This window comes from Amblyomma maculatum, chromosome 11, assembly GCF_055883805.1.
Source record: "Amblyomma maculatum isolate TAMU_Amacu chromosome 11, ASM5588380v1, whole genome shotgun sequence".
Lineage (NCBI taxonomy): Eukaryota > Metazoa > Arthropoda > Arachnida > Ixodida > Ixodidae > Amblyomma > Amblyomma maculatum.
In genome coordinates, this window is record NC_139354.1 from 120,532,073 (window position 1) to 120,604,161 (window position 72,089).

Below are 72,089 nucleotides of genomic sequence, written 5' to 3' on the forward strand. Positions count from 1 at the left end.
ATCTTGGACGACACCAAGAAATGTAGTAGATTCTGACGGGTAAATTGTGCCCGTGCCTAAATGTACCTGAAGAGCAGGAACTGCCTCTTTATTGCGTGAGTGAAAAATCATAAAGGTGATCTTCTTTTTGATTAATTAGTAGATGGTTATTTTGGCACCAAAGGTGAATACTTATAAGTTCAGCGTTCAAATTGGCGGTTAGTACAGAAACATCGCTAGCGCGAGAAAAAATGGTAGTATCGTCAGCGTAAAGAACTGAACTAGAGTTGTTGAGGCATTTTGGCAAGTCATTAATACAGATAAGGAAGAGAAGAGGGCCTAAAATGGATCCCTGTGGAACACCGCGGTTAATTAGCTTAAGGTCAGAAAATGTGCCACTGAATTCAACAACTTGAAGTCTGTCAGTGAGATAGCTACGTATTAGTTTAAGCGCAGGACCAGAAACGCCAAGGTATTGTAATTTTTTGAAAGAGAATGTTATGGGTAATTGTGTCGAATGCTTTTGTGAAATATATAAAAAGGGCGCGAATAAAGTAACCACGATGAAGGGAATGTTTAATTTTGTCAGTGAATTCCATTATTGCAAGTTCGGTGGAGTAGTTCGGACGAAATCCAAATTGGTATGGAGTTGTAATCGAATTTAAGAAGATAATTTGTTAGCCGAATGACAATTAGTTTTTCAATCAGTTTACTGAAAAACTGTAGTATAGTAATGGGACGGAAGTTGGGTATTATACTGCGGTCGCCTTTTTTGAAAACTGGTACCACTTTTCCTCGTTTCAGCTGATTAGGAAAACTACCAGTTTTAAACATTGAGTTAATTAGGTGAGCCAAAACAGGTGAAATGTCCTCGTCAATAAGCATCATTTTAGCTGGGGCAATCCCATCTATCCCGGGGCCTGTATTTTTTAATTGCCTAATGGTTAAAAGTACTTCGTTAGCAGAAGTTGGGTATAGAAAGAAAGAATGGGGGGTGCGAGTACACTGGTGACTGTGAGTTGACGACAGCTGTGTCAGAACTGAAGATACGATTAAAAGCATTGGCGATATCACTTGAGAAAGTTTCGATTCCATCGTTAAGGTTAGTCATGGTAGGTTCACGGGCAGCCAGATTTAAGCACTCTTTAATTAGTTCCCAGTATTTACGCGTGTTGTATCCATTAGCTTTAGTTTTGTTTTGGTAATAAGTACGCTTGGCAGTCTTAAGCACAGCTGTTAGAGTGTGACAACACTTTTTGAAGCGGTTACGAAGTGCGAGGTTAAATGGCTGCTTTTTAAGTTTTTTCCTAAGATTATCTTTTTTGCGAATGGAACGCAATAACCCTCCCGTAATCCATGGATTTCTAGGCACGGAAAATTTCTTCTTCTGAATAAATGTCGTTGTAGAAGAGCTAAGGCATTCTGTTATTAAACTGATGAACTTGTCAAACGCTGCATCAGGACAACTTTCATTCAGGACGTGGCTCCAGTCTGCGAGAGTTATATTCTGAGCACATTTGATGTTATCAAGTGACTGTCTCGGAAACAATGTTTCTTTAATGTTGCGAACACCATTCAGTATAAGAAAAATAGGAAAATGATCAGTTAAATGAGTATCAACCACTCCAGCAATATGAGATGAAATTATGTTCGTTAGAATGTGGTCGATAAGTGTGGTTGAGTCGCCAGGAATTATGCGCGTAGGTGAACTGATAAGTGATTGTAGACCATGACCAAGGAAACAGTTGTTATAATTCACGCTGTATACGTCATTTTCGTCAATAATGCTTATGTTGATGTCTCCCATAATGATAATGTTTTTGTTTTCATTATTCAGCATGGTAAGTATTCGGTCATGCTTAGAGCAGAAATCAGAATATGATGAGGAAGGAGAGCGATATATTGTTCCGATTATTGTGTTCCTGTTGGAAAGGAATGGTTTGTAAACTTCTATCCGAACAGATTCACAACTGTCAGTGGAGAATGCAATGTCATGCCGGCGATGATACGTTAGAGAACTAGAAATGAAAATGGCAGAGCCGCCATAACGGCTATCGTGGCGATGGGCGTATTCTTCTCGGTAATTTTTAATATGAAAGATTTTATCAGTAGCGGGCGAGAGCGAGGTTTCAGAAAGACATATAAGAGAAAATGCATGATCAGTAAGCGTTAAGAAATTTATTAAATCTTCCTAATGACAGGGCAGGCTGCGTATGTTCAGATGGATAATAGATTGCGAAGAAGGTGCGGCGTCACGAAGAGTGATTTCAATTCTTGGAGAGAATAAGATGCCGTAGTTAAGGGAAGAAAAAGCTAGATAGATTATGTGAAGGTAGAAAGGTCACTGTGGCTGAAGATACAAAAAACGTGGCTCTCTGCTGTCTTTCGGGCCTTGATCCGGCGGTTGTCCACCCAGACGAACTTCCAGTCTTTCTCTTTCTTTAGTTCACGTGCTAGTTCACGTGCTTTTGCCAGCAATCGTTTGTTGTGAGGGGTCAGGTGGTCGTTAATGAAGATAGGATTGCTAAGTTCAGCGCTGAATCCGAGAGACTGTGTGGATAAGCGTGCCTTTTTCGCTTTCGAGGTAAACGCAACCTTTGCTTCTCGTGAACGAAACCTAGCAATTATGTTGGGCTCATCATTATTTCTTGTTGGGACATGGTGTACAACATTACATGGCTGCAACAGGGCAGCCAACCTCATCACCTATGCGCTGAAGAATCGCGGTACAGCTCTCACCCTGAGTGACTGGTACTCCTTTGGTTTCGACGTTGTTCTGCCGAGAGTACTGCTCGAGCTCAGAAACTCGTTGCGTGAGCTGCTCGTTTTTGTCAGCCAAGTCTTTGTCTTTTTATATGAGAGCCTCTTGTTGTTGCTTCATAGTTTTGTACTGGTCATTGAAAAGGGTGAGACTGCTACGCAATGCCTCAACTTCCTTGAGTAGTTCATCTACGTCTTTGGCAAGTTCCGCTTTTGTGGGCATTTTCAATCACAGAAGTATGTACAATAGGCAGCAAATGGCACGGCAGCAAAAAGAGAAACGTGGTTTGAAAATGCAGTTGTAACAAACCTGCGTGGAATGACAGGATGCAATTAGAGCGTTGCAACTCTGCCGCGTCCACTGCTGCCTAGTGAAGGCTTTCCGGGGGCGTCTCGGCTTTAAATAGCTCAGGCGGTGTGGTAGCGGTGGCGCTCGGTGTCCGCAATGATGTCGGCGATGCTGGTCCAGAGGAATCGGGAAGGGAGGCCCATGCGCACCGCGTCCGATGATCCGGCGGCACGTGGACTGCTTTTGGCTATGACGGGGGGTTCTCGTACAAAACCTGTGTGGAATGACAGGATGCAATTAGAGCATTGCCGCTCTGCCGCGTCCACTACTGCCTAGTGAAGGCTTTCCGGGGGTGTCTCGGCTTTAAATCGCTCAGGCGGTGTGGTAGCGGTGGCGCTCGGTGTCCGCGATGATGTCGGCGATGCTGGTCCAGAGGAATCGGGAAAGGAGGCCCATGCGCAACGCGTCCGATGATCCGGCGGCACGTGCACTGCTTTTGGCTATGACGGGGGATTCTCGTACAAAAACCTGTGTGGAATGACAGGATGCAATTAGAGCGTTGCCGCTCTGCCGCGTCCACTGCTGCCCAGTATAGTGGGTATAGCCAGCCTGACTATACCCACTGCAGGGTGATGGCCTCTCCCATATTTCTCCAATTAACCGGATTCTGTGCTAGCTGCATCCACTTGACCCATGCAAAATTTTTAGCCTCATCCGCCCACCTAATTTTTGCCGCCCCCTGCTACGCTTTCCTTTCCTTGGAATCCAGTTTGTTAACCTAAGCGACCAGCGGTTTTCCTCTCTTCGCACTACATATCCTATATATATATATTTTTTTCTGAGGAACTGCAAATGTTGGTGTGTTTTGTAATCAATTGTAGATGCTGTGACTGCTTACGGCTGCTGCATTGCAGCTGTCTCCTTCGTCGTTTTTTTATCAACCGCCCATCTCTCTTTTCACGTGTTTCTTTCCTGGCCGCCTCAGTTGGTGAACATGAACACGGCTCCATCCGCGTGACAATTCAGGGTGCGCTCTGTACAAATACCACATGGCGTGAATAAAAAAAAAAGCTACAGGGTGTCAGCCATGCTGTGATCATAATCGGGCACCGAACATTGTTTACTTCCTGTCGGCGCGCGACTTCTTCGTTTTCCCGCTGTCAGCTGACGCCGAACCGCGCCTGATAAACTACACCCCTGCGCACAACTACGCTGTCCCTTCTCCTCATCCCATTTCATTTTTTTCTTTAGTATCGATTGTTATCTCTCACGAAGGGGCATCGTGTAGAATCAAACGCAGGAGGAGCTTAAACATGAGGGTTTCAAGGTTTCAAATACCGCATTTCAAAACGTTTTGCGGGAAGGTTATCTTACATCGATATTCTTTCACTCACTAGGCATAGAGAAACTGTATCGCTAGTACTTTAGAGCCTCTTTAAGAACTCCAAAGTCCGGCGTTGCTTGTCTGGGGCAATGGCTTGCTACGAAGGCTGAGATCTTCGTTTTTACTGAATAATTATGGCAACGAGGTCCGCAGGCTGTGGACATACACGCTCTTATCTAATGCGATGAGCATTTCGCTGCCTTTTTTTTTTTTTCATCCAAGACTTTCGCAAAGGACCGTCTGGAGCCTTGTTATCTAGTTACGCGAAAGTGATCACAGAGACAACATAGTTATCTTACAGCGTTCATAATGTATACTATGCGGTGTTGTGTGTCTAAAGGAGGAAATTAGTAGCAGGTTCTTCTAACGTGCGAACATTGCTAACTATATTTCGATGGCTTGAAACTGGTGACCGCGGTAAAGTTCAGAGGGGCGACCGGACACCTATGTATTAATCATGTAACCGAGAGGAGTAGCCTGCTGTTGGCCAAGGGAGCATTTCATGCGCTTCAGTACTACGCTCGCATATTTATACACTCTAGGACTGCAGCAAGCCGACTAGTATCCTCATAAAATTGTAACACAGGCAAAACAACCGCTTTAAATCACGCAAAATTGTTCCTATGAATGTCTAAAATTCTAAAATGTGGCCGGGGCATCGCATAATCTGAAGGGAATAGCGTTAATTTCATAAAAGCTATCCGGTGTTATAGATACCGTCGTCTCTTTGTCCGTTGGGTGCATTGGTATTCGCAAATTACCTGAGATCAAGACTACCGATGAAAAATATTAAGCCGAATAAAGGAAGTCGATAGCATAATCTGTTTTTGAATACACGTACATTTTTGTGACGGAATTAAGCGATGGCTGTCTACACCAAACCGACACATGTTATCTTTCTTTTCAATAGAAAAAACATAATCTCTCCAATGACTTCAACATTCCTGGAAACTCCGCGTTGTAGCATGCGCGCAACGTGTTTATCTTTGAGCTTACGTTCAAAACAAGCTTCTATTGCTTCGCTGGATAGGATTCGGATTCTGTCGAGTGTTAAATTCAAGAAGCTGAAAGTGGTTCTCAATGTTCCCTTAAACGTAGAAATTTTCGAAATGCTACAAACGCAGTCTCACAAAGGTGCGGCGCTGCCTTCTTGAAAGACGCTCGTTGACATGACTTGAACATGAGTGCCTGCTCAGCGTGTATATAATCACATCAGGAGCAAGGCCACTCAGCGCTGCGACTGAAACTGAAACGCCTTCCTAACAATGCGTGAGCTCCATGCAATTAGGCATTACGGCAAAGCTCATCGAAGTAGTTCACCATACGCAGCGTGGTTTGGCCATTGGTAACATCGATTAGGCAGCTGGGGAGATAATCTTAGCGTAAAAAATAAAAAGTAGGTTCACCACGACGTCGAAAGTATTGTACAGACTTCGAAAAGGGTTATTCCATGCGAAACATTGAAAACCAGAAAGCCGACCAGCACTAATTCATCTAGAAAAATGGGCAGCGATCGCGTTCGGAGTTTGTGTTGTTCAAAGTTTGGGTTTGTATACAACTGTGCGAAGGGACATTCGTGAAAACCTTTTTCTGGGGAAAATATTCCAAAACGTAGGCGCCATTTCATGTTCCCGCGAACAATGAAAACCTCGTCCAATACAAATTTGTAAATATACTTTGTAAAACAAGATACCGTGAAAGAAATGAATACAGAATATTTCACTTCTGTTATTCTTTCATTTGAGTTCATGAACGGCGCAACATAACAGTGCTCGCATTTTCTTTCTTACTATAAACAAAAACATCTGTGGCGTTTTCAAAAACGTTTGCATGAACCACATTGAAGTTTAAACCGAAACACTTTTTCCAGCTTTCCTTGGCAGGTGTAGGCAATGTGAAAATAATTTATATGTATTTAAGCAAGCGTTTTAAACATTTGTTCTAAACTTTTAATACAGTGATTTTTCTTCAAAATAAGGCCTGTGTAGGGAATCAAAACCCTTAAGATAAAATACTCAAAAAGGCTCATTATGCAGTGCAACGTTGTAGCTTTTACATAAGATCATTTTGTTGTACTAGATTTTGGCCAGGGGAAAGTAGTTTTCTTAAATCTATAACGAGCAATAGTCGTAGACACTGTCAACCTGTGCCTTCTCTGTATAGCACATACTTTTCACCGTGTAATATTGTAGCTCGCATGTTCACTTCGAGCCAGTTTATGGAAGCCATCACTCGACAGCTAAATGTAGAGAAGGCTGCTTTTCCGGCTGCTCAAAATGGACACTAAAGAGAAAATGAAGTGGGCTTGCATCGATAGAATGCCAGTTAATGGTTACAAAACAGCCCCTCTTACTGAAAACAGAGCTGTTATAAGGTAGTAAAGAGGAAGAACAGGACTACAGGTGTCGCCGCCACAGCCGAAACGGCCGAGGCTCGAAACTACAAATCACGTGACGCGCAAGGTATTCCGGAGGCTAACAAATGCGAATTACGTTGACCGTTTGAATGCGGTAGTCGGTTTTGTCTTGAATATGATGACATGATTTTATTACACGTAAACGACGCCGAAAAGACGAAAAGGCAACGTAAATATTGCAAGGCAAATATAAAAATATACTCATTTCGTCCGATTGTCAGTAGATGCCGCCAGTCTCTCAGCTAACACGGCGCTACAGGCGTCCACTTCAGTTTCAGTAATGTTCCGGCTCATGGCATTTCGTGCGTGCTCGGATAGTTTGGTTTGGGCCTGCGGCGCCGGAAATACGAGCTCGGAGCAGCAAATGCGCCTACCCTAATTGCGTATCGAATGAAGATTACGACTCGTCACGCACCTGCGAAGTATTCTCAGCTCTCCACGCGCCGGTAATCATGGAGTCATCTTACCCGATACGTTGTAGGAGAAAACAGTTTGAATTCGACTGGCGGGAACAAGAAAAAACCTAAACTTCTTATCGCAATATCTCAGCAATAATTCGATTTTTTTCAGCCTGATATGCGGCGACAGTGTCATCAAATGCCGTTTATTTTTTTAGCATATTTGGGTGTCTTTAGTGTCCCTTTAAACCATATTTTACATTCTGTATGTTCAAATTTCACAGCCATGGTGGCGTACTTGGAGAAACGCCACTGCGCTGAAGTAATAAAAACATACTTTCTCTAAGGCTTCATGAAAGTAAAGGAGAAAAATAAAACCACGAACCTCTCCTATTATTAGAGGAAGTATAATTTATGATCAGAATAAAGTTTTGTTCGCGACTCTAAATGCAAAGTGCATTAAACGTGCCTGTAGCAGACTGAAAGGTTTGCTACAGGCACGTTCCAGCACGTTCCAGCAAAGGTGTGGCAACCAGAGCGAGCTTATAGAGGTAGTACCAAAACGGGCGTAAATCCAAAGAGGGTGCATTTTCTTAAGCCAGAAAGATCAAAAAGAGGGAAAAGTAACCTTGCTTAAAAGATTGAAAAACAGGAGTACAAAGAAGACTGTATTCAATATTCGCTCTGGTAATTGCAACTATACATCGCAATCACCCGCTTTAGACAGGCTACGATTTCAGCACTTTTGCGCTAAAATCTTATAGTCCTAACACAAGAAATTCAAATAAAGAATAGGACATGGCAGTTTAGGTGAGCTTATTTTGTATGACAATAACAATTCCGACATTGAAAATTTTATTATATGTTGGTGAGAAAACGGAAAGCAAAGGACAGAAGCCTAATTCAAATCAAGTTTACAGCGGATATTCGCCGCTTGTGTGGAACAGTAAAACGTTTGCATGGTGTTATTTCTGCTCTGCCGACGGGATATTAATTGTTCTGTCTCCATCTGAGACAGAAGTAAGCATTAATAAATAATTAAGATTTAAGTGAAGAGCTTATGCTGGCCACTAACTGCCACTGCAAAACGCAGCAATCCTCTTTGAACTGGCTTGGCTGAGCGCGCCGAGGACACAAAAGAGCTATGGCGAACTGAAGAAAAAAAAACGTTATTTGAAATGAAATTGCATCCAGATGAAGCTGCACAGTCGCCGGTTCGCTTCGTAAAAGGCGCTATACATATGCTAAAATAATATCAGGTGGTGACACGTAAATGATGTGCAGTGAAGTCAAGATTGGTAATGCCTACCGCTGTCATTGGTTATGAACTTAAAACTTTAGTTCCTCCCGTCATTCAAAATTTACTCGCATGAAGCCTTCTAGATTAAAAGCTATGATATTTATTTGTAGAATGAGTCGCTCCGAATATATTGGTCTCGATACCCGTGATTCCCAATACTGCCCTGAATATGAAGAAAATAAAAAGGCAAGTATGGGACGGAATATATTTAAAACTGAATTTCTCAGCGCACTTTAATTATTTTGCGATGACTACAGCAATAAGGGCAAGCGCGAAATTTAATTTCTGCTTAGTCTTAATTGATGCTAATGTTCATATTTCTTAAAACACCACATTTGTTGCCTCTTTAGTAACCAAGGAAAATGCTCCTGACCTCACAATAAACATAACATTTTAAAATATTGTCATGACATCTGGCTAAAAGATTATTTTTTTTTAAACAACATTTGATTCTTCGGCGAAATGTAAACAAAGCTTACGCCAGCAAACATTTGTATGGCCAAAAATTCTTGCACGAAAGTTCTTTCACGCAATCGCCAAAACGGCAATTTGTGTGTTTTTTTTTTCAGTGCAATTGGCTATGGTTGCATTGGGGCTTGAAACGTTTCTTATTGAATGGCCCAGAATAAATAATTAGGATGCAGCCGGCTGATATCGCAAGTAAAACTGAGTCCTCGCACAAAAAAAAAGCAACGCAGTCAAAATAATCTTCAACGCGCGCGGGCACTAGTCTAGAGTTCAATTCCTGCCAGTACAAGATCTTGATGTTACACTGTACTTTTGCGAAAATTCGATTTAGAGGGTTGTATTGTGTGCAGTTTGGAACGGTGACGCTAATGTTTTAAATATATTGATCAACAGTAACATGTTGGCCACCCGTTTCGACAAGGATTCGGCCCCAACACCGCGAAATACCAACGCCTGATCCCAGATACACTAGCACCAATGTTGCTAACATCATTCTGGAAATACCGCCTATTAAACTTCGTGTGTGCTTGAGCATGAACACGGGAAGAGGTAAGGGTATTAATGACGCTAACTCTGCGGTGGACTTACTTTAATCGGTCGCGCATCGCAGAAGGAATGTACGTTTCGTGAACGTCAGGTTTTGGTCAGGGGCAGGCGAGGCGTGTCGCAGCAATGGTCGTTAGTGCGTGCTCCAATAATATGTCGCTGGGGTTTTTGCAGTTTCAGTCTCATGATATAGACTCGGCCGTGAGTGGTGGTTTTGCGGCGTGGCTACCCGTAGACGGCAGAATCAGCAGATGCGTTCTGTCATTCTATACATTTAACGTACAGGATGCGGAAGCTATCGTTAACTTTAAAGGGGCGGACATGCATCACCGGGACGACGACTGGGGTCGGATCTGCCTTGCTGGTGAACCACCCAGCCTGTGTAGTGGTACTTCGTCCCATCTGCTGCTGGGTTGAGAACAGGTCGTAGTGTCTCCGACATTAAAATTTTGGAGATCTAAACTATAGCCAATTTTTATTGTTCCTGTGGTTTCAACGACTCTTGAAAACGTTATGCTCAACAGAATCTACGAGGTCTTTTCTAAACATGTCTTAATAAATGCCAGTCAGTATATCAAAGGGGCAAGTCCACATAATCTGCTTTTACCTAAAAGGAAATATTTTAAATAATATTGAAGCTGAAAATTTGGGTATTGGTATCTTCATCGACTTTACAAAAACATTTGACCTTCTTAATCATGAAATACTACTCTATAAACTTAGAAGCAATGGTGTCCTTGGTTTTTCCCTTCATGTCTCTCGTTCTTACTTAAACATACGCCAGCAGGCTGTCTCGGTCGATAATCACAAGTATATCTCCCTTTTGATTCAATGTGGTGTCCCACAAGGTAGCCTTGTCGGCCTGTTTTTCTTTAATGTCTATGATAACGTGCTTGCGAGCATAGCCTATATCACAAGTTGTATTCATTATGCTGACAAAATAAGTTTTTTTTTCTGAGGGGCTCTTCGGACGAACTAATCAATAGTGCAAATCTGGTTCTTTGGTCTTTTCACAAATGGTCGAAAGGTTTGGTAGTTAACTCTAGAGAGACCAAAGCCGTCTGTTTTCGGCCTCTTAGGCTGGATAGTACTGTAAACAATGCTGTGCGCCTACGAAAAAAAATACCATTATTTAAATTGTGAACCAATCCAAATGACTGTGTTGTATTCGACTCTTGCATGAGATGGTTTGAATATATAATGAATTCTCTAGGCTTCCTCTCGAAACTTGAGGACGACTTTTCTACAAAGTACGAGCTTCTTATTTACTACGCTATATTTCTATCCCACAAAAACTACTGTCAGCTCGTTTGGGATACAACATACAAAAAAACATAAACATCAAACACGGTCTCCAAAAGAAGGCAATTAGATTGATCGCTGGTTCATGGTACACTGTCCACACGGAAATATTACTTCCGCAATATAAGATTCATCTTGTGCACACCATGTTTGAGTATCATTATGCTGCACTGTGTGCACCTATTACCCCTATGCTCAACCGAGTTTCTGCAGACCATTGCTGGTCTTAAGCCTTACAAAAAACATTCTACACCAGAAGTAAACAAAATATGGGACGTTCCCCGAATGAGGACGTTATACGGTAACCAGAGCCTTCGTTTTACGTTACCATGAATACTAAATCATTATAGTATGCACGACGCAAACATCTTTACCGCCCCAATTAAGGGCTTTATGCTATATTTCATTATTTCTGCTAGGTATTTATCTACATTCTCTTCCTTGCCATGGTTAACATTGTCAGGAGAATAGTGACTTCATTTTCATTACGTTTTTTCATGTTGCGTGCATAGTGTTAGGCGATTGTTTGCATTTAGTTCACTGTCCTAGTTTTTAATTTGCTGTTTCGTTTATATATTTGTGTTCTTCCTTACTTCATAATTTTTGTTATATATGTATATATCCACCTTGATCGCACACGTCTTTTTGCTCTTTTTTTACTGGGCCCCGGGCATCTTTCAAGCTATCCTTGTAGCTCTTCGCCCGGGTTCCATTTGCTGTACTACTGAAAATAAATATTCAATACGAAATTCAAAACAAAGCACTCTGTTAACATTTTGTTGTCAAGTCTACCAGCGCACCTGAAATAATATATACCAATAATGTTCCTTGCATTCCCTAGCAATTACGATTTGTCACTTTCAGCTGCAGAATGCTTTCCATCTGCTATTTTTTCAGCTGTTATCTGAATATGTAATGTATTTTCAGAAGCACAATGCTGCAGAATACAGCAGCTTAGTTATATAAGATATATTTGCGCTCTTGCATTGCAGAGAACAACAGTGCAGGCGGTTCTTCCAGCAGCAGCCTTTGTTTCGTGCTCGCAGCGTACTAAAAAGGTGAACAGTGGTCTCAAGCAAGGAAGAAGCGAGGTGCTGACGTAACAAGAGAAATGAAAAAGGCCGAAATGTAAAAGGATGCCGAATGTTTGAAGTGGTTGTGCTTTCGTTTTGCTATCCTCTTTTTCCATTCATTGCAATGCGTTTCTTGGGAGAGGATCTTTTCGCAATGCTACTGGATTTAAAGGGACTGTTCCTGACCTCAGTTTAAGGTAAGCGCCCGATGTCAAGCTTTATCTCCTGTACCCTTCAGAGAAAGGCCATGTTTCAACAATGCTAGACCGTTAATATCGAGACGGGTCAGTGACCTTTTCTGAGTGAAGAAACCACCTTATCGCTCAGAAAAGACGGTCACTAAAGCTCTCAGGCCCTACTTGCAGAGCTTTATAACTGCTCTGTGGAGCCCAAGATGATGCGCGCATTCTGTGGAAAATAAACTAGAATACTAACCATTCTTCTACAGCTTTCTACCAACTTATAGAGAGAGCACCCAGAAGGATGATAATGTCTGTGCGAAGTAAATGCCCAAGCCGATGTTAAACGCCCAGATAATGATATACTGACACACTCTTATTCGAAATAACAATTTGGAAAGCACTTGCCATCAGCGCATTATATACGAGGTCCAAATGTTTGTTGGATGTGAATGGAATGTGTTTGTTAACGGTTACCTTTACTCTAAAGTGATTGTAAATTCGCAAAAATATCAAGTTTTGGACTAACTGTGCACAAGGTCCTTCATGATAAACGTGTGCATTACACCTTCAGCATCAGACAGAAGTAATCTAAATGTAATGTCAGCACTCCTATTTTATCTTGAGACCACTCCATGCAAAATACTCTCTTTCACTAATGTAGTTACAGGCCATATATTGTCATTCCGGCTGAAGCATCGCATTATTACGAATATATATATATATATATATATATATATATATATATATATATATATATATATATATATATATATAGTGTCCTGCAACTTTATCGAACCCCCGTTTCAAAAATTCTCCCACCTCAACCGGACGCTCATTCGGGCTAAAATGCGCACAAAGCTTGCGAGTTCCCCCCTTCTTTACGAGGTAGGTTGACCATGGTGCTTAATTGGTTTGTCCGCGAATGATGAGAAACCAGAACCGTCTGCAAGGAGACTGAGGAGCAAAAAACGCCAGCGCAGAGTTTGCAGCAAAAGGCAGCTGTGACACCATCTGGCGGCGCTGGAGGCAAGCGCTGCGGTTCAAGAGCGCCGAGGCAAGCATGGCACGTTCCTGCAGTGGTGCTAGATGGCGCCACTGCTGCCCTTCGGCTAAAAATTTACGTATGCGTCTTTTGCCTCTCAGTACCGTCGCAGACGGTTCTGGTTTCACTACATGTGAGGCCAAATAAAGTAAGTACCATCGTCAAACGTACCTCGTAAAGAAGGGGTCAAACAACGCGCAAGCTGTCTGCGCAATTCAGCGCTCATGAGCCTCCGGTTGAGCCGGAGAATGTTTCAAACTGGGGTTCGATAAAGTTTCAGAACACTGTGTATATATATATATATATAGGTTGCGAGAACATAACGTTCTAGATTGCTAAAAGAGTATATAGCGAAGTATACGCTTCATTAAAGGAAACATTTTTTACTTTTTCATTTCAATCGACGTTTCGATCGGAGACCGATCTTTCTCTTGAGAAAGGTAGGTCTCCGATCGAAACGTCGAGTGAAATGAAAAATAAAAAATTTTTCCTTTAATGAAGCGTATACTTCACTATATATATATAAATATATACACAGAGCACCGGACGCGATATTCGGAGGTCGTGGGTTCGGTCCCCACCATCGGCACGTTGTTTTTTCTTCTACTTTGTGCTTAATTAGCTTTCCCCTAAGCAGATTACATTACTCATTTCTGTGATTATCCAAGTAAAAATTAAAAAAAAGACAAACATAATCCCCAATGCTTTCCTAGGCCTCGCCGACTGTTGGCTTCTTTCCTTCATATATATATATATATTTTTTTTCAGTCGCTTTAAATAAGCTGTAATTTTTGAGGTCCATATTACGGAGTGTATACGGTAGTAGTCTGAATTCTATATATAAATTCCTCTGAAACAAACTTTCCTTGATGCGTTTTCCAGGCAGACAACGATAGCTAAAGGTATATGTTTTCCGAAAACACATCGGTGTTCCTTAGTATGCTGAGAAAACCTGTGTGCCGAGATAACTTGTTCAATACCGCTTAAAAAGACAGGAATTGAAATTTGCACTCATGTCGGCATTCATTTATAGAATAAGCACATTTTTCGCATTCACCAGGTGAAGGAATAAATATTTATATTAGGAATAACATTTTACTGAACAGTGTGAGTTTATGAGTAAGCTGCTGATGCTTATTTTCCCAGGTATGAAGGTCTACCTGTACATGCAAAAAGAAGCATCACAACATCATGGATTCACTCGGTCATGGTTGAGTAGAATACTATCCACTAAACCTGTATTTGATGCGTGTACGAAGGCCTACCTTTATTCCGCTATTGTAGTGCAGTGGTTCACAAAAGGATCAGTACTACCTTAGAGTTGAGACGAAGAAAATATCAGGCTGGTTTCCGGAAAAGGTACTGAACCATCAATAATATCTATACTATAAACAAGGGGATAGGAAGGGGATACCTATATTCGCTGTACAGCAAAAAGTTTCGGAGAAATAACGCACTAAAACTCCACTTGAAAAAGATGTTGGGCAAGAAGACACGATCACCCGAATACTAATTACATCTTTGCTTAGAGTAAGTATTCACGGATTTGGAATGGGAGCAGTTATGAATGGGGTTGATGGAGAATATTTGAGTAATCTGTGAAGCTTTGATGACATGACCTTACCAAGTAACCTATGGCATCAAAGTCAACGAATGAGTGATGACCTGAGCAGCCTAAGCACAAAGCTAGGCCTTCTGATTGAGATAAGGTAATATTGAACAGTTTGAGATATGTCTGCTTAGCACAGGTAGCAAGCGCACATCCGGACGACTAAAGGGAAATAAGTAGGAGAATAGGATTGTGATTTAGCGCATTTGGAGTGTACTCGCACACTGACTAGCAGCTTACCAATATCGATCAAGAGGAATGTAACAGCTGCATGTTGCCGGTACCCACCTTTAGGGCCAGAATGCGGAGGCTAACAAAAATGGTGTGGCATAAATTGGAGACAATGTTGAGGCATATGGAACTGAAATTGTAGAGGTAACTTTGAGAGATAGCAAGCGCTCAGAGCGGGTAAGAGAAATAACTCGAGCTGCTGTCTAGTCGAAATGAAGAACAAATGGACATGGGCAGGACATGTAGCTCGAAGAGAGAAAAACTGATGGGCTCTATGAGTTAGCCAATTGGATTCCAAGTGAATGAAAGCGTAACAGGGGCGGAAAAAATTAGATGGGTGGATGAGGTTAAGAACTCCGCAAGAGTTAAGAGGATGCAGCTAGCACAGGAGCGGATTAATTGAGGGAAAATGGAGAGGACTTCTTTCGGCAGCGTGTATAGTTCCGCTGATGATGCTGATGGTGATTCTACATTGCACACCAACAGCATTCTTAAGCGATAAGCAGGAAAGGAACATATGTATTTTAAAACATAACAATATAACATAAAAATATTAGAGCGCAGAGTGTCGACGGAGTCAAGTGGTGGCGCGAGTAAATCGGAGTAGAGAATCACTCGCTCAAGCAGTGAAGGAATACCCAGAACAAGCAAACCGAACAATTCATCTTGCAATCATTATGAGCAAAATAATGAGAGAATGTGCCACTAGAAGAAGGCAGAAAATATTCTCAACACTGAGCCGTCAGTACACTTGAAGAGAAAAAAACTTTGAGAGCACTGCTGACTTACACTGCAGATATGCGAAGGCTTGAGCCTTCCTTTTGCGGCTGCAACACTACAAGATTTGCCATCAGTTTTTCATTGCCCCCTGGTCATGTAACTTAGTCACGTGACTCGATGACGTATCACCCTTTGTAAGTCATCTTGCCTATGTGATTTTCACTTCATTTGAACACGTCATCAGTTTTTACAAGTCATTGTGGTTTTGTTATTTTGCCATGCGACGGCATCATCACCTTTTTGCTAGTCACCTTGTCCATGTGACTATGCCGCGATTTGGTGACTTTATTCATTTTCTTGCAAATCACCCTGAGGATTTCACTTGGGGGTGTGACTTAATCATGTCGTCACCATGTTTCTATGTCAACTTGGTCATAAGACTTTATGACGTCATTGTCTTTTTATCTGTTGCACACCACTCCTCTTTTTTTTAGACCTCACCCACGTCATATGACTTCGTCATGATACTATTGACATCATCATTTTTTACAACTACGCGTTGGCATTATAGGCTAATTATTTTGGCAACATCATCAATAACTACTTAGGAGTTACTGCTGCACAAATTATTGAGAACTTATCTTCGTTATATGACTTTTTAAAGACAACAATGGCGTTACGATTGTTTAAGACATAATTGTCATGATACTATTACCCCTGTCAAGCGCGCAAAATAAAGTGCGCTTACGGCTAGTGTGACTTACGAAAAGTGCACTTTACCGCTGCTAAACAGCGTAACATAAGGGCACTTGCCAAAGTGTGCACTCAGATCGGAGTGCGTTCACAAAACAGACTTCGAGGGCTGACCGCGTAGCCTCGCCGGCAGAAATGTCTTGGTCACAAATGTATTATGTAATAAGATATGTATACAGGTTGATTTTACGTGATTTGTACATATTTTCATTTAATGCAATGTCTTATAATAGTGACGGGCAAAATATCAAATAACAGAAACGTGATTTAACAGCGTACGCAACTTCCACATTATCAGTGGTGCGTCCCTGCGGCTACGCCATTTTCAGTTAGGGGGCGGTTGTTATTGTTCATGGTGTTCGTGATAAGGGGTCTATGAATCAAGGCCCGGTATCAAATTTTAATACTTTTTTAAATGTTTTACTACTTTAAAAAGCAGTTCCATGAACTTCGCGCTTGGAGGCTCCAATTTCTTTTTTAAAACATATTTTTCAGTTGCTAGTTTCGTGCCAACGAGTGCTTATGCGAGTGCACTTCGCTTTTCCGTTTAGCTCTGCGTAGCGTAAAGTCTCTTTCAAGCTGTGAAGTGCACTCCGCGGAAGTGCACTTTAACTTGCACGCTTGACTGGGGTATATGTCATACTGAATTGTCGATGCGATCATTTACTAGTTAGTACGTACTACTCGGCCAAATTTAGAAATCCTCCTGTCATATAATTTTTCAAAAATGTCTCTTTCCTCGAGGCATCAAGCAGTACGTTATCAAGAATGAAGGAGTGATTAAACTAATGAAAAAATGCTTGCAATATTTATGAACTCCAGAAGTGAGTGATAGTATGAAGCTGGATGTCTCGGGGAAAGGCCCTGTAGAGCCAAGTACCGCAATCATGTCGGTTTCAGTGCTGGCCAGTCCCGCAGCAAGTGGTGAATGCTGGCTGGCTTCAGTAGTTTCGCATTTACATATTGGACACCATGGCCGGGGATAATATTATGAAAATTGTGCAACGTCAGAACGAAGACAGGAGGGTTGGCAACCCTGTCCTGTTGCCTAGGAAACGCAACGTGCCCTACACGGGTGCGTCCGCCGGGGAGGGTAACTTCACTCAGATGGGGAACACGTGTGCGGCGCTGGAGATGTTCCTTTCGCGATACAAGGAGAGCAGCACGTCTTCTCTGAAATAATGAGCAGAGGACGATCAGCCTCCGCAAATGAGGCGGTTTACTAAATCTGCACAGCTTTGAGAAGGTTCCAGTGGAACCCAACCAGTACGAATAGAGGGCGGGAGGCGTGCCGCGAGCTGGTGGATGTCCTGACATATTACTGGGCAGCCGCTAATACGTCGAAGTAACCGTACTGCTTGAAGATCATCACAGAAAAAGTGTACGGGGGCTGTAAAAGGAACCGTTATGGCGACTACAGAGCAGACTGCCCCTTCACTGCGGATTGCAGCGGGCTCAGCATGAAGGAACGTAGGTGACTCATAATTTGAAGCGTGGAGGTCTTACTAGGCCAGGCCTGCACGAACAGTAGAATGTTGTTCTTGATGAAACGGCTTTTTATGCCTGCATCCTCGTATTACAAAATGATTCCTTGATGCAGATGAGTCACTTGCCCTTTATATGTTTGCTTGGCCGAAGCGACAATGTCGAGGTAGAAGGCTTTGGTCTGCAATTATCTCTTTGGTAGTCACTTACCAGTACAAATTTGCAGGAAAAAATTTTACTGACGGCTTAAGAATGAAGTGTGAAGTTACATAAGCCCGCAGTAATTGCATGTAGGGTGATATACTTGCCTTCTCTCTGCCAGCATCACTTCTCTACGGCTGCAACTCAACCATAAAGTTTAGCTCCGCATTCTCTGCTAGGGCCACGACAGGTGTATTAAGTGCAAGGCATGTAATAGTTCTTAGTCTTTATAGCTTCTCCGCTCACGGCTTCAAGCCGATGCAATTGCACTTTTGTAATACCTTGAAACAGGGTTGTATAGATAATACGTTGCTGCAGAACTGCCCCGACAATTTGAAGTGCAACAGACGAGCCAGCGCAACCCAATTAAAAAAAAATGTGTTTAATTAAACTGATAATCTGATTAGCTTGTATTTAGTTTCCTTGAAAACGCCAAGCAGTCACTGACCCTGAATAGTGGTTCGTAAAGTTGTAATTTCTACACTTCGACTTCCGAGTTGTGGAGACCTGATAGACAGACGAATTAAATTTAATTCATGTTTACGGCGTCTCCAGCGGTTGGTGATCATCGCGTGTGTAGGTTTGCTCATCGAAATCTGATGACCGATTGTTTAAGTTTAATTAGAGGTCATATTTTAGGCAGATCGCAGGAAATTTATCTGAGCAAGTAGTTCTTGGTGAGTCCTCCGCCCCTTAACACAAATTGCGAATTACAAAAACATAATTTCAGAGATGTCATGTAGGGGTCATGTCAGCCGGATGAAAGGAAACGCTACAGCACTGAGGCATATTGCAAATTTCTACAATTCCTGAGTGATTAGACAAACGTGCGCACTCTCAGACAAACATCAAGCATGTGAATCGATTTCAGGATGGATTGCGAATCGGCCTAGCAGCGGTCATGCAGCTTTAGAGCTTATACTGGCACGTACAGAAAATTGAGAAGTGTAGGAGTAAGAAAGTGACTGAATTACCCTAAATATTGAAAACACGTTAAAACTTTGTGTTGCCTGATTGTTATTTGTATATGCGAGAACAGGTTCATCCCGCCTTGTACACCCTACATGGCGAATATTGAGGCAACAATTGTGACAGGCCCTAAGGTTCGGGATCTTTTTGTACATCATATTTGCACAATTCCAATAATGATTAATGAGGTAACAAAGGTCCGATGGACTAATGCTTTCGCTGCTCATGTTCGAGAAAGTTTTTCAAATTACTACTTCGACCTATCATATGTGAACACATTTGATTGGTATGTCTAATGTACCTGTTGTGACTTTTGAAAAGAAAGAAACATCACTCCTTGAGGAGTACCGACCTCAGTTTTGGTAGACAAAAGTTGATCATTTTGAGGCGTTGTGTCGTCTCGGAACACACTGGCAGTTCCGAGTCTTATCAAATGCATAATACTGGAAGACGCTTGCCCAGACTGAGCGTAGGAAGCAAAACGTTTTCACGCACATTGACAGGGTAAATTAGGTATACAAACGGTTGTCAGGTCGACAAGAGCACATGAAAACCTTTTCTTTACCGGAAAACATTCGATTCTCAGCACGGAATGTGAGACAGCCGCTAAGGTTGCCCCCAAGAAAACTTGAAAAGAATTGCTATCCACGATGATTTTCAAATGTCTCTACATTCGTGAAACTCGCTGCCTTCATCATCTCACTTCCGCATGACATGCAGTTCAGTAAAACCTCAGTATCATTTAATTCGAAATGATACCAACATTGCATCACTAACTTCTTAATATTATCACGTGGCTGTAGCAATGCCATGGTTACAAAAGACACACAGGCGTTGAAGCCCTGAAATTACCTCTTTATTGAGCCGACTTTGTCCTCAAAATAACTGAGGAACTCGGTGGCGGTGATAGACGCAGAAGTGCTCGCTAGTTATCGAATTACGAATCCCCGCCCTACCCGTCAACGCTCAATTCAAATACCGAGAAGAAACACCTAAATAAAGATGCAAGCAGTGGCCAGAGCAACCTAGAACACTGCAGAAACGTACGTTAGTGTCCAAAATCTTCGAGCCACATTTCGGCGAAACTTTCGCGACAAAGGAACTGATAAAGCTGCATCTCGCGACGATCAGCATGAACAAACAAAAACACAGAATTGATCCGAATACCAGAATCAGAGTGATAAGGCCGCATGCCAGCGGCCGTTTAATAAATAACAAAACAAAAATTTTACTGCTTTGAGGCATTCCTCTCCCTCTCCCCTTAAGAAGGCATCGACCCTATGCTTACAAAATAATTACGGAAAGGTAAATAAAATACTAGATAATGAAATTACTTTAGTGCGCGTAATAAGGCTTGAGGTGCACAACATGGATGACTTCTGTGTGTGCCCGACGCTTTGGGATGTGGTAGTGCTGCCGGGGATGAACTCGTAGTCAGGCTGTCCGATGCATCGAAGGGCTCTCTCTGTATAGTCCAAAGTACCGCCGCAAGAGCTTTTCTCTCCATCCGCGGCGGCGTGTCGGCACCCAAACCCACACTTGGTCACCCGGCCTGTTATCTGCGTCGCGTCGTCGCAAGTTGCATCGTCGGGTGTCAATGTGTTGTTGGTCTTTTATGCTCAGCTGGGCAGCCGTCGGGCTTCTGCACGCTGAAGGTAAATGGCGACGTCCAGGTTCTCCTCGTCGCTTTCGTGCGGCAGAATTGCATCGTCAACTCCACTGTCCCGCTCAGCATCGGCTTTCGGCCCCGCTTTTCATCGTCGGGCCGACGTTCTGCGCAAGGAGGTCCTCTAGCAACCACATGGAAAACTAAAGACAGCAACCTTTGGAGATGAGGTTACTCAACGGCGAAACAATGATATCTTAAGCCGTCGACGGCGATTTACAACGATGCAGAAATTTCATAGCCGCTCTGTACGACGATATCGACGACCAACCGACCGTAGTTGAATCGTATACCACCGCCCAACAAACTGACCATGGTGTGGCACGGCATCTCGCGCAGTACAGGACGGAGCCGAGATTGAACAACGAAGCAAACACGTAATTCAAGGACACAAACACGTGAACTTGAAGGGGCTATCGACAGTCGCACGGTTACTGTGCTAGTAGACTCCGGAGCTGGCAATTTTGTCATCAGCAGACAGTTCGCCGTCCAGCTCAAGAAAGTGACGGCCACTTGGAATGGCCCACTAATCCGCACCATTGGTGGTAATCTTACTCCGTCCGGCGATGCACTGCTAGAGTTACAGTAAATTCTGCCTGCTTCTTGGTTTTACAGAACTGCTCTCGGGACGTGATTTTGTGCGTGGACTTTATCAGTAAACATAAAGCGACCATTGACATTAACTCGATGCTCATCAAGCCTTCGACCGACAACGTCAAGCCTACTACGACAATTTCGCCGCAATATGTCGCTCTAATCGTCCTCGCTGTCCTACCCGATCATGCATCGTAGTTTGCGCGGTTAGCGCTGACATCGATACCACCGAAGGCCTCACCAAAGGAAACACCTTGTTGCTCTTGGGGCAATGTCTCGACATCGCAAAAGGCACAGCCCTTTTTCGTAGTGAACAAGCTCGAGTGCTGGTAAGAAACTTTACAAAAGAATACCGGCATCTCAACAGGGCTACGGCTATCGCTTTTCTCGAAGAATTATTAGCGGATATAGGAGAAGTCTTTGGCCTCCTCGACCAGCCTGCAGACGATTCATCCACCTGAGAAGATACGCTCACGTACGACGTAAACCTAGCACTAGTCCGGAGAAGACAAGACCAGATTCGCACTCTTCTTCAAAACTAACGCAAGTAATTTCAGTCAGCGTCGGAAGTATGACAAACTCCGTTGGCGAAGCACCCCATTAGCACGGATGAACACGCCCGACCTAAGCGCCAAAGCACCTACCGCGTGTCACCAAGAGAACGCCAAGACATCGGCGAGCAAGTCAATGAAAAGTTTCGCCATGACGTCATTCAGACATCAAAGAGTCCCGGGAAGCACCAGTCGTTTTGGTGAAGAAAGACGGGACATTGCACTGCGGCGTCGAATGTCGCCGCTTGAACAGCATAACAAAAAAGGATGATACCGTCTCTCTAACATGGACGACGCACTGAACTGGTGGTTCAACGCAAAGTATTTCTAATCGATGGACATAAAGAGAGGTTACTGGTAAATTGAGGCGGGCGAACGAGACCGCGAAAGACCGCGTTCATCACACCAGACGGCCTCTTCGAGTTCAAGGTAATGCTATTCGGCCTCCACCGCGCACCTCCACCAGATGTCACGTGGCTGTGACAACGCCGTGATCAAAAACAAAACAAACACAGGTGTAGAAGCACTGAAATTAATTCATTTTCAAGCTGAGCGCGCTCTGAAAATAACTGAACTCTGCAGCGGCGATGGAAGCAAACGTGCTCGCTGGTCGTCACATTACTAAACCCCGCCGCACCCGTCAACGCTCAATTTGCAGGGGGTGAAGAAACATCTAGATAAACACAAAAACAGTGACTAGAGCTACGTAGAACATTGCAGAAACATACCCAAGTGGTCGGAAGCATCGAGACACATCTCGGCGCATCTTTCGCGACAAACTGATAAAGCTGCATCTCACGACAATGAGCACGTATAAACAAATAATACAGATTTGATCCGCATACCAGAATCAAATTGATAATGCCGCATCCCAGTGGCTGTCGAAAAAATAATAAAATATAGATTTGAATGTTTGCAGCAATATGCATCAATGCGTCTTATGGAAGCTGGTAAAAAATATTGTAAAGCAAAAAAGTCTAACCAGACTCACAAGGAACTGTCGCGGGCGGATTTAAACGTAAAAAAAATGACTCGCCGACACATGCCGGCAACTTGTAATAATCTTTAAAGCAGTTTACCACACTTCGCTAAAGCCAATGTAGAATGTTTATTACACAGTCCATACCGAGTTTCACCGCAATGTGGGTGGTCTAATAACTGAAAAAAGGAGGATTGAAATGAAGTAAAGTATAGAGCTTCCATGTAGGCTACTTATTGTCCCTCGGGCAACTTTCTACAAAAATCAAGCGAACGCTTAGACTGCCTGGGCCTTTTTTGAGAGCGCTGGATAAATACGAATAAACTGACAATGGCTATGTTACGCAGTGGCTCTCAATTATGTGCCATTTTCTGCCCTACATGAAGCTGAAATGCAAATTTTAAATATGGCACCCACTAGTTTACTTTTGTGAGAAATTGGTTAACAGAATGGTTGGAATTAGATGAAATAATTTGCTGCAACTTACGTTCTAGTAGCATGACATTTATTCTAAATGCTGGATTCACCTATGACTTCTACCCATAAAGATGTTTGCGCCATACTCAACCCATAAAATACACAGTATTAAAGAAATGGTAAATCTATGCTGATTAGAACTAAGCGAATAAAATATTAAAAATAAGCAGCAGAACACTACCAAACCCTTGAAGCGAAGTGTTTTGTTTCAAACACAAGAGCCGGACAATGTAAAAGAAGTACACTATCATTTGGTTTATGGAGTGCAGAACAAAGGAAACCTGAGCGAGTTTGTGCATCATTGAATGCACCAGCTTAGTTCAGTATTCATGCACGGCTAATACTGCCACACAAAAACTAAGAGGTAAGCAGAAAGCAAACAACTATATTTATTTCAGTATTTCAATCAGTTTGCTTGTTTCCTACATGTGTAGCAGGAAAATATCTTTTGGATTTTGGACCACCAGTACACTTAAGATAAAGCTGCCTTCTATGCTTATCTTATTTGTACGAACAAAGCCTTAGAGGCACAGCCCAAATGAAAAATTTTCAAAACGGAGAAAAACAGGACCAGAAGTTAGTGAGCTTCACAGATGAGTAACAATTTACATTTTCAAATCTCTTTCGCAAATTACGTATTGTTTTCGCTTTGAGGACACATTCCAGTTAAAATAAGGCTAATAAAGAGGTATCCCTACTTTTCTCCATATTTATGTCCGGGATTTTAATTCTAGACTGAGCTACTGAGCGTCTCTGATCTGTTGAAGTAAAAGTAACCTTTTTTATCACAGAGTCTGTTCTATAGTGTCTAGTATGTTAGTCTTAGTAGGGATTCGCTTCCGGATTTGCCGAAGAAGAAAACAAAATGATTCAGCTCGGTGACGAAACACTAAACTTGCTAAGGTTATTTGTAAGCTGTGATACGAGCAGCTTCTCTATAATTTTAGAAAGTAATGGGCAAATTGTGACAGACCGACAATTATTAATGAAATATTTATCCCTGTTGTGGTTCCTCCCTAGTATCTCCTTGTCTTCCCAGTCGCGGCTACTCAGTAGTTACGGCGCTCGACCACTGAATCCATGAATGTGCGCGAACAAATCTCTGCCACGGCAGCCTTTTCTAGATGCAGACAAAAAGCAATCTACATGTTTCATTAATAAAAAGACGAGAAGCGCTAGTATTTTTATGAATCATGACACACCAACTAGCCAACTTTCTGCCTTGACTGCAATATACATGTACCTGTGCACTGTGCGCTGTCAGTACTTGTTAGAGAACCTCAGGAGGCCCAAATTTCCGGAGCCCCCTACAAAGCCATCTCTCAAATAGTGAATCACTTTGGTACGTTGAACACTACAAACCAATATCTTCTGATCTCGGGGTTTCTGTGGTCGTTGCAATGTAAGTCGCTGTGCCGTGCATCAGGCGGCCAGTTCCTTTTTTAAAGCCAGACGAGTGTTCAAATGCCTAAAATCTCTAGCCGATATGCTTAGCAAGACAGGTAAGCACATGACTCGGTTTTGTCTTTCGTCATCTACGAAGATAAGATGAGGCCTTCGTACAAGCACAACCAATGTTGCAAAAATCGAACAAAAAAGAAGAGTAATTAGCTCTAGCAGAAAACCTGAAACGCTGCAGCCTCGAAGATGTTCACGCTATCTAGTTACTGGCGCGAAATCATAAAAGCCTAATTTATTCAGCAGTTCGATATTCATAGCAGCCAAAAAGCAACCTAATGTTACACCAGAAATGCGTACGAGGTTTCTGAAAGTGACGCATAAGTTTCCCTAAATATTTTTCCTGCCTTCAAAGATGGCTATTACTGAAGGTGTGATGGGATATTTAGTGTGGATTGTAGCGTGGCTTGTTAACTATCTTGTCGACAAGGTACAGTGGCGGGCGGCTCAGTAATGATTTTTTACTCCTTGGCGTCCCGTTTCTAAGGAAAAGGGCAGATGTTCGTTCTTTTGTAACATTCTGCTCCGCTCAAGATTTTGAACGTGCTGAAGACGTACGCCGTAAGAAATCGGTGATGCTAGAAACAGTACCACTATGCGCCAATGTAAATTTCTACTGTTCAATCGCCTGCTCTCTGGTCTGCGCGACTTTGCTTCTCAGGAGTTCTGCAATTCGCTTGAGAAATACAAAATGCAAAATTCGGACGTTTACAAGCATTTTGCTTTCCTTCAGCAAAAAAAAAAGAGGCGACATGTCGCGTCCTTTCGAAAGCGCGCACGTTAGGGAGCGTTTGAAGATTTCATAGCCCTAAAATGTGTCACTGTTTATTTTCAATGTATTATGGCCTAAGGATAGCGCTTCACGTTTGTTTGACGCATAATATGGTATACCCGTGTCGAACGTAAACAAACCTCATAGGAGCGAACCTGTTTTTTTTTTCTTTTTTTTACTATAATGCTTTCCTCTTCACATGGACATGAACGTTTCATAATCTGCACCTTGGAAGCTTTCCAAAAATAAGTGATACAATGGCTCCATTTCGGAGAAGAAATTCGGCATCGCAATATTCAAAACTCAATTTTTGTCTCTATACTTCTTTTTACCTAAGTTCAGTGAACTCCTATTGAATTCAAACTTATTTTTCTAGATGTGCTGTTTAGGGTAAGAGAGGGGGCACACCTAGTCGAAAACGGGCGATAGAAAGTAAACAGACTTCCCTTAGTGCATAGTGTCGTCCCGCCTTTCTCCCAATAAATTTTTCGCATCAAATACCAATTTTCTTCAGAGACTTTTCTTCAGAGCAAAACGTGCTTACTCCCTTGGCAAGCCTTATTTATTTAAATTAGTGGAACTGAAAAGGTTGCTTACGAAAACAATAGGATGAGTTTTTGGCATCAAATGTCAAATAACGTTTTGAATTTCGTAATTCTCGTAATTATATTTGCAGTGGTCCGGCAACTTCAGAACTTGGAACCTATCCAGAACGATAGTTTTCACTTTAAACTCGTAATCAGAAAAATGTTTTTGTATGTTTGCAAATATTTGCAACCAAAGGCAGAATGAATGATATTTTTTGGATGAAATCAGAAAGTTGCGTTCGCCTGAGGTGGAACTCTTGAGCTCCGGTACTATGTTTAAAAACGTGACTGGGAGATCTGATTTCTAGTCTCCCGTTGGCACTCCATGCTGCGACGTTTGCAACGAAGGCTAAATTCTGCAGTTATCAATAATTGTACCGATTGATTTCGTAGATAGTATTTCTAGGTACGTTTCAATGCACTAAGTAGCTTCTTCATACCTACAGTGCAGAAAAATATTGCTCTCCACTTATGTAACATTCTGATCGCAGACAGAACAGCACAACGAGACATGAATACAACTGTGGTAGGTTTGAGTTGTAATTTCTGCTTGCAAAACATTTTGCGGGAGGGAGAAAAATGAAACCACAGATACACACACACACATACACAACAACAAATTCCGGGACATAGTCTGCTTCCACGCACTGAGCATATGTTTACACATTATTTAGCGATTACTAGAGTTCGCTGTAGAGAATAAGTCCAACAAGAAATAACTGGCTCCTAGTGCATCAAAAGCAAAGCATATTTCACATATTAACTTGTAGTATATTTAGCAGTGGACTGAATAAGCATCGTATAGGCACCGCTGAAGACGTTGAGCGCCAAATTACTTTGATGTGAAATAGTTGCAAACCTAGTTATTGCAGTAATTTATGGTGTGCGTGTGTACGCCCTTCCCAGGTTTTTGCATGAACGTGCCAGTGTCGACAGACAAGTCTATAAGCGCCGCGTAATGATGCGCCGTGGCAGACTGTGCGAAGACACGGGCGTGCGCTATTTGAGCAGCCTACTGCAGCTGTCCTCTGCCAGACATTTTCGTTAACCAGTCCTCATTTCTTTTTAATCCTTTGAAAATGGCACGCACCTAGGTGGCGAGATCACCCAGGGTTCAGTATGGGCAGCCAAGTGTACTGCGTATAGTGTATTAGTGTAACAAATCACTTGTCGAATAAAAAAAAACACCATTCGAAATAAAGAATTCAAAGAAAGCAAACTAATACTGAGCAATGTTGTTTAAGATCGTAAATTGTGAATGCTATTAGCAGGGCAATCTGCTCGTGGCTGTGGTGTAATTATGTAAATATTCACAACTTTGAGGCAACGCTCACTTCTTTTGGGAACCATTATCGTCCTCAGCCTTGTTCTTTTCTGAAGTTTCTCAGGATATAAATAAAGGGACACGTGGTAGCATGTAAGCTGAACAGAATACGACATACACAAACTGGTTACCGTGCGTGCGATCCGAGGAAAAAGACCGCATACCCGGAGGTAGTATCTGAATCCACGGCCTCCCAATTTAGCGTCAGGTGCTTTATCCCTGACATACCGCATGTGCCTTTAGATCACCGTACAACCTCGTTACAGCTAGCTCTGCACGGCACTCGCGATATCATAAGATGTTTTGCGTCCGCCGCTAGGGCAGAGGGTGACACTGGTGATCGCTCAAGCATAGGTTGCACACAACATCAATAGCTAAGAAAGTAGCAGATTACACTTTCTTAGCCTTGCTCTGTGGTAGAGCACCAGGGGCGAAATTCGGAAGATTTGGCTCAAGACCGTACCTGAGTCATTAGGTTTTCTTACTTCGATAAAAAATGTTCCCAAGATTTCTTATTACTTCACATTCGTTAACGCACACAAGAAAATCATCAATGCTTTCATTTGTGTCTGCGGCGGAGATGGCTAGACTGCACCCTGTTGGCAAATAAAGGTTTATTATTAATATTGCTGTTATTATTATTATTATTATTACGAAAGAGGCACTGAACAAGGGTAGAGAGAGAGCCTCAGTATGCAAACCGAGCCGACGCTTTGACAAGTTGACTTGGCTTCAAAGGTCAACTCATCGAAGCGGTGGCCCGACATGCAGTGAGGCACCCCCTCTACCTCTGTTCAGTTCTTTTTTATTCTTTCGACAACGCCACACAGGCTTTGCTAATACACCAAATTTTACTTTTGCGTTAAAGTAAGATAAAGTAAATAAGGGTAATGAAGACTAGGATCCGTGTAGTTGTGTTAAACTGATATCAGTTGGTGGTGTATACGTATGCGCCACCCGCGCCTGGTATAGGCTACCTTGCATTCTCTACAGCAGGGAGCTAACATTCTTGTGCGGAGCTCTCCGCGTCGGCTGCCGAAATCTAAAGGTACTGCGACACCGCAGTGGGTGAGAGCAGATAAGCAGTGCTTTTCGTACTGAGAGCTCTCCACATTTTAACTGTTTCAGCAAGAACGCATCTGAGGAGAAGAAGGTGTGAGGAAATTACATCGACGAGAACAGCAGGTTATTTGATGAATAAAAAAGAAATTCGAGATCATAGAAGATGCCAAGGATACGACTAATTCACGCTAGATGGCATATAGTAGCTGAAGGTTTCGGCTGCTTTGCTCTTTGACCCAGCACCTCCACCAAGAAGATACGTGGCAGAAGGCTAGTTCAGGAAAACCACCCCAGCTGATGACAGACGTAAGTGTTCTTAAAAGCACCAACCGCGGCTTCAGCTTCGTCGTGTTTCACTCAGTTTTTCCATCGTCGTCCTCTTCATTGGCATATACGTAACAACATATATATACAGAGAATATTCAAAGGCAAATGTTGTAGAGTTTATTGTAGAGTTATTGTAGAGTTTAAAGCAGCTGACAGTCAACGAGTGCAAGGCGAAGGTTGGGGATATTGTTTTTTATGTTTTGTTCTTGGTACTTGACAAGAATTAGTATTTTAGTGATTATCGGGATAAAGAATATTAAATGCAAAGCGGAGAAAAAACAACGCGCTGATAGTGGGAAACTAGTGCCAAAGATTGTTCCAACTACAGCACGAACGCGCTTATTTCGCATGCTAGCAAGGTGATGTTGAAAATCCTCCAAGGTAGGCTGCAGCAGTATGTGGATCGGGAGCTTCCGGACGTGCAAGCTGGGTTTCGCAAGGGCAGAGGAACTAGAGACCAAATTGCTAACCTTCGCTGGATCATGGAAAAAGCAAGAGAGTTCCAGAAACCCATCTACTTCTGCTTTATTGATTATGCGAAAGCGTTTGACTGCAAAAGGTAAAAGACTTGCGCAAAAAGTAGATGAAGAAAGAGACGTGACAACAAGACAGAGCGCAAGTCTTTTTTGCGCAAGTCTTTTACCTTTTGCTAATATGAACCACTCGCCCAGAAGAAAGTACTTATTGAATTCGTTTGACTGCGTAGATCACAGCAGACTGTGGCAAGCTCTCCAAGAGATGGGAGTTCCAATTCACCTAATCTGTCTCTTCAGGAACCTGTATGAAGGGCAAGAGGCCACAGTCAGAACTGGGCATGGTCTTACTGATTGGTTTCCGATCGAGAAAGGAGTGAGGCAAGCTGCATACTGTCGCACTGCCTATTTAACCTATATGCAGAGTGCATCATGAGGAAGGCCGGTCTGGACGAGTTTTCAGCTGGAGTGAAGATAGCTGGAAAACGTATCAACAATCTTAGATATGCGGATGATACCACTTTAATGGCAGAAAGTGAAGTGGAACTCAAGAGACTTCTGATGTGCGTACAAGAAGAGAGTGAGAAGTTTGGGCTTAAACTGAACATTAAAAAGACAAAGATCATGGCATCTTGCCCTATCAAGTCCTGGAGTATCAATGGACGAGAAGTGGAAGCTGTGACCGATTTTCTGTTCTTGGGCTCCAAGATTACCTCGGAAGGAGACTGCAGCCATGAAATTAGGAGACGCCTGCTTCTGGGAAAGAGAGCTGTGGTTAGCCTTGACCGCCTAGTAAAGAGCAGAGACATTAGTCTGCCAACCAAGATCCGTAAAACTCGTGCTATGGTCTTTCTAGTTGTGATGTTGGATGCGAGAGTTGGACTGTGAAAAAGGCTGACCATCGAAGAATTGACGCGTTTGAATTGTGGTGCTGGCGAAGACTCTTGAGAGTTCATGGACTGCCAGAAGATCAAATCAGTCAATATTGTCGACCATAAACCCTGACTGCTCATTGGAGAGTAAAATTTTAGAGTTAAAGATCAGCTACTTTGGTCATCTCATGAGAAGAGAGGAGTCGCTGGAGAAAGATTTGATGTTGGGAAAGGTTGAGGGTCGCCGGAGAAGGGGTAGGCAGCGAACGCGATGGTTAGATGGCATCCTCGAGGCACTGCAGATGAAGTTATGTGAGGTTAGGAAGATAGTGAGAGACCGGAAAGCGTGGCGTGACATGGTCCATAGGGTCACGAAGAGTCGGACAAAATATACATATATTTTAAAGCAGCTGACAGTCTACGAGTCCAAGTGAAACGCTGGGAATTTTTTTTTTCATGTTTTGTTGTTAGTAGTTGAAAAGAATTCAGTTCAGTCGTTCAGCAGACCGCCGACACCTTATCTTCATGCGAAAACGATTAGTTGAGCTTTTTTTAAGAAATATATACGATGTCGATGTTGTAAGCAAAATATTAAAGTCCTACCTTTGGCAAATAGGAGTTTGCAGCTGTACAGCCTAGCCTGACATTATTAGTCGTTGGCAGTCGCCGCCACCACCTTGCCCAACCTGGTATGTTAGTAGGTCTTGGTGAAAACCGGATTTTGTGTTTCTGTCGAGTGTGCTTTTGCATAGCATTGTAGCTCATAGCCGCATAGTACTGAGTAGGAGTGGAATCGTTCAGCCAAGAAGGAAGGAATTAGTGATTAAGGAAGTAGCCAGTGACTTCACATGAAAGCGGATCCACAAAGGGAGCCAAATACAGACCCTAAATGTTGTGGCAGCATATCCTTGAAGACAGAGACTGAGTACACCCCCCGCCATTGAAGCCGTTCAAAATAGATTTACCCGCTTTATAGCTTCCAAATAATATTTTACAAGCATTGTTTTACTTCTGAAGTGTAATATGAATTTACCCCATTTAAAAGTTGGAAGTAAAGTTCGTTGTCTTTGTCTCGTTCATAAACTGTCCTTTTAAACCTCCTCCCTGGAATGCAAAATTATAGACCTACCTACGTGCGCATCATCTCGCATAGACAACCACCTTGAAGGTTTCCTTTCTTGTTGTTGAATGTCCTTTATGATTCTTTTTTGCCCAAGACGAGTGCAGAGCGGAAACGCCTTTCACCATACACAACATCAATAGAAAACACAGTGCCATTTAATTCTGCCATTTGTAACCTATCTAACGTATCTTCGCAGCATTTTTTTGTTCCTAAGCGTGGTACGCATTTCATCGTTTTGCTTCTTTTGTGCTCTTTTTGTTACCTTTACGAAAGAATACTGAACTAGGGATGAGGGAGGGCCTCAGTGTGCAAGCCTAGCCACCGTTTCTACAGGGGAACTCTTTCATACTTTGTAGCCATCTCCTTTCCCCCATTCTAGCCTTATCTACCTTTTTCATTTTTGGACATTTTATGAATTGCAATGCCTACTCCTGATGTAATACCAAGAAAACAAGAAAAAATAATATTGCATTTAGGCGATAATTTAGAGATGCACTACCAAAACACAATATGGCCGGCACGAGACCAAGCCTAAAATTAAAACTAAACATGGTGTTTGTCTTGGCATAAAAATAAAACTAAACTGACACCCCGCCTTTGCAGGATAAGACGCGGTAGGTCCGGCGACCACCTCACATACAAAGCTCTGTTTTAACCAACCGCATATGTCTGCGTGGCCTAGGTGTGGCATGCCTTCCTCGGCATTCAAGATCACCGGAAGGTTCTTACCCCGCCTACCCAACTTAAATGAGCACATTTCTTTACTCATTGCATGGGCCAAGGTATAGCCGAGAAGGCTAAGAGCCCAGGTGATTTACATGTATTTTTAGTTGACCATAACCTGCGACATACAATTGAATTGAATTGAACCCAATTTGGAGGCTCCTTCCAACTTTCTATATAGACCATCGAAGAATTATTGCTTGGCCTTGTCAGCTGCCAGCTACAGCCAGCCAGTGTCAGGCAGGTGATTTATCTTTGACAATGCCGACGGCCAAAATGAAGCCGCATTTTATGGGCACTTTAAAAACACCTTATGATAAACGTCATACGACCTGTCAGGTTTTGTAACCTTGTTTCTCAATTGCAGAGAGACAGATGTCTTGTTAAACACGGATCACTGTTTAACAGTACATATATCCTGCTGAGATCAGGAAACGTGATCAGAAGAGGGGTATATTGCTATGGTCAAGAAACCCGGTAACAGGTGAGTTATGGGAGGCGTTATCAATGGCCTCGATTGCAGATGAAGGTAATTAGTGCTCTTTCAGTCAAGTTGACTGGGGTGGAAGAGGCGTTTCCATTAGAAGAGAAAGGCAAGGCAGTGTGACGCCATGTAATGTCATGTTTATGTGTTTTCGGGCTTGGTTTTGGTTTTGTTCTCTTAGATTTTTTAAACTCTTGTTTGATCTTGATCTTATCAGGTTTGCTCTTGTGTTTTGTCGTCAATTCTGTATTTTTGTAGATTATCTGCATTTATGAGATGCAATAGTAACTAGGCCAGTGTAAACCTCTACATTGAGGTCGAAATACAAGGCGGTTTCAGATTTCAGATTTTCATTCTCAGAAATGTATTACAGAAATTAGTGTGGTTTATCTGCTACAAAAAGAGGGCCCAAAGCAGAGCTGTCAGGCGGACCTCCTATAACAAAGTTCTTGAAACAAATATGCAAAAATGGCAGACATTAAACATTCAAATATTGTAAAATCCAAGAACAACAGGAGCAACGTCACATCATTAAATAGAACTTAAAAGTGTCGTTATAACTTATGTAATGAAAATGTTTTGATTCTAATATTGAAAAGCCTGTACGGCTGAACTGTTGTAACAAATGAGTGTAGGGAGTTCTTTAGATTTATAGCTGAGAAAAAAAAAGGGTTTGGTTGCATAATTAGTGTTAGCTCTAGGAAGTAGCATATTGTCGTTCGGGGAAAATTTATTCAGAGTACGCGTTATAAGGGGATATGACGGAAGGGCTGTAATTGCAATGTACTTTTTACTAGCACTGTATATAAGTGTGTCTAATCTTAGGTGGAGCAGACTCCCTAAATGAAGGATATAATGATGTCAATATATATATATATATATATATATATATATATATATATATATATATATATATATATATTAACGTTTACTGTTTTTCTACCGTAGGCCATTTCCTTTACGTTGACATATATATTTATATATATATATATATATATATAAACGTAAAGCAGATGACGCACGGTAGAAGAACAGTAAACTTTAATCAGATGTTTGACAAAGACAGGACTCGGGCCGAAACGTTTGTTTTTCTACCGCGCGTCATCTCCTTTACGTTTATTCCTATCGGACTCATTCGAGCTTCAACCCGCTCCCTAAATAATGCCACGTTCCCAGCGCCGCGCGACAGCCGTGTTTGGTGCCGACGACGACGAAGCGGTGGTTGGCACGAGCGGCGCGCTGGTGCTGGAATCTGTGACTCTGTGTTCGGAACAACAAGCCGACCTTATTCTCGGGTCCTCGGCTACGTGTTTTTCACGGCTTCCTCTGACTTCAGTCGTGACAATATGTCCATATATATATATATATATATATATATATATAGGGACAGCTGAGGCAGTGGAATAGGAAAATGTAAGTATTTTAACTGCAGAGTTTTGTAAAGGCGGATGCTTGACATATTAGTGAGATACGTAGTTCTCCAGGATGATTTGAGCACAATTATAAAAGAACACTGAATAAGGGTAGTGGGAACGATCGAAGTCAGTCTTAGAACTTTCCATCAATTATTACTTTTCATTCAATTCTGGGTACTAAAAGGCTGTTTGATTCTCTTGCGCCTAACCAACTATAATGCACTGAAATTAAAGACTCACCTTTCGCGCAAGCCGTATCGGCTCGCTTACCTCTGTAAGCACGCAAAGATGCATTCAGGAGGGTACACTTCACAAATAGCAAAACATGGCTAACTCCAGCCTACACGAAAGACTCTCTAGGGTTGCCCTTCTCATGTTCCGCTTCGCTTTGATGCGCCACCACGGCGGATGAGCCTGCGCTGCGGACAGCGCGACCACTCTGCACCTCACTATTCTTTATTACCATCTTGCCCCAACACAACCCACAGCGGCCAGGCCACGTGCATCGACACGTGGACGAAGCTATATTTACAAAAAAGAAAATAGGGAAAATAGTTTGGGTGTGTCTGATGCGTTACTTGAAAGGAAATGGAAATGCAAATGTGCGATAGACGAGGCAAATGCTACTTCAACCTGGAACCTGAAAAGTCCGAAAAGTTTGCATGAATTTTGAAGCAGAATAGTAACGACATTATTGAAGGAATGAAAAGTGCGCTAGGAAAACTTGAAACGCACGGGGGGGGGGGGGGGGGGGACGTATCGCCTGGAACTAAAAGGCGTGAGTCTCATGTGGGAGGTATTACGTCCGCCCCTCAGAGAAACGCAATAGCATGATGATAGACGAACAGGTTCCTTTTTATACCTGGGTTCTTTTCCGTTCGTTCGACAATATCGCGCTTCACTCCATGAGGACGCATAGAAAAACGTAGATGACAGCGTCTCCTGTTACGCTAAAAATAGCCTACACAATATTTCAAACCAGTAAGCTCAGCTTGAAGGTTTACTTATTTCAGCGCACAAAGTCCGAATAGCCAAAAACACGGTGACAGAGAAACAGGAGCCTAAGAAAGATTTAAGGGAGCGTTGCGTCTTATCAGTTTACTCTCGAAAACATGCACTAGAAACCTACCCTCTGCAATGAGGAAAATGCATGGAATGCTATTGAAACGGAATCAGGCATCTCGTAAGAAAGCAAATAATTATTCAGGTGCAACACGCACTAGTAATTCTTTCTGCACATGTGGAAGATGAGCACTTGCATCATTTTCAATTTTCCGGCTATCTTTCGGTTTGTAAAAGAATGTTATGGCGGATACCTTAGGATCTTGTTCAGAAGATAGTCCGGTGCTGTAGACTTGGGGAGTGGAAGCTCACGAGCTTACAACCTGCAGATGGTTGTTCGCAGGTGGAATGACCAAGTACTGTTTGGTCGGCGCGTTGAGTGACATCGTGACAGCCCTTGGCATGCCAAGCGCTGCCAAGTTGAGCTTCTTTTTGGAGACGGGAGGTAAGGACAGCGATTGAAATTTCCATGGCTCTTGTGTTACCAGTTAAATACGGTACTTCTATGGCACGGAGGCCCATCCGAGCCGCATGAGCGAATGCTGCTTTGGTGATCGTTCACTAATATTAGAGCTGACGACGGCATGGCAAAGAAAATGTGCGAGATAGTACAGACAAAAGTTAGGAGGTTAGTGATTAAGCGAATTATGTAGGACGTGTATTCGTGAACTTATATCCGCGAGAGGGTCTTCATTGGAGAGTCATTAACGCTCTAATGTGATAAAGCGGAAATCTAAGTGCCCGCTCAATATGCTTTCTAAGGCAAATGTCTAGCAGAGGTATATATGAAGTCCGGGCACTATCAGAGTCGCAGTAATCATTTTTTCCAATAATAAAAGAACAAATTCAACTGTCGTCATACATACAATGACAGCGAAATACGAATGCTCGCGTCTATGTATAGAGGTCTAGATATTGTCACCGCTGCAAAAACAAAGGTAAACGTGTTCGCGTCTAGTAATTGCGCGTGTGGCTTTCACAGAATACTTTTAAAATGTCATTATAATGCAATAAATTCCGCAAATTCCATGTCATTACAATGCAATAAATGCCGCAAATTCCGTTGTTATCCTTTTTTTAATCATAACGAATACAGCAGTTGCGCTTTCGCCTCCTGTCACAGTGGAGATATTACTGGCAAAATAGTTATCGCGTGTGGCAGGAAAAGGACACATTTGTGGCAGATTTGGTGTCTTCACAGTTTAGAACTCCGTTTTAGTGAAAGCAGTTAGCTTTGAGTACTACTCGAGTAAGCGTATCTACCCAATAGCACGGTGTAAATGGACCACCATGGACCCAATATTGGGGAAACCCGGCACCAATACTAGGGCCAATAATGGCGTTTCCTTTGGGTGCTAGCCATGCCAAGGTTTGATCCAATCTTCTAGACTGGCTTTCCTACAATCTACACCAATGGCAGACTAGGTTATTTAATGGTATGCAGCCTCACTCAACAGCTACAAAATATCTTAAATCAAAGCATACCGACTGGCTCCTATACAACGTACATCCAGCCACTCTCACTGGCTGTCCAATACTTGCAACCAATCTTACACAGTGGCATTTAAGAACTGCTTTCCAGCTAGGCTCGTAGGCTGTCCAACCTTGCCCACTCAAGCTTGTCCATTGGCATTGCATCATTAGCATCCAGGCAATCCCATTATTGTTAAATGTTTTATTGTAGCTATTTTTTATTTGCTAGGCATTATGAAGCAGAGACAGCTAAGGCCATCATTTGCCAAACACAGAGTTGTTTGTTTTTGTGGAGGCATTTTACATGCAGCTAATATATATACAGCATCCTGAAAGCATACATGCACACAAAAAACCAGAATTGTTCGTTTCATGAAACTTATTAGGCGCGCATGTGGTGCATAGTGACAACAAAAACTATAGGCAAGATTCTTTCAGACTTCCAGAACTTTACCTCCGGTTGGGTACATTGGCAGCTCCAGGTGTCTGCCAAGCCAGAATCTCTAGCATGCGCCTTTTGCTCTCGGTGATAAGAACACCAGATTTCAGCAGCAATTGCCGATCTATTGTCGAGCAGCTTGCATGTCACCATCTTTCCATTCATACAAAACATCTATAAGCAAAAACAAAATTAACAGACAATATTTACAGAATTGTTTTTTAGAACAACTTAGGCAAACTGTCTGCTTTATTGATTATGCGAAATCGTTTGACTGCGTAGATCACAGCAGATTGTGGCAAGCTTTCCAAGAGATGGGAGTTCCAATGCACCTCATCTGTGTCCTTAGGAACCTGAATGAAGGACAAGAGGTCACAGTCAGAACTGGGCATGGTCTTACTGATTGGTTTCCGATCGAGAAAGGAGTGAGGCAAGGCTGCATACTGTCGCCCTGCCGATTTAACCTATATGCAGAGTGCATCATGAGGAAGGCCGGTGTGGACGAGTCTTCAGCTGGAGTGAATATTGCTGGAAAACGTATCAACAACCTTAAATATGCGGATGATACCACTTTAATGGCAGAAAGTGAAGTGAAACTCAAGAGACTTCTGATGCGCGTACAAGAAGAGAGTGAGAAGTTTGGGCTTAAACTGAACATTAAAAAGACAAAGATCATGGCGTCTTGCCCTATCAAGTCCTGGAGCATCAATGGACAAGAAGTGGATGCTGTGACAGATTTTCTCTTCTTGGGCTCCAAAATTACCTAGGAAGGAGATCGCAGCCATGAAATTAGGAGACGCCTGCTTCTGGGAAAGAGAGCAATGGTTAGCCTTGACCGCCTAGTAAAGAGCACAGACATTAGTCTGCCAACCAAGATCCGTATAACTCGTGCTATGGTCTCTCCAGTTGTGATGTATGGATGCGAGAGTTGGACTGTGAAAAAGCCTGACCGCCGAAGAATTGACGCGTTTGGATTGTGGTGCTGGCGAAGACTCTTCAGAGTTCCTTGGACTGCCAGAAGATCAAATAAGTCAATATTGTCGACCATAAACCCTGACTGCTCATTGGAGGGTCTAATTCTAAAGTTAAAGCTCAGCTACTTTGGTCATCTGATGAGAAGAGAGGAGTCGCTGGAGAAAGATTTGATGTTGGGAAAGTTGAGGGTCGCCGGAGAAGGGGTAGGAAGCGAACGCGATGGTTAGATGGCATCCTCGAGGCACTGCAGATGAAGTTATGTGATGTTAGGAAGATAGTGAGAGACCGGAAAGCGTGGCGTGACATGGTCCTTAGGGTCACGGAGAGTCGGACACGACTGAACGATTGAACTGAGGCAAACTGTTCATGAGCAGTAAAATTTGCCACTGCTACTAAATTTCTGTGTCCAAGTGAGTGTGCTGGAATTGGAATTCATGAAGAGTGCATACTTTTTGTTTTTGGCAATAGAGTTGAATGAAACGCTTTTCTGACTCTAGCCGTGCACAAACAGTAGATACGTACATTCTGTTAGTATTATCAAGTGCCAATGACTCAAAAATTGAATAATATCCAGTTAACGCACCGCTGTTTATAAAAATGAATTTATTACCGGTAGGCCAGCACACCCTTGCATGCAGCGTCAACTGAAGCAGCCAAAGAGAAAATTGGCACGCAAAGGTCCCGACTAGTAATCCTGAGTCTTTACGCCGGCAAGGAAGTGTAGCAACATGGTAGGCCAATAATGCAACATATGCTTCTCCAGAAGCTACTCCGTTACGAACGTATATATTAAACTAAAGGGCCAGTGGTACTCACACTGTGTTGCAGACTGTTTTAAGATCCACCAGACAAGACGAGGCATTTCGTGGTTCTACTGTTTATTCTTCGTGTGTGAACGAAGCTGCAGCAGACAACCCGTGAGAGGCACACTCTGGCTGCTAGAGAGCAGAGGGAAGAGCGAAGAGAGAGAGCACGCCGGCGCCAGTCGTGCGAGCGCTGAGTGCTGTCAGCATGCTTTCAAATAGCACCTCAAGTTCGAATTAAACCGAATTTCACTGCACGCTGCTAAGACGCGGGAACGAAGAATTCTTACGTTGCCACGGCTAAGGCTGGCGCAGCTGCTTCGCAAATAGCTGGCTGCCTAACATTGCTAAAAGAACGTACGTTTTTGCTAAACTGTTAGAGCAAACGAACGTATTTCTAGATAGAAATACCCTCGGTCTGGTCGCTATACGTTTTGATAATGTTCGCACAAAAGCATGGAGAATCTTCCCAGAATAATGGACAGAAACAGGCATTTAAACGCGTGATGTTAAGCCGAGATTGCGAAAATATTCTAAGGCACCCTACTGAAAATATTGTGCGAGGCTCTGCGTGATTATCTGTGCGTGGTTATCGACCCGCACAGCGCGAGTTTGTGCGTGCGAGGATGTGCGATTCGAGAATGTGCGATTCGAGAATGTGCGAGCGAGAATGTGCGAGCGAGAATGTGCGAGCGAGGATGTGCGATGTGTGCACGGTGGGAGAACGTGCAACGTGTTCACGGCGCGAAGGCGTGCACACTGTGAAGATTTTTGTACCCGTGTGTGTGTGGCAAAATTTGTGCATAGCTATCAACATTCAGAGTGCATGGATGTGGGCACTCACTTAAGGCCCCAATATAGTCCGACGTAACGCGCGCGCGCACGTCGCCCTCCGCGACGTTACGTCGGCGAAAAGCCGAGGTCTATAGTCCAACGTCACGGCGTGATGGACGTAGCGAGCGCGAGCCGACGCGGCCCAACGTCGCTGACGCGCAAACAGAATCTCGCCTATTTCTCGCCGACCGCCTCAGCCGCGTCGGCCATCCATCCCAGCATTCCTCACGCGCAGTGAAGATGGCGGCTTGCATGTAGACAGAGACTGCGCTATAACCACGCGCGCATTTCAGACACTGTTGCGGAAAAGCTGCTAGAAGGAATTCGAGGGCAGCCCTGCGTTAATGATACCAAGCGGATTGACTATACACAGACGTTCAAAGGAAAGAAAAATGCCTGGGCTGCAAACTGTCAGTAGTGCGGCTGGGCACAGCTGTGAGTTCTTCGCTGCGGTGTGTGTACCATGCTCGTTTTAATGCATTGCTCTAGAAGGTGTAACGATGGTGTTGTTTCACTTATCTGCAGTACATTCATTGGAAGAATACCAAAAACTGCGGAAGCGGCTTCGCATAGAGTTGTGACCGGTACACGCCGGAATCGAAGGCCGTACTCGATTTGGCCTCACGGAACGTCAGCGGCTCAACAACCAGGGAATTCGCGAAATTTATGGAATTCTACAGGAGCTGCAGCCAGCCGAGAATGTGATCCTCATTACTGTGCAATCTCCAACTCCTCTGTAATCGTACATACACTTAAATTTTGATTAGTTTTCAGTAAAACACGCACGTACACAATCATCGTTCCGTCTGTAGCCGTCGTCGACGCGGGCTCAGGCCGTTGCTGGGCTGGACGTCTCCACGGCTGACTGTAAATGCTTTGTGCCATTTGAACATTCGCAGTAAACACATCGCGTCATTGCCTTCATCACAATAGTAATTAGTGCCTTGATAGGCTGCAGCCAGGTCCCTGTAGGGGCCCTATCGTCTGCTCGAAAATGCACCCCAAAAATGTACCAGCCCTCGAGGGCGTCTTGTGCGCATGCGCGCCGCGGCATCGGGCACGCCAGCCGCGCCATCCTGTAGAAGCGGCAGTTTTTTGACGCGCCCGTCATGGCCGATGTGCCGTGGCTGACGTCGCAGACTTAGCCAGTTGCGTCGAAAACGTCGGACTATATTAGGGCCTTTAGTGCAAGGAATGAGTGCACTCTGAAGGTGCAAGACATTAGTCTGATCTCAAACGATGAGACATTCGGCATGGGAATGCTACCATGCTATGGTGATACTCTGCATGGTTGCAAGGCTCCTACATCACACCTCATGTTTGTGTTGTGCATAATACTAATATGCCAGCTTTAGGCCTTGTGCAAGGCCTCAATCAGTTTCTGCTACAGTTATGACACAAAATGTTTTGCAGAAATGATGCTCTCCATGAGATGAGTCTCAAGTGCAAAGAATGCAAGCTTCGAAAAGATACATGTGGTCACCTGGATTGGCTTTATTGGCTGATACAGTGTGGTCACAAAACATCTGCTTTCGGTCCACCAGGTTCGAGCTTGGATGCAGGTTTCCTTCTTCAGCTGCTCTTGGCCTGTTGGATTCGAGCTTGGATACAGGTTTTCGCTGTGCGACATCTGCAAAATGCAAAAAAAAAAGCAGGACTATATTCCAAAATCCGAAAGTTTAGCTGTCTTTACAAAACATTCTGAGAAAGGGGTAATTAGGTGCTCTATTTTTAATTGATAACAATTCAAAAAGTTTCGATTCTGAACTACAGAAATATGACGAACTGACACAAGAATACAGGCGTTCAGCATCAGTCCATCACAAAATCTAATACCTTAGTCGAACAGATATCCTATCAATCAAAGACATCTGAGCACTGCTTCATGGAAAGCTACAATAACTAGAGTGAACAGAGCAGTCCAGAACTGGAGACTGGACTTGGAGAAATAGAAGTGTGCATTCTAGATATGGCTTAGCACACAGAGCTAGGAATAAAACCAAACCTGAAATGAAAGATTATGCAATTCTACATATATGGTCATAGAAGAAAAACAAAATTGCACACAGAACAGTACGGAAAGTATATCATCATTGCAACTTGTACAAAAACAGTTGATAACACATCTTCAAAAGTGCACGAGTATTACTTGAGCCCAGCAGCGAATTATCAATGGCAATAGCGGGGTACAAGAGCTTAGTGAGATGATGGAATCTTTCAATGGTGATCGAGAATGCCATGTAGAAGTGGCACAACTCTCCCCAAGTTTACTAAAAGCTTGGTTAGGATTCATGACAGCCCCTCAGCCTTCCTTCCAATAAGGTCGAGAAATACCCTAACCACCCGAGGCAGTGGAAACAGTGCATAGGGATCAGGTTAACTGATATTCACAAACATGCCTTGACTAACACCTTTACTCCAAGCGGTCCTCGAGGCCCCTTTTTTTTTTTTGAAATGAAGCTCCACTTGAATTGCTCCTCGAGTGCATGAGAAAACAGAGCATCTATAAGTGGCAATGACACTACTATGGGGACACCTAGACTTCCACTTGCAAACATGGGGCATCGCAGCTTTCACACACTGTGCAGACTTCGTTCTACTGTATACCAAGCCTTTCATGAAAGTGGATACAATAAGGATTCACAGACCCACTCTCTGAAGCATTGGCTCCGAGAACCTCAATCTGACGCGAAAATACTGAAACATCGTTTCAAGTACGACCAAGAAAAGCCTCCTAAGTTTCTGCGGCTGACGTTGAGCATGGATAACTATCGTCAGTTGCAGATTTCAATGCTGTAGTTGATCATCGCATTATGCTACTGTGGTGTAAACACATTTCAAGTCATCACCAGATACCTTAGCAACATTTCAGAGCACGCCGAGTGCCAAGTTGCAGAAAGCATTTGATGGCTAACAGCAAATGAAAGATGTGCAGTGGTTTCTGTGAACCACTGTGGACAGTGGTGCAATCGTGGGGAATGTCATATTGTAAATAGGAAGACAGCGAGTTACCGGAGGTGCAGTTGTGCCATGGAACACCTGTGCTGCACACATCAATGGCTTTCTGATTGCCTCAAATATACTTGTATGTCTAGATGCAGTACTGAAGGGGGGGGGGGTCAATTCTGTCTTTTTAGCTGTGGAGAGATATTTGCAGTTGGTGGAAGGCATGGCTTTTCAAGCGCGCTTAAAATTAAAGCTCCTAGCTTGCTTGGAAACAGAAGCGGCATTTGCTTCTGGAAAGACAAATTTGTTGACTTGGGTGCATGCGCTATGACATGCTTCTTTGAACCTCACATGTGCTCAACGCTCGCCGCTGAGCACTCAGAGGGCAAATATGCAACTAGGTCACTAGAGTTCACAGCAGTTCGAGCAGTTCTCAATGCCAAATCCTGTTCTACATGAGCCATATGTCACTGGCAGTGAATGTTGGTAGATGTGAGTTGTTTTCAGCCATTTTTCACAGCTGCCTTGTTCATGCAGTCTGCAAAACATATTTTACTAGGCTGTGACTTTTTTTTTAACGTCCAAAAGCGACTCAGGCTATGAGAAATGCTGTAGTGGAGGACTGCAGAAATTTCAACCACCTGGAGTTCTTTAACGTGCACTGATGTCGCACCGCACATGGGCGCCTTGCTTTTAGTCTCCATCGAAAAGCGGCCGCCACAGCCTACTAGCCTGTGACTCTTGAGGCAGCTTGTCGATGCTGTTCACAAGGACTTGGCATTAGAAAATGAGCATGTTACACGTAGTGGCATACACTTTCCGGGCCAAATTTTGGCCTTATGGCCCATTCGGTTGGGGGGACGAGAGCAGAGGTGCCGAGCAGTACAGAGAAGTACAGGAGCACGCCGAGCGAGGGTGTAATTTTCCTCCCACGGGAACGCTCTCTGCGTGTCGAGAGCAGTACGCCACGACCATTGTGACCGCACTTCCCTCCCAAGCATTCTCCGCCTACCCGCAGTAGCAGCAGTTGCAACCCGAGAAGCAAACACTCCATGTAGAACTGCTTTGCATGCCTTTGTTCTCACAGCGCGGCGATCTGCCTCTTTTGGCCCTTTCGATGCCAGCAGTGACTCTCAAACCTGAGCAATCCTTTGCAGCCACCATTTAGAGCGTCACCGACTTGAGAAAAGAAAAAAGATGGTGCGGATACACCGCTTTATGTCATGTGACTTCCTCTACGCTCGCTTTAGATGAGGGAGCAGCCGGGAGTGCATTCAGGTGCTCTCAGCAAAGGAAAAGACCTCCTCCTCTACCATTGGAAGCCAGTGATTCTACTCCTGCTCTACCACTGGAGGGCACCAACTTGTCTGAGAGCACTTTCGAAGTGCTCTCGAGGGCGCCTGCTCTCCCACTCGAATTCGCCATTAGTCTTGCCCCGTATGCCACTTGTGCTGTCTGGAGTGGAGAAATATTTCTGAAGGGTAAGTCGGAAGAAATGCTGAAAAGCATTCAAGAATCTGAACTGAACCTTAAGTAGAGAAAAGACTGTTTTGTGCACTTTATGGAGCTGAGGTAGCGTCGAGTGGAGACATGTTTTTGAATTTGGCCACAAGGGTAAAATTTGAATTAACTATTCCACACGCAAAACACTCATGTCCTAAGTCAAGTCCTCTGAACATTCAGAAGTAAACTCGATATTCACAGGCTAACAGAACGTTTCCCAGGCTGCATGAAAAGGCAGCTGTGAAAAACAGCTGAAAACGCTTAATGTTAGGCAAAATGTCGCTGCTGCTGTGATATTGTTCATGTAGAGCACGACATATGCATTGAGAAATGCTGTGAAATTTAGTGACCAAATTTGTTTATTAAGATTTGATTTGAAGTTGCTGCTACACTTGATCTTTAAGCTTGCAGGGCTCAGGGGAGAGGGAAGAAAATATGCGTGCTTCTTCGCTACATATACACCCAAACCAACAAATTGAACTCGCTGATTTCAGTTTCCAAACAAAGCTTGGAGCCACAATGGTCACTGCACTTGAAAAGCCATGCCTTCTGCCTACCGTGAATATGTCTCCACAGAACAAGTGAACCAACCGCTTTGACAGCACCGTGTGTCCGTAGAGTACATAGTACCCTGATGTGACAAGCAAGCCATTGATGCCTGTAGCACAGATGTTGACATTGTTCACAAGGCTCAATCGCGCTACTAGTGGCCCCAGCTTCCTTTACACGTACTTCTTCATCATCATCATCAGCCTGATTATATCCACTGCAGGGCGAAGGCCTCTCCCATATTTCTCCACTTAACCCGGTTCTGTGCTAGCTGCGTCCACTTGACCCCTGCGAACTTCTTAATCTCATCCGCCCACCTAACTTTCTGCCGCCCCCTGCTACGCTTTCCTTCCCTTGGAATCCAGTTTGTTACCCTCAGCGACCATCAGTTATCCTCTCTTCGCACTACATGTCCTGCCCATGTCCATTTCTTCTTCTTAATTTCTACTAGAATGTCGGTAACTTGAGTTATTTCTCTGACCCACTCTGCACGCTTTCTATCTCTTAATGTTACCCCTACCATTTTTCGTTCCATAGCCCTCTGGGTTGTCCTCAACTTAAGTAGAACTCTCTTGGTTAGCCTCCACATTTCAGCCCCATAGGTGAGTACAGGCAAGATTCAACTGTTGTATACTTTCCTCTTGAGCGATACCGGTAAGCTGCTAGTCATAATCTGAGAGTGCTTGTCAAATGCGCTCCATCCCAATCTTATTCTTCTTATTATTTCCTTTTCGTGGTCCGGATCTGCGGTTACTACCTGTCCTAAGTAGACATATTCGCCTACTACTTCCAGTATTTCGCTACCTAATGTAAACTGCTGTTCCTTCCCGAGGCTGTTGAACATTACCTTAGTCTTCTGCATACTGATTTTCAACACGTACTTGCTAAGACCAAAAATGGGAAGACCGCAAAAATGGGGGGGGGGGGGAGGAGGCAGCATTGGTGTACAAAAGGGGGAGGCGGCTGCTACTTTCAGGCAGTGTCTGATGCGTCCTAATCTAAACATCCTAAGCATAAAAACATGCAGCAGCAAGCATGCAATGCATGTCTAAAGGTGTGCGTCCGTCGAGATATCTGCAGGCCGCCACCAAATGTTCTCACTACGTCTCTATAGCCAGCGCAAAACTGATCTGCATGCCCACCACCAGTTTTCTCTCAGTACCATCGGAGCGCTGTTTAAATTTTTTAATGCAAAACCATAACTAGCCCATTTACACGTAATTTCATCCGTGACCGTCGTTGGCTGCGTTGGTTCCGAAAAAAAAAGAGCAATCACGCCATTGCTGAGCATAGAGCAGCTTAGTAACATAAGGCATGCGGCTGAGCTCAATAAGAAGGATCAGATAACATGACATTTGGGCAAAGCCTTTAACCTCAAGTACACTGAGTGGCTGCCCTTAGCTGAGATCGAAAGCAAAGCCAGCACAGCATCTATATCTACTGTGGCTGCATTAGCTGTGCATCACTGCCTACAAGAAGCGCAGTACACCAACTGTTTTCGCAGCCAGCGACACCTACTCTTGCTCGGCTAAAGTCTGTTTTGATTGATTTCCTGCTTAGCCAATGATGCCGATGGTGCTAGTGTGGCCTCTGATGGAGATGCTTGAAATTATAATGCGGCTGCCGATTCCTCGGTGCTGGTTCCGCAAAAGCCATTCTTTGCAGGCAGAAGCCCCTTATCGGAAGATTTAGGGCAGTGATCGTGCAATCAGAAAGTTTGGTCAAGCATCTGAAGTCTTCTAAAAAGTCGGAAGGGTTGGCTGCAGGTATATATGCAACATGCCTTCCCCACAAGTGTGTCCTTGTCTGTGGAAGCCACCAAGCAGAGCAAACTTACTACTAGTCCTCAAATTTGTACCGTAGCTCTGCACTAAGTAGGTTCTGAAACACTGCTCATATACAGCGACAACTTAAAATGTGCAGCACCACAGAAGTATGTGATGATCAACTACAGCACTGGAGTTAGTGATAGACCATGATTATGCCTACTTGGTGTCAGAAGCTGGGATGTCAGGAGGAATACCAAAGCCATACCCAGAAAAAATAATGTGCTAGAAGTTCTAAGTTAACCAGGTTTGACCTGGGCTGTCACTCAGCCAATGCTTCAGAGAACAGATCTGTGCATACTCACTGTATCCACTTTAGTAAAAAGCTTGTAAACCCGCAGAACAAAGCCCACAGAGAGAACAAATGATAAGATGTCAAGTGTTTACAAGTTGAGTGCCAGTCTATGAGCCCTCAAGGTCACATAACTGCCAATAAATGAAAAGCAGGCATTCAGGGCTACGTGGAGTTGAAGTCAATGTATTCTTATGAAGTCAAGATTTCCTGTCACTATACTCAATCTCACAAGCTGTCTGCTGCACCTGGCCCATACGAGATCATATAGATTATAGTAGGTAATTGTGCTCTTAGGTGCCTCTCACCCCTTGAATTGGCCAGGGAGAAAGTAGGAGCACAATGACCTACTTGGACCCTTTGCAAAACTCAATGCGTCACCTATATTATATAGCAAAATCTTTGTGGGAGAATATTTTTGCACATCTTGGGTGCACAGTCACGTGATACATGGGTGATGTAGCCTATATGTCACATACACATATCTCCTAGATTTTTTTTTTTACAGAGGCATGCTGCTTAGTCAAAAGACGCGATGCGCGGGAGTGTAGTGCGCACCGATTCTGTGCGTTTGCATTTTTTTGTTTTCGTTCTGTTTCTTCCGATAGTTTGGTGGAACGGCTGGTATGCAATGCGATGCGGGATTCTGGAGTCGTGAGTCTGTTTTTTCACAGCATGTCACCGGGATGGTGCGTTTGCTTTCTGCAGTCTAAAAAAAATGTGCAAGAGTACTTGCCGTGTGCGGGGCTGCATATATATTGAGTACCAGAGTGAGAGTTATTTGCACACACGCATGCCCATACGTGCCCATACACATGCAGTTTTGTAGTGGCGCAAAAAAAAGTAATTCTGTCAAGACAGAGCATCTTCTAAAGGGCACGTAAACTTTGACGTTTGGATTAAGCAATGGAATTATACAAGATGTTTCACATAAGGTTTGCTTTATGGGGTTTAACGCCCCAAAGCGACTCAGGCTTGTATCACATGGGGGGCTTAACTCAAGGTACAAAACCAGCCCATGTGCGGACACAGAAGCAGTCAAACCTTCGGTGCTACAAAAAAAAAAGCTAGCATGCACACTGCTCTGTGCTTTGCCGAGGAAGCTCCAAGCCATCACTCACTTGAAACCGTGCTGCCTGCGTTGGCAAGCCTGCCCCCCCCCCCTCGATTCATTCATTTTTTCCGCACTGCTAAATAAAAAAAAAGAAAGCATGCATACTGCTGTGCGTTTAGCTCGCAGGACAGCTAGACTCCCCTCCCATTACCTCCACTCCCCCTTCCCACCCGCCACTCATTTTAAAGGACCAACATCCCAGCTCCCTTGCGTCCTTCCCGCACAGACCAGGCAACCCTTTTCTCACTCTCTCCCAGTAGAATGAAAAAAAAAGCCCATGCAGGACATGCAGGAGTGACATAGCCACGTCACTTTTGTTTCAATGAGGTTTGGGTTGCTTTGGTTGGTTTGTGGGGTTTAACGTCCCAAAGCGACTCAGGCTATGAGAGACGCCGTAGTGGAGGACTCCGGAAATTTCGACCACCTGGGGTTCTTTAACGTGCACTGACATCGCACAGCACACGGCCGCCTTGCTTTTCGCCTCCATCGAAAAGCTGCCGCCGAGGCCGGGATTCGATCCCGCGTCCTTGGGAACAGTAGTCGAGCGCCGTAACCACTGTTCCACCCCGGCGGGGTTGGGTTGCTTTGACCTGAGCAGCAGTATAGGGAGCGCTCAAGATTTGATTGCTTCTTTGCGCAGCACGTTAGAGCACAGGGCTCGATCGGCCACCCTTGTACCTTAAGTTAAACCCGTTGTGTGAAACGATAGTGCCGGAAAATTGTTGGTTCATAAGCTAAGCCACATCTTTTATGAATTTACAACTTAACTTCAAACACCAACGTTTATGTGCCCTTAGAAGATGCTCTCAGTCTTGACAGTTATTTCTTTTCTGCCACTGCAAAACAGCATGTGTGTGGCGTGCGTATGTGCAAGTAACTCATGCACTAGCCTTGCATGTTTTCATTACAATGAGGAAAACAAATGCACAATCCCTGCAGCGCACTGTGAAGAAGAACACTCTTGACTCCGTGTCCTTGCATTGCTCGAATACCACCAACGCCACTAAACCACCGGAAGAAAAAGAATGAAAGCTAAGCAAAAGATAGCAAATGCACAGAATCGGCGCTCACTCTAAATTCCCTTGCATCATGCTTTTTGACTGAGCAGCGCTTCTCTCTCAAGGAAAAAAAGAATACAAACTCCACAAGATATGTGTACGTAACACATAGGCTATGTCACTGATGTATCACATGATTGTGCACTGAATACATGCAAAAATATCCTCCCAATTCCCTTTGGGGCAGAAGTTGGGTGCAATGCTGAATATTTCTGTATCAAACCTCATGTTATGCACGAATCTGACGAGAAGCATGCCTTCACTATTGAAAACCAGAAGGGCGGAAGTGGGGGGGTTATGAATTTTGTTACTGAGTGGAGCAGGTAATGGATGTGGTCATTGTCACAAGAAATGTCTCCTGGCAGCCACCTATTTCTGCCCCCAAAACAGGTTTGGCCGCCACAGTGAAGGGGTTTGCGCTGAGCAGAGAAGCATTGCAGAAATATTCTGCCAGAAAAACCCCATACTTCATTCATGGTCTATGATTACATATGGTATAGTATTATCAATAACACTCCCCTGTTTTCTCTTTTCACTTTACATACAAATTATATTCGCACTCAGTTTAGCTACCAAAAAAGTGCAGGGGGGCCTTTTAGAGAGGAAATTTGTCAGAGCTGATTTATAAGAAAGCAGCCATCAACGGGTCTAGTTGAAGACAGGAAGACCAGAAAAATAACCCTCCAGAAAGGTCTTCAAGGAGTTCCAATTTGAGAAAAATTTATTCACAGTAGTTTTGCAAAATGTGTGAAATTTAGGAAAACAAAGACAAACATGCTGAAAAAAAGAAAAATTAAATAGGGACAAGAGAGGTGGCAACTGCGAAAAAGAGAGCCACCTGTAACCATGGTCTAGACGCATGCCAGGCTGTCACTTTGGGTTTATATTATATAGGCTCATGCTCTCTTCGATTGTTCCCTCTGAAGTGCGCTTTTAGTTTTCATGTAGGCTTGCTTTTAAAGAAAAACCATGCAATTTTTTTAGAATTTTAAGCAGCAAATAATTTCAGGAGTTCCAAAGCTCCTTGAAATAGTTCCTGAAAACCAAGCGTACTCAATGATATCAAAGACCTGTGTAAACCACACTCCATGATCATCATATTGAAGGGAATGGCTTACCAGCCCAGCCTCTGGGGCCTGTGCCCAATAAAGTATGGATGCATCATGTAGAACCTATGAAATCAGCTGGTAATGACATCTGTTTCAAAACTTCTGGCTTTTCCTATCTTAAAGTAAGCTCGCATTTTCAGTAAGTAGCACTTTAGTGGATAGAATGCAGTAATTTATAATAAAAGACAGCTTCAGCTTGTCCTCAATGTCCTTTTATTACTCTAAAGCTGAACATGAGCTATGAGAGACATCAAGAAAGAGGGCTCTGGGTTAATTTCCAGAGCCCTCTTCCACAAAAGTTCTTCAAGCTATGCAGTGGCACCAACTGTGGGCAGGCAAATTTGCATTTTGCCTATATCAACAGGCCACAGGCACCATTCCACTCCGCATTCTCAAACTCAACAGCCAAATGTCATAGCCAATAAGCAACGGCAGCAAGCAAAGAAAACACTGAAGAAACCTAAATGTCAAAATAAACATGAGGGGTCACAAATGCAGTAGTGGGTTAGGCAAATAAAAAACTACACATACTGAAAGATGTCTTCAGTACTTACATCAATGTCCTGCTTCTTGCCCACCACAGCACAGCACAATTCCGGCAAAGGGTATAGAGCTTGAAGGAGCCATTGCTTACGAAGCCACATGGAACTTGCTGCAAGGTAAAAAGTACAATGACCCAAGAAATTAGTGAAAACGTAATATGGTGCAACACGTACATGCAGAGGCTTTGTGAGCAAGAAATAAAGGCACAGAGTAGGAACACCACAATACTGTTTTTTTTTCTTGAAATGATGCACGACATGCTGGTGCAGGTCACTGCATGAAATATGCCTCTGCCTGCTAAATAATCTTAAATTATTATTTTTTAATTTAAAATTTCGCTTTGGGATTCAATTAGTTGAAGGGCGATTGCCTACAATGCCAGAGAAGAAACAATGTTGACATCACCCGAGACATACCAACAGTGAAATAAAATAACTCCTTTCACTCCATCTCGTCGCCAGCCTGGCAAAAGAGCAAGTCAGGCATCACAGTGCCCCTAGTTACAAATAAAAAAGCATTTACTTGACCTTAACTGCAAGTGCATTTTAACAGCCTATCCATAATCCACCAGTTCCCACTAGGTTCGAGATCAGACAAGCCCTCCCTTTCTTTATGCTTTACATCGAGCGAGCACCTAATACATGCCTGCAACTACAATACTACTTTTCTAAGAGATGTGGAACTTCATTAAAATTCATTTTATGACCGAAGTAGCAAAGATTGTATTTTATCTTGAAAGAAGCAGCAAGAAAAAACAAGGGTGTGAAAGGAGACAATACGGGCACTAGCTTACAACTAATGTTTATTGAAGCACACATGAAATATATAGAGAAGACGAGCAACAACGCAAACCACTCAATCACTGATAAGCAAAAAGCAAGACATGAATCACTATAATTTAAGAACAGTTCCCTATCTAGATAACCCAACTCACTGCATGGTAACATGATGGATGGCTCACTAACACATTCATTACCTAGTTGTAAAATATGTCTAGCTTCAATGATTTCTCGGCTGATTTGCAATGGATGACAGCCAGAATGTGCACAGCAGAAAGAAACTGAAAGCAACCAGTGCATTCTTACAATGCACAGCCAAGTTGACCTCTACCTATATCTACTCAAATGGAACCGTTCGGAAGTTTTAGTGATTCATGTTTTGCTGTCTGCTTATCGGTGACTGAGCGGTTTGCAGTGTTGCTTGGCATTATATATTTCTTATTTGCATCAATAAACATTAGTTGCGAGTTAGCATCTGCTTGCTTCTTTTCACGTCCTTGTTTTTTCGTGCTGCTACTTTCAAGATGACACCTTACCAACTCACCCAAATTACATCCTTATAATTGTATTTTAGTCAGTGAAATTTTACTTCATGTGACACTAATCAACACACATGACCACGTTTCATGGAACTTAAAGCCAATCAATGAGAGCCTCATCATAAAGCATGAAAGTTGGCTCAGATATGCAGCTCTCCATGCCAACACAGCTTGCACAGACATGATTTTCTGTGGTAAACAAAACACTGGGCTGCTGCAAGGGCGGTACAGAGCAAGCAGAGGGTGCTCTGACACTGAGAAGAAATGTGGCATTGAATCTTGCTGTACATGGAGGCAATGTTTTGGGGCTATGCAGCCGAGTCTAGGTACGAAAGAAAAGGAGAAAAGTTTCTGTCCCCTTGCCTTGAAGAGTGGTTTGCTCACTATTTGGGCTAGGAGTGTACTGGGCTGAAGTGAAGGGAGGAAGTTGGAGAGTTAATGCAAGGTCACTAGGGCTGAAGTAACCCACTCTACATGGCAAGGGGAAAGAGGTATGTTGCCTCTTCCTTTCTGCCTAACTTCAGCTGCATAGCCACAGTTATCCCCGAGTATAGTGATGAGCTACCGTGATCAAGACTTGTAGAACTGAAAACTGAAAGTAACAAAGGGGTATGGCATGATTAAAATATCTATGGTGTCCAGGTGAATAGCACGCTGCACTCCAGGGTTGCTGACTGCGCATTTACGTATTTTATATTTAAAAAAAACAGTAGTTAGTGAACCATAAATATAATACTTCTGCTATTATCAAGATTCCACAGCTCTGTAAACTGCATGAAGAAAGTGAAACTCAATAGCTTGCACTGACAACTCACCAGGCACCCACTGGTGAAATAAAAGTGGAGCAAAATGTCATCTGCATTCACCACATTCATCATGAAGGTATTGCAGACACTAAGCATAGCTCACCATCATAGCACTTCTGATATCATATCCAAGCCATCTATAAAGCTACCTAGCTTGTTACATGAACATATCAACAGATGACTTTTCAATGGTCATATGACTGACCAAATTCTCATGAAAAAAAAATGTTTATGACTAAATCAGCACTTTTCTCAGAGTTCACTGCATGGGAGTGAGTTCGTCAACTGCTAGTGTTTCAGAAAAAGGGGTCATCAAACTGTAAGTAACCTGAGTTGAGTTGCAAACAACAAAATTTCGGAGAGTGGTGAGGAGCAGACTTTGTGGCATTACGAAGGTCATCTACTAAGGCTAACAGTAGGCAACCTTGATTTGATGACAGGGTTCAACATGCCAAAGAAACTTAGACAATGAGGGTCAGCAATAGTAGGTAGCTCTGGATAATTTTGACTATCTGCACTTCTTCAATGTGCAGTGACACTGTACAGCACATGGGGACTTAGCGTTTTGCTACCACCGAAATGTAACCACCCCGGCTCAGACCGAGCCCGCGTCACCCAGCTCACTAGTCAAATGCCCTAAACACTGAAACCACCACAGTAGGGTGCAGGCAGCCTTGAAGAGGGTTACATTTGCAGGCATGTTTTGTGCAAGCCAAGCTTATATAAGCTGGGTATGGCCAAGCTGCGGCTAATGAGTAGCATGAGGCTCCTTGCAAAGTGCAGATACCGACAGCTTGGCACCTGTCCACCACCCACCATTTGCAGTATTTCTGCCTCTACAGCCAGCTTCTCTGTTCTTTCTCCTTTAAGTTCCAAACCACCTATTGTTTAGAATTCTTTTGAACAATGAAACAATATGCCACCCTTATGGACATACATCTAACAGAGCTGCTCACGACTGTAACCATGCTCATTCGAGAATTTCAATATGCTTGCTTTACAAATGGGGCAGTAGAGGCATATTAACAATCGTGGCATGAGTTCTTCACTGTGACCACCAGCTTTGTTAAATGAAAAAAAAAAGTCATTATCATTTACTTTGCTCTTTGTAAAATGTTGCCTTTTTAGTCAAGAGTTCTCATTAAAGGTATGGCAGCAGTTGCGTAGGCCCATAGCTAAAGAGCTCTCTGACATATGCCCGCATTGTATTAGCTTGCTCGTACATTGAACTGAGCCTTAGCAAGCTTCGCGGTGATGCAAAGAGATGTTTGCCCATGCTAACATCTCGGCATTTCCATAATGGCGCAGATCAGTGTCTTCACTCTACTTGTGCTATGAGCATTCCTGTCATTAGCACATATTGAAAGTAAAAAGGATGACAGCAGGCAATGCGACATATGCCAGCAGAGACACGTTCACCTGCTTTTCCTCTGCACATACAGTGAATTACAATCCCAGAAGTGAAGTGGTCTGCCTGCTCCGCAAAAGAGCACCTGCATCCAGTACAGATTGTGTCCCCATTGCGTTTGGAACTCATGCCAGCGCAAGTAGGTGGTGCCCATGAACTGACAGAAGAATTGCCTGTTATTCTGTGTGCTAGCCCGTGCTTCGTCTACACGTGCCAGCTGTTTTTAAACCTGTAATAGGTCTGCATTTCTCCCGCTGCTTCTTGGGATGGCATTGACATCAACAGTTTATGCCATTCTTTCGTATAGCCGAGTGCGGGCAAGCAGGGTAAAATTTCTTTGGCACTATTCTCAAAAAAAGGAAGTCGCAGTTCACCATTTTCACTGTTTCAGAGTTCAGGAATGGCTTTAAGATCATGAATAGCACATAAAGATGATTTCCGCACAAAATCTTCTAGTCACACTCCGAGCTGAGGTCTTTAAAAAAGAATATTGCATAATACTGCTATTCTTAGACTTGCTGTCCTCAAGAGTAAGCACTAGTTCATGACAGCAATTTGCATTCATAGCAGTGGCAAGTAATAATCATCTATTATGGAGCACAGAGGGCACAGTCAGCACAGCAGAGCATGCTACTGGAAATAGAAGGTGCAGCTGAACAAATACTCAAGCAAACTTCTAGCCGGTTCTGTTGATTTCGGAAGAGCAATCCACTGCTCCAGGGACCGATCTTGGCTCAGCAATCGCTCCCCATCTGCATTGGGAAGATGGGACCTGTGTTCCGGATCTGCATTTGGAATACAGTTACTCCAAAAAGAGCAGAAAATAATGTTCTGTAAGTCACTAAACCCTGTGATTGGAATTGACTATTAGTAAAGTCTTGTCATCTATCACCTCGATCTGCTCATAATTTAAGTAGCATTATAAAAGTCTGCGATTCTGCAGGAACCTCTGATCTCACACCAAGAATTCAGTGCCCATAGCAGGCACAACGCGCATCTAGAGATGCCAGGTAATGTAACTCGAAAGAAATGTTATGCTAACTCTTCTTTACCTACTAAGAGAGCAAACAGTATTTCTGTCATCGAACCTTCTTTTAAATACTATTTCATGGCAATGGCAAAAGGCATTTCGAGTCAACTGGAGGTCTAACCTAGTACAGTGGCGATGAACGAGCCCCTGAGCCTGCCATGTGCCAAGGCGTAAATGCACTTCACTGCAATGTACGAGTAAACAAGTGGAAGGCTGGAAGCTTGAACAATCTGTTTCCAGTAAACAGTGACGTTTGGGTGGTTAGGTTGGAATACCAAGCAAGCACTCTGCCCATAGCTTTATCTACTAGATTTCCTCTCAAAGGTATAACCAGCAAACAATGTCTGCAACTTAAGCCAGGAGTACAATCCCAGCATGTTCTGAATGTTCTGAAGACTTCGATCATCACATTTACTTTTTAATCATGCCAGTCACCTCAACATCAAATCAAAGCAATATATGTGGCAGCTTATGGAACCCTCGCACATACAAAACACACCGAGAAATGCAAGCCAGTCAGTCTAAAGGCAGCCTATCATCAGCATATTGTTCATGGCCTTCACAGGGCCACCAAGTTTGCTCCCTGACCACCCTATGAACATGCAGTGTTTGCACCCCAAATCGGGTTACAGAAAATGTGGCGGCTCTTTAAATGAAATAGGAGCAGTGCACCAAGAAAGGCAAAAGTTCGTCCCTAGCTCCCATTATGTCAACTGAAGAATGTGCAGAGTCAGACAAGAAATATGAATTTCTGAAAACATGTATTCTGTATAGAAATATGAGTGATATCTAGGAATCTAGGAAGATAGTGGTACCAGTGCAGTAAGCAGTCTGCCCCTTGTGCATCATGAAGGGCCAATGCTCTCGAACTTCCAAACCTTTTATCATGCCAAAACATGCTCACCCGATCAATTATGAATTGTGAAAGGCTACACACTCTAAAGTGGAAACAGTTTCATGCAAAAAAGTAAAAAGAAGCCAAATGCAGAATGTGATGTGACTGTTCAAACAATGTCTGGAAGTGCATGTGGCAACCAAGCAATTCATAAATGTGGTAGCCATTCATAATCTAGATCCAGACACAACACTAATTCCATATCAACATCTACCGTTGCTTCTACAAAACATGCATAAATTTAAACAAAAACACCACAACTGAATGATACTTTAATCAAAGGCTTGCTTTGCTTGGAATTCTGCATGCACTCTTCATTTTGAAACTTGCATGAATTTCATATTCTCACATCTGTGATGAATCAGTGGTATACTGAGTACAGAAAAACTGCACATTTTGATTCACATTTCATATTAGAGAAGATGAAAATGGGGCATCTCAGCACTAAGATTTTTTTTCGCTTCATTTGTAAATAATTAAACAAGAAAATCAATACTATTGGTACTGTTGAATGCATAATTACCATTACACCTTACTGACATTTCTGGACTGAAGGTCTGAGTTTGGTGTCTGTCATTTATATGCGCTTAGTAGTTTTTGGGGATTACTTCAGTCACGACCAAAGTATGAAAAAGAAAATATCAAGCCCAATACAGGCGAAAAAATTCAAAATAGCTCAAAACTTTTTTTTCCCCTTCTGCTACCCAAGGCTCGACAATTGGAGTTTAAGTACGGTTGCTGCTGAATCATACTGCCGTCGCATGTTCGCCGGCTCTATATCTCGTCATCCGCAATATTTATGGAACATAAGAATAATGATCTAGCCCTGTTGTAACGCAGGTAGGTTTTACCACTTATTCAATCCGTGTAGTTGCAACTGCACAAGCGCCGGATCTTCAACTGCAGCGCAACATAAGGCCCGGGTCGAGGCACTTGGAACTGGCCCATTCTAAATTCTTGCCGAAGGCTGAATTGCAGTAGGCGCCAGCATCGTGCACCCCGCAATGGTCTTACGAGTGATGATTTGTACGGCATATTCTACTCTGAGCGTGCAGCCCCTGGCACTAACTGTCTCTTTTCCTAGACACTGCAAACGCATTCACCCTTCCCTCGTCAAAAGCAAACTACCGTATGTTATAATGACATGCGCGTCTTGATGTTTACGAACTAGCGCTGTGTTGGCATGCATCATCAGCTCTGCGCAAAGTTTTTAGAAGAATGTACAGGGAAGATGGAAATTAACTTACCTCCGAGATGTCAAATATATGCTGGGTGGTGGCCGCCCTCCAATAGTCCCGTCGTCAGCGTAGTGTTTGCAGTGAGAGCGCACAAAGGAAACGCACTACCTGTCGGGCACGCGAGCACACTTTTTGCACAGGTATGCACACAACCTTACCACGCTTCTGCACATCGCACGAGCTATTTTGTTGCGCTCTGTGCCTCGTATATCTCGAAATAAAGAGCCGCCAGCAGCAAGGCCCCCAACAACACACAAGAGAAAAAGGCGCGACGCCACCAACTCATAATGGCTACGGCTAGCACTTCGATCCGCTTCGGCTGCCTCGTCTGGTTTCGACTTGTTTCGGTTTCGTAAGTCGCTGACCTAACGACTTTGCTGCTCGCCGAACAGTGGCAAGCACGATGTCGGGCGTCTACGCGCTAACGCTGCATGTTTGTCGTGTATACGCGCCTGTAGTTTGTACATTCAAAAATTAGCAGTGCTAGCGAAAGACCACCGTGAGTTTCGCTTCTTTTCTCGCGATGCTGGACAAACTGCGTGCTTTGCTTGTCATGGACGTTAGGTTGACCGCGGTCTGTGGTTCGGCGAATCGGAGCTTTGGCCCAAATTCATTGCCAAGTTCCTTGCGAAAACTCCTGTTCATAAACAGTTACAGTGGCAATTGTTTGTTTGTTAATATTGAAAGACTATACGGCGTTTTACAGATCAAGTGATTTGTTTGGAAACAGAAGATGCTGAATTAATTGTGCTCGCTCATAAAAAACAGTGGGCGAGCCCAATTCGGCTCGCCCGCTGTTCCTTTATGGGCGCCACATCTATGGCTGTCAGCTCGAATTGGTCACCTGAGAGTGATAATTTCTTGTGTGATATGTGCCTCACTACTTCAGTGTTTAACTCTTAAATGGTGACGAAATTTTTGAATGCCTGTAGCTTATAGCAAAAGCAAGGACAGTGGGGTGAAAGCCTGAACTCTCAATCAGGAAAGATATGCGATATGCAAAAATAGCTTACCGGTCAAGCTTCAACTGAAGGCAGTGTGGGGTGTTTGCACGCTCTTTACTTCAATTAAGAAACTGACCATACAAATATTTCAACTTATCTCTGTGGCCTACAGCATACAGTAAAGAAGCTAAAGCAATCAAGCGGCTCTTTCCATGCAGCATAATGATTATGCACTGCTGGTGGAAACTGCACAACATATATTCGTGGAGTTGCACATGCAGCTTTCCTTAATGCCTCTCGCGTGACGCAGCCTACAGTTACACTGAAAAATATGCCAAATAAAATACATTTCCTTGCAATATGATGATTCAGCATATATGTGTATAGTGTGCATAGCTTCAAGATGCAACACACACTGTTGGTATCGCCTCTCATAAAGTACTAGGATTTGTGTATCTCTTCATTAGTCTAAGATCACCGATTCAATCCTTTCTTTTTTTTCTTTTTATTTGACATTGAGACGGACAACATTTGCAAGTGTCATTACGCAGCAGAAAGCTTCAATTCAGAGTAGTGCAGTCCAGCAAATTTTTGCTATAGTCTCAGGAAACTTAAAAATGGTGTATATAGTGTAGATGTGCAAGTCAAAACTCAAAAGGCTGTAGGAGCTGTTTTGCTCAGCCTATCCTTGTGCTGAAAAAGAGAGTCAGGCTGGTTGGTTATAATGAGTCGATTGAGTGAACAGTGCTCTAAGACAGTAAGGGAGATAAAGAAGCAGAATTGTTGTCATCTTCTCTCCCATCCCATCTGTTAGTGCTGTTCAGTCGTTTGAGAATTGTCTTTCTGTGGTCTTTACAAGTGAATATGAGCTCGTGAAGTTTAGTACTGGAGTTGGCTTTCACATTTCTGCTATCACATTTACTTTTCCTTCTACAGATGAAACTACAAGCCAGTTCTTCATACAAACTTGTGATGCCTAATGGTGGTAATAGTGTGCAGTTATAGTGAGTTGTCTCCATTCATATGCAAAACACAATGTAAGGGAGATTTTGATCGCCAGTTTGACCGTCATCTGCTTGGCAGGCAACACATCAATGTTGTGCACACAGCCTTTGTCGTGCATCTATGGCTGCGTCCAACTTTCAGAAACGAACGGTTGAAAGAGAAGCAAATGATGCTATTAGATCTAGTTGAAGTATCTCGCTTTTGACATTGCTTTACAGTAAGCTTGATATGTCGAGTAGTTGTTGCTCAGCGTGCATGTTGTCATATAAAGATTTCTGCATAATGAATGGAAGCAAGCACTTTTCTACTAATGTTGAAAATATGCTGCAAGCCAAGACCAAAATTGTGAAATATGAAAAAGTGTACCTGTCGCAAATAATCATGAAGTAATCATTATATGAAAGCTCTAACTTTCACCTCTTTCATATTGGAAGGACCTACACAGTCTCAACGACTAATTTTTTAGCATGCAAGCATGTACATGGCCACGTAGTTTGCATGCTCTCTTAGAGCATCTGTTCACGCACTGGCTCCATGTGCTTCTACAAGCTCGCACAAATACGTGACCAGCTCATTCTCATTCAATCTTGCACAGTGGCTGTGCGTGCTTCTGTGATCTCGCTCATGGGCTCATTCAAACTCACAAGAACTTGTACAATCTCATGCGTTCCTGCACAGTGGCTCTACGTGCTCTCATAAATCCACGTTTAATCTACCAAGAACTCACATATTCTTATACATTCTCATTCCCTCTCACACTTTCTTGTACAGCTCACATACAATTTTTTCAGTAGGGCAGGTCATGAGATTTAAGCACGCGTTTATACAGCTCTCAGACAAAAATAATTTTCTTGAAGAGCAGGATGACTAGGCAACAATAATTTCATGACAAATATTTCGGTTATAAGCACGCATTTATTACATCATGTTTTTTTTTGTTTTGTTTAAATCAAAACAATTAACTGACACTTATGTCCTGTCCCCAATAGTGGGATTGCTATGCTTCAAGCTTTTCAATATTTTCTCTTTGAAAACTTCAACTGCAAACGTTAAGTCCGAACTAGTTAAACAGCTGCCACAACACGTACACTACTTGTAGTACAAAGTTAGGCAACGTGTAATGATATTGAATTAAATACACTTCATTCCAGACATCTGAAAATTAAAGCTAGATTTTTTTTCTCTGCCAGGCGAAGGTAGAGAACGTATAGAAAATAATGATTTTATTTTTTATATGCGCGGATATAGCTTTTGACTATGACCTATGCTAAATCAACAGCTAAAGGGTTTGTTCATCATTCGTCCCTCGCTGAAGCACTGCAAAGCAAAGCATGCCGGCATGTAGGAATAAAGTGCAAGTTTAAAGCTAATAGAAATTGCAGTACAAAATATGCTGCAGCTAGCTCGTCTTATGTGCTGCAAGACCACCTACGGCTCAATACAGTCGGTGCTAGCACCGAGTGGCGGAGTCAGCTAGCCTACATGGCGAAACGGTGCAGCATTTGCCTTCACTGGCACAATCTCTTCGAACTTCATTTTGCAGCATTTCATCATATTCAGTTTTCTTTCACCAAGCAAATGAAAGTGCATAAATAAAACATTTACAAGTCTACTTTTAGTCATGGACAAACGCTTTCAGGTTGCGGATGGAAAACCTATAGTAAATATAGCAGCCTATAGTAAATATAGTTTTGAAGGTGTTAGGTCCTACTGCCCTATCGCGGATTGCAGAAGTGTATATGCTTGTATACTGCGCTGTATTTTGTTTTCATACGTAGGCAGTGAGCGTTGTCAGCTTGAAAAAAGTTATGCGTCTGTTTTGTTGCGAATTTATAGAGGGCGACGAAGTATTCTTTTAATTTTGACGTATGAATGGTCTCACGCATCATGCTGAAGACGTAAGAACGAATAGTCGGGTCGTAATTGCTGCGCGTCCCACCTCAGTAGTAAACTTTTTCACAATTGAGAACAGCGCAACAGTCGGGCATTTATAGCGCTTTGTAGACGGCATAAGCCACGAGTCCCATTCGATGGCAATGAAATACACATTGCACGAGGCATGCCCTGCGTGCATTCATATTCCCACTCACTCATGCATTTCGGTGCTTTCTAAATGTTTTGTCGCAAGAATGTCTGCCGTTATGGCTTGGGTTTGTCAAAAAAATGAAGCCATTACGCCTGCAGGAGTTCAGCCACCGGAGCAATGGGGGAGGGCCCTATACCAACCGCACCCTTACCGCCTAAGCCATTTTGTTGAATAAATGTTCTCTGCTACTGTTACTATATTGTTGACGACGTATAAACCATGCCTAAAAGCCATTGCGAAGGACACAACAGTATTGTTCGGTACATTAAAATTATATCAGGATATACAGGTTGAGAACTGATCGTTAATATTGATACGGGGCAGAAGGCTAGCACAGGAAACCACAGCAGGTGATGAGAAAGTGTTCGCAGCACAGCAGAGCAGAACACAGCAGGTGTTCAGGCAAGCCCAACGGTTTTCTTCTGCTTCGTCGTCTCTCACTCTATTTTCTATCGTCGTCCTCTTCGATGGCATATACGTAACATTACCCCGCCACGAAAAGCAGTCTTGGTGCGCACTAGGACAAACTACTGCAGGGGTAGTATGGCTTCATTCCGGCCACATGAACAATCTCGGTGCGTGGCATAAAGGACTGTCACGGCGGATATACAGGGGCGACCTCGTATGTCACAGGAGTGACTGGCCGTAAAACACGGTAGGGTCCTGCGTAGCGTGGCAAGAGCTTCTCACACAGCCCAACTTTAGGAGCGGGAGTCCAGAGCAAGACGAGAGAGCCCGGAGAGTAGTGGACATCCCGGTGGCGAGAGTCATGGCGTCTTTTTGAGAATTTTGGGAGGAGGCCAGTCGGCGGCGAGCAATACCACGGGCGGCGTCAGCTCGGGAGATGGCGTCACGAATGTAGCAACTGGCGTTAGCGGTGGGAGGGAGTACGCTGTCAAACGGAAGGGGAGGGTCGCGGCCGTATAGAAGATAAAACGGTGAGTAGCCCATTGTGTCGTGACGAGAGGAATTGTACGCGAAAGTTACAAACGGCAATGTGATATCCCAGTCACGGTGATCATCCGAGACATACATTGACAGCATGTCCGTGAGCGTGCGGTTGAGGCGTTCGGAGAGGCCGTTCGTTTGTGGATGGTAAGCGCTGGTAAAATAGTGCTTAATAGAGCAGTACCGAAGAATTTCGTCGACTACTCGAGCAAGAAAGCAACGGCCACGGTCAGTGAGCAGCTGGCGTGGAGCACCATGGAGCAGGATGACGTCATGGAGAAGAAACGCAGCCACGTCAGTTCCACAGCTGGTGGGTATCGCTCGGGTGACAGCGTAGCGCGTAGTATAATCTGTAGCCACCGCAATCCATTTATTTCCCGACGCAGAAAGTGGGAAAGGCCCGAGGAAGTCAAGGCCAACTCGGGAAAACGGGTCTACTGGGATGTCGATCGGCTGCAGGGATCCAGCAGGCATAACCGAGGGCTTCTTCCGTCGCTGACATCGGTCAAAAGAAGCCACCTAACGACGAACAGAGCGATAGAGGCCTGGCCAAAAGAAGCGGTGGCGGACGCTATTGTACGTACGAGACACGCCAAGCTGACCCGCAGTGGGTGCGTCATGCAGTTGTTGAAGAACGGTGGTACGCAGGTGTTCGGGGACTATGAGCAGAAGCTCGGCGCCATCTCGTCGCATATTCCGTCAGCATAAGGTGCCGTTGTGGAGCACAAACATAGCAAGGGTAACATCAAGGTGATCACTGCTGAGGCGATTAATAATGCTGCAAAGCTTGGGATCTAAGCACTGCTCATGGCGAATGCTTCAAAAGTCAGAGACGGCCAACACATGTGTCATCGTCGCACTCGCTCGCAGGTGGCGGATCTACCGGGTTGCGGGACAGGCAATCGGTGTCAGCGTGCAGACGGCCAGACTTGTGGACGACAAAAAAAGTGTATTCCTGAAGTCGGAGGGCCCAACGGCCCAGGCGACCAGTAGGGTCCTTCAGCGTAGAAAGCCAACATAAGGCGTGGTGGTCGGTGATGACGGAGAACGGGCGGCCAAACAAGTAAGGGCGAAATTTTGTAATGGCCCACGCGAGGGCTAAACACTCACGTTCTGTGATCGAATAATTCCGCTCAGCCGCTGAAAGGAGCCGACTGGCATAAGCAATGAGGCGAGTGCGTCCCATCTGCTGTTGGGCGAGTATGGCACCAATACCGTGACCACTGGCGTCGGTGCGTACCTCCGTTGGTGCCGAGGGATTGAAGTGTGCCAGGACGGGCGGGTTGGTGAGGGCTGCAATGAGCGCAGAAAATGCTTGGGATTGTTCTTGGTGCCAACAAAATGGAGCGTCGTTCTTCAAAAGATTGGTGAGTGGACAAGCCGTCTCCGCAAAGTTGGGTACAAACCGCCGAAAATAGGAGCAAAGCCCAAGAAAACTACGCACGTCACTGGTACAACGGGGTGTAAGAAATGCACATACAGCACGAATTTTGTCTGGATCGGGTTGAACACCACGGGCGTCGACCACTTGACCGAGCACCTTGAGTTCACGTCGGCCGAAGCTACATTTCTTCGAGTTCAGCTGAAGGCCAGCTCTTCGGAAGACGCCAAGAATGGTATCAAGGCGATGGAGATGGCTCTCGAATGTAGAAGAAAATACAATGACCGCATCGAGATAGCACAAGCACGTCGTCCATTTCAAACCGCGCAGGAGAGAGTCCATCATGTACTCGAAAGTTGCGGGCTCATTAGACAAGCCGAAAGGCATCCCCTTGAATTGATACAGGCCATCGGGAGTGACGAAGGCGGTCTACTCTCGGTCTGGTTCGTCGACTGCGATCTGCCAATAACCGGAACGAAGATCAATGGAAGAGAAATAGCTGGCACCCTGAAAGCAGTCGAGGGCATCATCTATCCTGAGGAGTGGGTAAACGTCTTTCTTTGTAATTTTGTTGAGGTGTCGGTAGTCAACGCAGAATCTCCAGGTATCGTCCTTTTTTTTAACAAGCACGACAGGCGACGCCCAGGGACTGCTCGAAGGCTCTATAATGTTTTTTCTAACATCTTGTCCACTTCACCTTGTATGACGCGTCGTTCAGAAATGGCGACTCGATATGGTCTTCTGTGGATTGGCTGGGCGTCTCCGGTATCAATACGATGTGTAACGAGGGACGTTTGTCCTAAGGGCCGGTCACCAAAATCGAAAATATCGCTGTACGAAGTCAGAAGACTCGTAAGTGCTGTAGCTCGATCAGGGCGCAAGTTAGGTGCAACCATTCCTGATATGCGGGCCTCCGGAGGTGGGGACGATGCAGGTCGTGTGGACACTTTAGCAGTAGGGTCAGGTGAAAGAGCGGCAACTGTGACATCAGACAGTGGGATTAGTTCGGCGAGAGTAATGCCCTCAGGAAGAACGTGCACAAAAAGGCCGAAGTTCAAGACTGGAATATAAGCGTTGTTATTTTCTATGTGCACTATGTTATGAGGGAGAGGGATCCTACGCTCCAGTGTCACGTCGGTTATGGGGCAAACAACGTAGTCGGCATCAGGAACGGAGGGGAAAGGCGACATGAGCACATACACTGCAGCTTCTGGTGGCAGACGAGTATAAATGTAGAGGAGCGGAGACGGAGCGTTGAAGTATCAGAGGCCTGTTTGTTAGGACAGTGTGGCAGGTCCAGATGAAGCAATCTAGACGAACAGTCAATGAGCGCGGAATGTGCAGTTAAAAAGTCGAGTCCTAATATAACGTCGTGAGGGCAACTAGTGAGGACTGTAAATAGCACAGGGATATGGCGGTTGGCAATGGTAATTCTCGCAGTACACATACCAACCACAGTAGCTGTGTTGCCATCAGCAACACGAGCGGTAGATGAGGGAGCGGGTGTGAGGACTTTGTTGAGGCGTTGACGAAGCGAGGTACTGAGGACGGAAATGTGGACGCCAGTGTCAATAAGAGCAGAAACTGAGACTCCGTCCACAAAAATGTCAATGAGGTTACGTCTGGGTGCGAGGGTCAGTTCCGAGTTGACAGTCCGGGTCGGTAATGCAGCGTCACTCCCGGGCGCTGCACTCGCTAGTTTCCCGAGTAGGTGCCGGTGTATGATGGGGAGGAGTTGCGAGGAGGCACTGGTGAACGGGATCGACGAGACCGCGGAGATGGAGATCGGCTGGAGTGACGGACCCTTGAGACGGCTTCGATGCGAGGTTCATCTGGGTGAGAAGGGAAGTTTCCAGGTCCATCATATGCGGGCGGAGTTATTCAGGTTGGGCAGGGAAGCGTCGAGGTACGTAGTAGTACCGACGGTCAGCGTTGTAATAAGGACGAGGGGTGGGGAAGGTACGAGTGCGGCAATATCGTGAAGTGTGGCCGGCTCGACAGCAAATAAAACAAATTGGCCTCTCGTCTGAGGTGCGCCACTCTGCAGGATTGCGACTAACGTAGCGACGTGGAGGAGCTTGGCTAGTGGTTTCAGCCGCCACTACAGGAACAGGATGCGATGGTGACGTGGGCGGTACGGGGTTGGACGAAAGACCGACGTTGGCAAGTTCCTGGCGGACAACAGCCTGTATCATGGCCACGGTGTCGGGCAGTGGAGATGGGAGTGGTGCAGAAGCTAAGGCTTCGAGTTCTCGCCTGACGATCCGAGTCATGGTAGTGGACTGGGAAGGCTGTTGCAGAGGAGCCAGATCATCGCAGGATGATGTAGCTGCCGTGTTGGGAAGGCGCTCAAAGCGATGTACCAGGCGTCGTTGTTTAGCTTGCTCGAATCTTCGGAAAACTTGAAGCACCGACTCGACTGTGAGAGGTACTGCGATCGATACCCAGCACCACCACCAAGATGATACGGGGCAGAAGGCAAGCACAGGAAACCACAGCAGGTGATGAGCAAGTGTTCGCAGCACAGCAGAGCAGAACACAGCAGGTGTTCAGGCAAGCCTAACGGTTTTCTTCGGTATCGTCGTCTCTCACTCTATTTTCTATCGTCGTCCTCTTCGGTGGCATATACGTAACAATATTTACAAGCCAGTACCGGTGAATAAATGTTGTATGTGCAACGTTTTTTGGCCATAAAACTCAGCGGACAATATCAACCACGATAACCCAGAGTCATATACATTGTTGGAAAGTCCCCAGAACTGGCAGGACTACGTCGACCAATGTATGCCAAACAGTATTCAATGTAAGTAAGCCATCTATATTAACAGGATCACATTTACCAATGCATACAATGCGGGCAACAATGCTAGCAAGCCATCGCAGCTGCCCATAAAATATCGTCCATTATAACCCATGATGGATGCAATATTTGGAAACCACCTCAACTGGTAATAAAACATTGACCATCGTATGGCAGTAAATATTCTGTGTTGATAGGCCATCAATGATGGCAGGATAATATTGAATAACCTATATAAAGATGTATGATATTTTGGCAAGCCATTACTGTTCGTCAGGCAACATTGACCACTGTAATTGCAGACATTACAATGTTGGTAAGCCATGACTACTGGCCGGAGGATATTGACAATTGTATGTCAAGATACATTCGATGTTGACAACCATTCAATATTGGCATTGCAATATTGACCAATGTATGCGATGAGTGATGCAATGCTGGCCAGTCTCCACGGCTCATTGGGCAGTATCGCCCACTGGAATAAGTATACATTGTTGGGAAGCCACTAAGACATGCGAGATAAAAATTGACCGATATATGCCAAGATATATTTAATGTCCATAGGCCAGCTATACTCGCAAGACAATATTTTCTTTTGTATGCCATCATCGACCATTTTCTCTGCAGATATACACAATGTTGGGAAGCCGTCACGATTGGCAGGGGATATTGACCGATGTCTTCCAAGATATTGTTACGAAGATCAGCAGTGGCTCGAAAGGAGCCCTCAGGATAAGCCATACATAAAATCATCGTTCATTCTGCCACCATGTTGTGCTATCTCTTTGCTTTTCACCACGTACCGTTTTGGTTTGAGGTGCGGCGTATGTCATCCTCATCCTCGCCTTGGAGCATCGAGGCCATCTGTAAGCCGAGACCATGGACCGATGGCCCTGAGACATTGCCGAGGCGCTTCTCCCCAGCCATCGCGGTCCAGACCCGACCAAATATCACCGCTAAGTTCCCAGCCCGGATCTGAAGACAAGGAAAACAGACAGACCAACTAGACCCGAGACGAAAGACCCGGAAGACCCAAAACAACCGCACATGTACACGCAACCCCTGCCCAGCCGCTCGTCGCGACCTCAAACCATCGGTCCCATGGATTCTGGTGGCGGATGGTTGAACAGCTCCAGGGGAGGCGGATCACCCAAGCATCAATGTGTTCATCGTCATCGTGGTGGCAAGCGCATCATTCTCTTCTTTTTTGAACATTTACACCGTCCCGTCACATCGACTTCAAGGAAACAATGGGGACGATCGCTCTGTCGCCCCGAGAAATGCTGCGAAGAAGATCGGCAGTGGCGCGAGAGGAGCCCTTACGCTAGATAATCATCGTTCATCGTGTCACCATGTTGTGCCGTCTCTTTGCTTGTCACCACGCAACAATATATTCGATGTTAACAAGCATCAGTACTGGCGGGACAACATTTACCAATGCAAACCATGATAAGTACAATGTTGGCCAGCAACCACCGGTAGTTGGGCAATATTGGCGACTGAAACTGAAGATGCATATAATGTTGGGAAGCTACTGAGACTGGCGGGATGATATTAACTAATGTATTCTAATATATATGCAATGTTGACAAGCCATATATACTGGCAGAAAATATTTACCAATGTATGCCATGATTAGCGAAATATGGGCAAGACATTGCAGATGGCTGGGCAATAGAGGTCATGATATGTCATTGTGTTGTATACAATGATGGATAACAATTCTATATCCGAGGTCACTATTGCCCGCTGTTAGCCACCTGAAATCCAACATGGGGAGAACATGTAAATCACTGGTCCAATAGCGGTCAGTGTTGTCGCATGACTCTACAATTAAGAGATTACATTAAGAGATAGAAAGCGTGCAGAGTGGGTCAGAAAAATAACTCAAGTTAACGACATTCTAGTGGAAATTAAGAAGAAGAAATGGACATGGGCAGGACATGTAGTGCGAAGAGAGGATAACCGATGGTCGCTGAGGGTAACAAACTGGATTCCAAGGAAAGGAAAGCGTAGCAGGGGGCGGCAGAAAGTTAGGTGGGCGGATGAGATTAAGAAGTTCGCAGGGGTCAAGTGGATGCAGCTAGCACAGAACCGGGTTAAGTGGAGAGATATGGGAGAGGCCTTCGCCCTGCAGTGGGTATAATCAGGCTTATGATGATGATGATGATGATGATGATGATGATGATGATGATGATGATGACTCTACAATTATTCGTAGCGCATTGACAATGTTGGGCCACTATCGGACCTAGCGTCTCCAGTCGATTTCCAATATCGGGCTGATCGTATGTGCTACCTGGGCACGGTGCATGTCTTCCAAGCCGGCATACTCCTGATGGTTACCACTTTTTATCTGGTACCTTATTCATTTGGAAGCATTGACAAGCCAAGTTGAATCTTTGCACTATTGCTGCCTTGTATTCTTCGTCGAAGCGTTAGGTGCAATATGGGAAGGCTTTCAAATAACCAGAGGTCACTGTGTGGTAATATAGCTAATATAATATAGCATGAACAGTTGACAGCCGTGTGGTGCGGACGCGTGTTCCATCGCTCCGATTGCACGTGGCTACCGGCAACGGACGGACTGGTGACAGCGGGAGCTTCCGAAGCGTCAAATAGATGACTTCTTTCTTTTATTAACTTTATTTCGTTTCCAGCTAGTTAGGTTAGGTGCAGCCAAAAGAATAGATTTTAGCTCTTGGTCCTAGCGGCCTGGTTTTTTCGTGCCGGGAGCTAGGTTTTCTTGGCGTTCATTACTTAGCTATCTTGTTTAGAGAAATATTTTTTTCTAGGCTATTGGCATTCGCAGAATTGGTTTTTAACGCGTGTTTGCTAGTCGTTTCTTGTGTCTTCTTTTGGCAATCTGTATATTCTGAGAATTCGTAATAGATATAGTTCAGTCAACGAGCGCTTAAGATGTGCAATCAAAAGAAGGTAAAGTGTACTCAGTGTGAGGCGCTGGTTAATCTCAAGGAAACACGTTTTGACTCTGTAGGTGAAGCGGAAGGCAGCGACTTTTGTGTCGGTGTTGCGTACTGAGTGCGCGTCTAGATAGATTTGATCAAGAAAGGGGCAGTTTAGTGTCTCGTGCGGATGATTTAGAAAATCAAGTAAGTTTGTTAAGAGTGGAAAATCAAACTGCTTGGACAGCTTACTCAAATTGAAAAAAAAAGGGGCCGACTTTATCCTTGGAACCAACGAGGATGAACATTCCAATGCGGGCCACGTGGAAGGGGCCAGCACTGGCATGGAAGGCATAAGCAAAGTAGGTCAGGCGGATCCGAACCATCAGTTATTTAGAAGCAGCTAAGGCGCCGGAAAAAAAGGAAGTAAGGAAGAATGAAAATCCCAGAGATAAGGACACAGATAACCGAAAGCCGGAGCCAACAGTTGGGAGAGGAAGAGAGAAGGCCCAGGTGCTCATCACCGGAGATTCTAACATGAAAAGGTGAAAGCGAGATATTTTGAACGTGTGAGGGGTGATAAGAGAGTGTTGGTTGGAGCCTTCCTAGGGAGAACAATGAGGGCAGTGCTAAAAGAGAGTAAAAATATGCTGTTGAAGAATTCCGCAGAGCGCAGTATGGTAATAGTAGCCGCGGGGCTGAACGATGTCCTAAATGGTGACGCTGCAGGAGTGGTGGAAAGTTTAGCTAAGGGAGTTGACTAGATCAGGGAGATAGCACAGCAGGTGAAGATAGTTGTATGCACAGTACCGGAGGTGCTAGGATTGAACGGAAAGATGGAAAACGGCGTGGTGACAGTTAACTAGGACATAAGAAAGCTAAGCCTAGAGAAGCGTTTCGAAGTGTTTGAGGTAAACAGGGAGGCACATAAAGCAGGTTTTGGTAGGGCTTTTCAGCGAGATGGCATTCATTTTAACAGAAGGGTGGGAGCAGAGATCGGCTGGCGCCTCGCAGGCAGGGCTGTAGCTTTTTTAGGGGGTCCGCGAGGACTCTGTGCACAGAAGTAGTTAGAAGTGAAGCAGAAGAAAGTTTAATAATGGAGGCTGAGCCCCCCGAAATGGCAAAGAGTAGGTCGAGAAAGAAAAGTACAAAAAAGAAATTTAACACTAGGATCAGCTACATAAGCATGCAAAGAGGTGGAAAAAGAGCGAAATGGCATGCAAAGAACAGCAGTTGAAAGATGGCAAAATAGGTGTGTACGCACTTTGCGAGACTCATCTCAGGGATCTAGAAGATCCGCCGTTTATAAAAGGCTACGTCTGGGAAGGGTGCAACAGAACGAGAACGGAAAATAAAGGGTGGAGGTGTAGGTATGTTGATACACCAGGGAACAAATTGGCAAAGAATATAAATCAGCTTTTAAAGAGCATATCTGGGTTTCAGGAACAATTGCCGGCATAAGGACATGGCTAGAGGTAGTTTATTTAGGAACAGGACATCAATGCAGGCAAGCAAACAGGGATCTTGTTGAATGTCTCAGTGACGATATAAGCCAGTTTGGAAACGGGGCCAATATTATTCTACTGGGGGACATGAACGGCCACATCAACGATCTGGATGGATACACGGATTGTAACGGCAAGCTAATGCTAGATTTCTGTGAGCGACACGATCTAGTTATAGTAAATAGAGAAACAAAATGTGAAGGCCAAATCACTTGGGAATTCCGCAACAGGCAGACGACCATTGACTATTAGGAAATTTATAGCAAGGTCACAAAAATGGAAACAGACGAAGAAGGGGAGTGTAGTCTGGGAAGTGATCATAAACGTACTAGTCTGCAGATGGGGCCCTTGATGAAAAGAGAAATGGAACTTAGACAAAACGTAAACGCAAAATAAAACGACGATCAAATAGCGCAGATAGCAGCAGACATAGAGGAAGCAATAGAGAAAAGCCCCTTGGAAGACTGGGATTATCAACAGGTAGGACTACTCATGAGGAGGAAAATTCAGGAGGTTAAAGTAGCAAACCGCTGGAATGGAAAGAGGAAGCCACAGAGCTGGTGGAATAAGGAAATCGGAGAAGCTATTGAACAACGACGGGCTGTTTCAATGGAACACCGAATGGCAAAGAAAGCACAGGTATCTCAGGAGGAAATCGACCAAAAATGGAATCCTATCGACAAAAGAAACTTCAGGTGCAGGCACTCGTCCAAAGTAAAATAAGACAGTCCACCGATCGCTGGATGGCTGATATACACGATGCCTCTAGAGGCGGAGCAAGAAAATTCTGGAACCATATAAGCTGGCTAGGGAAGAAGAATCAAAGAAAGCAGGATCGGATTCAAGATAACGAGGGAAACTGTTTAAAGGGAGATAACTCAGTGAACTACATTACATCAGTTATAGCCGAGTCATTTAAGAGCGACAATAGGGTAATCTCCGCAAATCAGGAAGCAACACAAGGTAGCAGAATACAAAGCAGCTTAGAACTGACCAATTTAAACTGGAAAAAGGCAGAAAAAAATATTCCTAAAAACACATCTACAGGAATAGATGGAATTCCGATCAAGCTGATTAATGAACTCGGTCCAAAAAGTAACGAAACGTTGTTAAAAGCTCTGGAAACAGTCATAACGAATAAGCATATTCCGGACAGCTGGCGGCAGAGTAAAATGAATTTGATTTATAAAGTGAAAGGAGACAGGATGCACATGAAATCCTACAGGCCGATTACCATAACATCTGTTATGTATACAGGTTAGACATGCAGGCGGTGAAATGAAAGGTGCAAGCATGGGT

The 72,089-nt window shown here is 44.0% G+C and overlaps 1 long non-coding RNA gene across 1 annotated transcript; it reads right to left on the bottom strand.

Annotated features, from left to right (window-relative positions):
- Positions 1–41,050: 41,050 nt before the first annotated feature.
- Positions 41,051–55,132, bottom strand: LOC146174867 (uncharacterized). Its single transcript, XR_014702000.1, has 3 exons — positions 54,717–55,132; positions 50,532–50,629; positions 41,051–41,210 (listed from the first exon to the last, which is right to left on the bottom strand). It is a non-coding gene; the product is annotated as an uncharacterized LOC146174867 (long non-coding RNA).
- Positions 55,133–72,089: the final 16,957 nt, after the last annotated feature.